We start from the raw sequence: 72089 nt of genomic DNA, 5'->3' as shown, positions 1-72089 counted from the left end.
TTTTGTAAGCGGAGGAGGTGAATGAAGGTTTTTTTATGTCTGGGTGGACCTGGGAATCCTTGCAATTGAGCTACACGCCTTCTCTAGTTCTCTAATTAGTTGCCAAGTATCAGTCTTGGTGAATCAGAATCAATCTTCAATGTTTTTGCCTTTTCTTTCCTTTTGTAGTAAAACCAGTTCTAAGATACTCCTCACATTCTTAATTATAAGATCCTTTTAAAAAAAATTATCTATTCTTTTTTATAAGATTTTTTTTCTAATTTCTAGACACATTAATTATTTTTTTATATATCCTTACTTAATGATTTTCTCTTAAAACATTAATGAAAAACAAATAAGTGGGTAAAGAGAAAATGAAAGGATAATTTTGAAATGATAGTATAAATAATTGATAAATTTAATGTGATAACTACTTTTCTGAAGAGAAATGATATAGTTGTAAAAAATCTTATAATTAAAGATATAAGGAGTATCAGAAATGAGGGTGAAAGTGCGTAGATAGTTAACAGTATACTTTGGAAAATGTCTTATTGTATGTGCCAGTTAATTATTTGACTGACTTACTGAAAGTTGTCCCAACTTTGATGAGGTTTTGTTACCACTTGTTGCTGCTTTAATCGAATGTGAGATCATCAAATTTGGAATATTTCATCAAACCAATCAAACAGTTGCAATAACATAGGTAGAAGCCTTTGGGAACTAAGATAATGGCAAAGCTATACTTTACTTGAAAAGTACCATGGAATGGGAATCATTTGACAGCTTTTTTTATATATAACTATGATATAAGTACGAAGTTGTCCTACTAAATATATCTTTGTTGAAATCTTATCTTTCAACATGATTTATTTCATATTTAAAAATTAATTATAATTTAAATCTTAAATCACAAGACACAAGTTATTTTTTCTTGACATATTAATCTACTCTCATGCACAAAAAGTTTGAAGCCCATGTTCAGTACAAGTTCTGGACACCCATATGGCCTATGGGCTTTGATATAGATGATGCACATTTTTTTTCGTATATTAGATGATGCACTTTATTGATGCTATGTGATTGTGATTTGCGATTGCCAGGCTAATTGAGGAGGAGTAAATAATTTTGTCTTATCTGGCCTCCATCAAGATTAAAATTCTAATTTTTTTTTAAAAAAAAAAATTTTGCTTCTAGTATTTTGCTATGCATGTCTTTTAATAAAAGCTATTACTTATCCTTTTGTGCTTGTAAAAAGTGGTAATCATATTAGCTCTTTTTCTCCCATTTCGCATAAGATATCCTCATACTCTTAAGGTGTATTATATTATTTAATATTAGTATCATTTTTGGATAATATCATTTTATATTAAATTAAAGAAATAATAATGAATTAATATGATTTTAAAATTCGTCAACCATGCAATATAGTCTGGACTGAGAACATTACTCCATCCTTTTGCCTTTGTTTGTTTTGAACATTAATTCCATTTGTGATGCCTCTCAAAGATAAAAATAAAAATATAGCATTAGTAACATTATTCCTCTCTGAATAACAACAACAACAATAATAATAATAATAATAATAATTATTATTATTATTATTATTATTATTATTATTATTAATTTTGTGTAAAGGTGGCTGATATACTTATTGACTTAAAAAGCTTCTTGTGTGACTGCCGCAATAGTGACAACTAAGCTGGTGACGTTTGATTAAAAATGTTTCTAAACATTTGTAGTATGCAGCCACTTGGAGTCAATTCAAATTCAGAGGGATGTGCTTTTTTACTCTTCTTTTGTTCAAAAAATAAATAAAAAATCAGCGTAACAGGGAAGTTAAATAAATTTGTACAAAAGAAGAAAAAAAATATCCTGGAAATTGTACGTTATTTTATATATATATATATATATATATATATATATATATATATATATATATATATATATATATTCTTCATATCTTCTCCTCCTGTCGGGGTTTCTCTTATAAAAAATTGGTTTTCTTGTTTCTTTGGTGGCACTGATCGATCAATATATAGTCCTTTTAATTATTTGATATCCAACAAACTGAATTCCAACATAAAGGGAGGACATGAAAATAATTTTTTTAACCTACATGTGAAAAGTACATTGATAAAATAATATATTGTGCAGCGAAACCTGAGTATCTGATTCGAGGGCATGGCCGAGACATGCTCAAACATGTTGTCGTGGATATTGTAAATATGCATGCATGTGGTCTAAAAATAATTGGATCAATGCTGGTTATTAAACATACAACTGGGCGAAATAATTAAATATGCATGACACATCAGGGTCTTGGTGGTCTATTAATCAACTGAAATAGTAGTTAATATCTTGAAGCCAAGATGGCTACCCTTTTCCGTTTTTTTGGCAACTGCTTTTCTGCTAGGTGGGCATTCAAATCTAGCCATGTGGAAAAAAATGATAGAATAATATCATGATGTGATTTGAGTTGTGGCGGTACTGCAGGTTTGGTTTTGATATGTCTTTTTGGACAAATTTTTAATATTCATCATATGAATGAAACCAAGTATCATTTTCTGGCACTTGTGTGTGTGACATTTTGGGCCACAAGTATCGCTTAATAGTCTCACTCCACAACATGATCTTGGAGATTCTCGCCTTAGAATTTGAATTCAATCTCCTCGCAAAGAAACAAAAAGGAATTGGATTTGAATCTAGCTACTTAAATTATTTACAAATGTTTCTATACCTAGCATTTGCACAACTAGGCTAAACTGAAGTAAAATATATAGCATTGTGATATGCAATATCTATCAGTAGGTACAGAATATTAAATACTCCAAAAAAAAAAAATAGAGCGAATTTTATTTAATTTTCATGGCTCTGAACATGCTTCATGATGTTTAGGTCCATGACCACTCTAACCACCATATTAAAAGAATATGCTTATCAAGCATTTATTCAGTTACATGCGCATAATGCCATGTTGTTGCAGGCAGCAACAGAATTTCGACCTAGATCTTTGTAGGTAACAATTTTCCTAATTTTATTATGTAGTCTAGCTAGCTAGGGAGGTTAAGGAAAAATATCTAGGAAGAAAGGTGAGAGAAGTTAATCTAATTAATTTTGACCACACAATCATATATGAATAATCAACATCTTGGAGCACTAGTTGCAAGGAAAATATTAGTTGTGTACTTTACATGCATTATTATTATTAATAAATTAATTTGGGAGGGGACAACTCATCTACATGAGTGTCAGCAGATACTTCAGAGAAGTTTAAAAATTTAAATTACCGATTAAGATGCTTCATTGCAATCATATACATAAACAAAAAAAAAAAGTAAATTAGTCTTAACCAGCAAGGGTGTGTGTGGGCTTTTTAAAAAATCCTCCCCGCTTTGCTTTGAACTTCTCATTATAATTAATAAGCTCGCAAACGGTTATCTTATTTTAAAAATCATAAGAGTTTAGACATTAAAAAGAGTTAGATAAATGCAACTATTCACTTCGCATATGCAACATACAATGTATCTTGCTTATCAATCATCATTACTATATGAAGTTATCATGAAATAGTTTTGCACGTGCCTTCTAATAGCTAGCAAGGGTAATGATACAGTGCTGGTTGATTCGCAAAAGTTAACATGCGTTACAATATTTATCAATCATCATGTAACTTTTTTTATAAAATAATAATGAAATTAATGGCTTCCAACATAAAATCCTTTTAGATATGATTTGTCTCCTTTCTTGTCCATGTGCGGCTCGAAAGATGATCAATCTCTTCATGTGGAAAACATGTGTGGTTCTATCTAACATTCATGTTGATGCATTATCATTTCTCAAACAAATTGTCAAAATCACGGTCTTTCATTGTTTCATATATCTTCCATTTACTCATATGCATGCCCATTGCTCCAATGGTTCTGATGACTTGTCGTTTTCAAAATGTAATCAAAGCAATTTGGTCTTATCATGCATTCATGCGTAGACAGATTTTGCGTATATTTGACACATTCAAATGAAATACATAAAGAAAGTGCAACATTAAGATCGAGCTCATTATTCAGGATCAGATTTATTAGTTTGCGGGTTAACCAACCAGTCCATAGACTTGAACAGTTTACTTAAAAATTATACTATTAAATATTAAGCTGTTTTTTTTTAACCGTCTTTAAGGTTGTTATGGAAAAATCAAGAAATTGCAAGTGGTTATATGCATAAACCACTCAGCAGAAATTAAAATAGCCGATCCTATCCAACAAATTGTTATTTGTCTGTCGACAGCTAGGTAATATTGGTTCTTGTCTCTATATTTTGAAAATAAAAAATGGCAAAAAATTTGGTAATCGTTCCTATCGGTATATGATATTATTCGAGCATCGGTAACAATATTAAGTCTCTTGAAGCATGCTTTAGACAGATCTCAACGTTTTTGTGGCTGTGCATGAGTGTGGCACACATTAATAAACCCGCGTTTTGGATTCTCTGAAATTGGAACAACCACTTGCAGCTATAGGTGTTTAGCTTGATTTGTAAGGTTTTGACCATGCTTTAATCACAATTATTAATTAAAGCCAGTCCCATTTATTATATACACGAAGATATATATCATCAAATTTGGTAATAGGCTTAGTTACTTGTTGGATCAAGTGCCTGCCATTATACCAGAAATTCAAGTTGTTAGTGAAATGTAGCTGTCTATTATTAAAGATAAGATAACAATTATTTAATTGTTTCTTAGAGCCACATCCACAAGAATACTTCCCATTATAAAAATCATATTCCAAGGGGATGCTAATTAATCTAAAAAATCTAAAGAACGATGTTACCCTGATTAGGTACAACGTTACAAACAATGGTCCACCGATTTTGGCTGCCTCGCTTTGCATCATGTGGAAGACTTATGGAATTATATCGCAAGCTGGCTTTAGATATTTGGATAATTAAATTAATATATATCATATGTTCTGTTCCTGGTTGCACTCATCGATCAACTAGCTGCCATGTATTACTTAATTAAGCCCTTTTGCCATTCAATAGTAGTCTTCCTTTGTCAATGAATCTGCTAATTGGATTCTCAAATTATCCATAGATAAAATTATGTCTTTTAAGAAATATGTTGTCATGAAAAAAACATGGGGTGTCAAATACTCTAATTTGTGTCTGTTATCATAGAGAATCTTTCTGTCTAACAAGCGTATACAGAAATTTATAGGATCAGCAGGTTGTAAAAAATATAGGGTTAATTAGTAGTTATCTACTTATTTTGTGCCATTTGGGGGTAATAACTAAATTCCTTAAAAATTCAACATGTTCAGTGTGTGTTTTTTTTTTTTCCGTGTAAAACCAAATGTTGATCTTGGGGACCATTAATAAGTTGTGTCTGTGCATCACATGGAAGGCACTGCATGCGCGGGCATGTTACATTGGAAAACTATAGTTGATGCATTAGAAAGAACCCGCAACAATCTTTTGATAGTTGTGATGATTATTTCCTTAGTCGTGGGATACACATAAGTGAAATGTTGGCTCTTCCAAAGATTTTAGATTGAGTGCCTTCAATTGATATCATTGTATTTTATTGTTTATATATATATATATATATATATATATATATATATATATATATATATATATATATATATATAAAAGCACAAGAAAATGGGGAAATTTTATTGCTGAAAAAGATAAACATATATATGACAACCAAACATAAGCGACGTGAAAATATTGGATGGTGACCCTTAGCAGAAAGGCTCATCCTGCAAACTCTAATCATCATGATTGATTTAATATATACCTAACATGTTTGGAAGCACGCAATCCATAAAAAGGCTCAATTATTCCCATGATTAAGTGGACTTAACATAATTGGGAAATGCGTTAGTTTTGAGAAATAATAATTTTTTAAAAAGATTTTAAAGAAAACCAACAAAATAATTTTTAAATAAATTATAAGTTAAATGAGTTCTTTTCTTCTAAATTATTATTTAAATTTAATTTTGATTCTTTAATTTTTTAATTTTTGATCTTTTATTTTTTTCAATTTGATATTCTAATTTTTAAAATTAATTATTTTAAAAAATATATATATATTTTTTGTATTAATTTAATTAAAAAAATTTAGTAACGATTTTAAACAACTACAAAACATAATTTTTCATAATTTAAACCCAAACAACAAATCGAATCGATTTTAAAAATTAGAGAACCAAAATAAATTAATGGAACAAATTAAATTAAAAAAATAAAGTAAAAAATTACAATTTACCCTAAATTATACCAAAGATAAAAGAAATTTATATTTAACACTTTCTTTTCCATAATATCTTTCCATCCGGTAAATGACTGATCTCTGAATACGGCAAAAAAAAATTGAAACAAATTCTTCTCTATCAATATAGGTACGTGTTTTTCATCCACATAAATTTCAAAGTCAAACCAATACCCTATGCTTAAAGAATTAAAATCCATTTTACTCAAGACAATACATATCAGTAGTCTTAATCTTAATATTACTTTAGTTAGCTAGGGTGGTTGTAGAGAACAAATTTAAATTACATGGACTGTGGGTGAACTTAAGAGCCAACTACTTTAAAATACATGCATGAATGTGAAACATTGTGTAACAGGTTGGAGCCAACCAAATTTAATTCTCTTTGATCGAAGAGGTTAACTAACTTCATGATTGTTGAGAATGCCTCCTTTCTCTCCATAAATTTTTTTTGTATGCAAGGTCATCCTCAGTTATCATTAATTCGGAACTTAGCTAGACATCCTCTTGATTCCCACTTTACAGGAACATTTGAGCTAGCTTCAACACATTACAATACTTTCTCTTGCACTTTTATTCATATTTTCTTGGATCAGCAACGTAAGAACGTAAGATAAAGATATGGTGCTTACATAAGAGAATTATTGTATATATAATTTTTATATGTGTTTCTCATTATCAAGTTTGAACTAACAAGTCTCTTATATGTTTTTATTCAATTAGGATGTATATTTTGAGATTCTAAAAAAAAAAGATGAATATTTTGAGAGTTTATGATACCATTTTTTTTTATTGATTACACTTTTTTTTTACTTTAATGTTTTAGTAATGAAGTATAAGGTATGAACCAACTTGTGCATTGACCTACCGTTTCAATATATTAAAAATAGGTATATAATTATTGTTTTTTGGTTAAGTAAATGAATTTTATTGAAGGAAGTACAAATAATACTCTAGTCCATAAAAAAAGACTCACTCTATCTTTCAGCCAGTAGAAGACATGGAGCATTGAATTGGCCATGGACATGGACAGCTAGCTACACCATGTAGACAAATACACTCTAGGAATTTCAAATTAGCAAATCAAAACCTAACCTTAATCAACTAAAAAATGTGGACAAAATCAACAAAACAATTTCTTTTAAAAGATACATTATTTTTCAACAACAAGGGGCTCCAAACTGTGGAATGTCAGAACACCACACCATCCAAACCTTTTTTTTTACCTTATAACCTCTAAGTAATCCTCTATATGCTGATTAACATATGTAATGTTCATCAGGGGCAGTGGCTATACTTTGTATGTGGACCTATGTATTTGATTTTTAATAACCCCCACCCTCTCCAGTTTTTGTAGCATGATATGGCTATACTTTGCATGTGGAGCTATTTGATTTTTAACTTGATCCCACGAACATATGGTTTTAATTTTAAACTCATTATTTTTTTTATAACTAACCTTTATTATGTAAGGTAATGAGCCTAAATGCGTATACGGTATATGAACGGCATGAATGATGGTATATGCGGATAGGGGTGAGAATAGGTCAGGTCGACTTACAGGAACCTACAATCTGGTCTACATAAAGCTTGATCTGAACTGACCTATTTAATTAAAAGTTTAGGCTTAGGTTTTTTTAAAAGTCTATTAAATTAAATAGACGAGGCTTAGCCTTATTAAAAAGTCTTATAAACGTGATAGGTCGGTCTATATATATATATATATATATATATATATATATATATATATATATATATATATATATATATATATATATATACTTATATTATTTTTTGGTACCAATATATAATATTATTTTTTGGATACAATTAATTTTTTTTTAAAACTATCATATTTTTATTACATATTCTATTCCTGTAATCAAGGACTTTAATTACAATTTAGGTGTGAGTTATGTGTCATTTTATATTCCTTATTATTTTGATTTAACTTTTCTTTTTCTTTAACTTTCTTCTGCTCCATAAAATATTAAATATTTATTATGGAGAAGGCTTTTAAAAAGACTATCAGGTCATGTTAGGCTTTTAAAAAAGTCAGGCCGAACCAAAATAAAAACCTTTAATAGACTATAGGTCAAACTCAGGCCTCAAAGATTCATCGTAGGCTAGACTCAAACCTTTTAAAGCTTAACCTGCCTTATTTTAAGCTTATAAGCAGATATCTAAACTGCAGGACACGTGCATGTTATGTGCAATGTCCACTTGTTTCACTCTGCAAAGCACTGGAGTATCGGTTCTGCAGCGTAGCAAAGGCAAAATCCTGACAGCTAGCTAGCTAAGAGCTAATAAACGTTGATTTTTTTTCTTCAAACATACATAAAAAAATAATTAATACCAAACCATACATTTATTATTCACAATGTAGATTTAGGTTGGGAATCCGAATTCAGATAAAAAAAATTCAAAAATCCGTTGAACCCGAATTCTGAACGTTATTTTTTTAAGAAAAAATATTTTTTTAAAAAGATTTAAAAATAATATAATAAAAAAATTAATAAAATTAGAAAATATTAACATATAATTTTTTAGTTACCGGTCTTAAATAAATTATAAACTTAAAGTACTTGAACATGAACATGTTATAAATTTATCTGAAGTTTAATTTTTATTTAATTTACGGTTTTGTTTTCTTATGTATATTAATTAATTAGTAGTTTTGAAATAAATTAAAAAAAGGAAATGATTTAAAAAAAATTAAATTGAATATTACGATAATTATTTATTTACTGTGTTTTTAATTTATTTATTTATTTTAAATCATTTTATATTTTTTTTAATTTATTTCAACGCTATTAATTAATTAATTAATGCACATAAGGAAACAAAATTATTAATAAAATAAAAATTAAACTTCAGGAAAATTCACAACATATTTAAGTGTTTTAAGTTTTATTTAAGTAACTACATGATAACTAAAAAATTATATCATAATATTTTATAATTTTATTAATTTTTTTTATTTATATTATTTTTAAATCTTTAAAAAATTAATTTTTCTTAAAAAAAATAATACGAGATGTGTATGTTTTGCTAAATAATGGGAGATGCATATGTTTTGATATTTAATTATTTTTTATGTATGTTTGGGGAAAAAAAATCAATAAACGTTTGCATGCATGAAGTGAAATACCAATGGGCTGAACATATGGTTTTAATTTTAAACTCATTATTTTTTTATACCAAACCTTTATTATGTAAGGTAATGAGCCTAAATGCGTATACCGTATATGAACGGCATGAATGATGATATACGTGGATAGGGGTGAGAATAGGTCAAATTAACCTACAGAGACTTATGACCTGACTTACATAAAGTCTGGTCTGAACTGATCTGTATAAAGTCTGGTCTGAACTGGCCTATTTAATTAAAAGGTTAGGCTTAGATTTTTTTTAAAAATCTATTAAATTAAATAGACCACGCTTAGGCTTATTAAGAAACCTTATAAGCCTGATAGGTCATATATATATATATATATATATATATATATATATATATATATATATTTATACTATTTTTTGGGTACCAATATATAATATTATTTTTCGGATACAATTAATTTTTTTTAAAACTATCAGACTTTTATTACATATTATTACTCCATAACTTCTATTCCTATAATCAAGAACTTTAATAACAATTTAGATGTGAATCATGTGCCATATTATTATCGGTCTTAAATAAATTATAAACATAAAGTACTTGAATGTCAACATGTTATAAATTTATCTGAAGTTTAATTTTTATTTAGTTTACGGTTTTGTTTTCTTATGTATATTAACTAATTAGTAGTTTTAAAATAAATTAAAAAAAGGAAATGATTTAAAAAAATTAAATTGAATATTACGTTAATTATTTATTTACTGTGTTTTTAATTTATTTATTTTAAATCATTTTATATTTTTTTAATTTATTTCAAGACTATTAATTAATTAATTAATGTACATAAGAAAACAAAACTATTAACAAAATAAAAATTAAACTTCAGGAAAATTCATAATATATTTAAGTGTTTTAAGTTTACAATTTATTTAAGTAGCTACATGATAACTAAAAAATTATATCATAATATTTTATAATTTTATTAATTTCTTTTATTTATATTATTTTTAAATCTTTTAAAAAAATTATTTTTTCTTAAAAATAAAAAAAAATAAAACGAGATGTGTATGTTTTGCTAAATAATGGGAGATGCATATGTTTTGGTATTTAATTATTTTTTATGTATGTTTGGGAAAAAAAAATCAATAAACGTTTGCATGCATGAAGTGAAATACCAATGGGCTGAATTCAAAACGTTACTTGAACACCCTAGACCGTTTACTTCGGGTATTCTCTCTTCTTTCTTTTTTTTTTGAATGAAGATAAAAAAATAGTAATAATGAAATTATGTTTGATTAGCTTTAATACTATATTTTGGAAATTAAGCCAAAATATTTTCTTTAAAAATAATAGCTCAAAATATTTTCACTAATGGATGAGTTCTATTCCTATTCCTTCATTGTTTAGTTCCTTTCTTTTTCCTCTCAAGTATATCCTCGAATCTTTTAGATTTGATTAATTGCCCCTTCCACAAGGTTTTCATGCATCTACAGTGCGTTCCGATCTTGAACCGTCCCCAAGAATATAGGTTGGAAAATGATGTATTGGACACTATTATATACTAGTCGATATTTAATTAAAGACAAGAAAAGAAAAGACAGAAACTTGTGATAAATGATATAATTTAGAAAATACATAGATGTTAATAAAAAATTTATAATGTAAAAATGTTCACATTAGTCGGAGAGAAAAAAAAAAAGTTCACATTAGTAATTACCCATTTCGGTTCTAAGTAATTACTTTGCCCGTGGCAGTTGACTCTTCAATAAATCTATTGATCGACTCGAAGTATGTGTCATTTTGTATAATCTCTATCATTTGTCAAAGTGGAAGAACTATAACAACTTATTAAATGTGGAACAGAGGCTTTCAATTTTCTTTGCTGCAGGGGAAGCCTATAGAACATTCCATAGTGGATTATGACACGCATGAGAAAGATGGTTCCACACTCATACCTTTATTACTTATAAAGATATTTAATAGTTTAAATTTTATGAAAAAAAACACACTCATACCTTTATTATTTATAAAGATGAAAAATCAGACAATTAATAACAATAAATAATAGTATAAATGAAAAAAAAATTACAACTTTATTTAACATGATTTGGACCCTTATTCTTATCTCTATATCATTTATTTTATTAACAAGATTTAAATTATCATTCTTATATCTACGGCCTTAAGTTTATTTAATATGGTTCATACTCTCATTTTTACCTCTAAAATTTATTCACAATAATTATTTGGAAAGAACCAGACAAATTAAACTTGGAAAACCAATTTCCTTGGTATATCTTATTATTTTATACCAGTTAATTATCTTAAACCCTATAACAAATTTTTGTTTGTTTTTGTATGTATGACCAAAATGGTGGGACAAGGCACTTAATGATTATAAAAATAATATTATTTGACCGACCAGAAACGGGGCGCAACTTTTGGACATTGTTTTTGGTTAATATAATCCTTGGTATTTCGTCCATGCCCCCAAATCCAAGCGCAAATATAATATTTGCAAAGTTCTGCATTAACTAGCGGATCGGACACTTTTTTTTATTATCCTTAGAAGGCAATATTAAAGTTAATTTCAGCCTATCAACCATTGGAAGTGGACAAGGCTAGAATGGCCACTCTCCCTGCTCCCAACGTTTCAATTCACAACTCAATAAATTAAATTCAATCAATTGAGAAATGCAATTGAACGTGCATATAAGGAAGTATATAAATACCAACATCTAAATTGGCCTCAGTTAACTTCCTATATATGGTTGACATAGGAAAAAAAGAATAATGAAGTTAAAAGGTTCAAGTCATCATCACAATTTCTTGGGTAAACATCATTGTAGCAATTTTTAATAAGTTGATAACAAGATTCTATACTAAGTTGGCAACACGTGAAGTTATGTTATTCTAAAGAGACAATACGTACTAATAATCTGAATTTAGTAAAAGTAATGGAAGGCTATTGCTATCTCCTCACTCCCTAATTAGTTATATTATTTTTTTATATATAATAATTTTATTCCTAAATAGAGATCAACCCACAGCACAAGGTGTATTGCACAGTTGCAAATATATGGAAATAAAAATGGGTGTATATTGTTATATATATGCAATTGCGGATTGTGAATGTTAAAAATTGATGACACTATATTTAATTTATACGGATAAAAAATATGCAATTGCAAATATCTGAAATTAGTTTTATCTTTACAAGCGAGATAGCAAAAATAAATGTACTAAATTATTTACATCAAAATTATTTACATCAGCCAGTTCGTCAGTCCATCTCTCTCACTGCCTCTCAAACTAACATACACATGGATATACTTAATATGGAAATGGAGAAAAAAACCCCAGCAATAATTAGGAATGTTTATAAAAGATGAGTTTATCTGTTTTAATCTAAAATTTTGAAAGATTTATTTATTTAAATTCGATTCTGATTTAATCAAAACCTAATAGCATATTAAATTAAATAAGGTCAAGTCAATCTAATTTGTTGATATATATCATTTCTAACAAAATGCACAATTTTAAAATTAAAATGTATAAAACTTAAATTAATATATATATATATATATATATATATATATATTATGGTATTTAATTTAAAATAAGTGATATCAATATCATATCAATATAATATCATATTACGTAAATTATTATTTATTAAATTAAAAAGTATTAATAATACATAATTATTAATAAAGTATATTTTTATAAAGAACATAGAATATTAAAACTCAAAGTATATCCTAAACTCGTCTTTAAAAGTCAAAACAAATGTCCTAAATCTAATTTTTAAAACCTGATCTTAATTATTAAAGTTAATTAACTTCAGATTAAGTCAAATAATTAATAGGACAGAACAGAACGGATTATAAAGTAATTAATATTGTATAGAAATAGTTTTAGAGAACAAGCATAAATTTCTTTCTTTAAGAGTTTAATGTTTATATATGGATAATATAAAATAAAATTATTTTATATCGTCATTCAGATAATCATTTTAATTATTTTAAAAATTAATAAATTTATCATACATAATAAATCTTTGAATCTTGATTGAAACTTTTTTTTTCTTAATTTAAACCCTCTTGAAACCTTACCCCAACAAAAACTCTATTGAATAATACAAGTAGTGAAGTAAGATATTTGGTGTGTATTCCACTTAAACACCCTCTTGAGGTGGGAATGTATACGCGCGCTGTTTGGTCCTAGACATGAAGCAGATAAAAATGGGAGGGGACACAAACTTTAGGTTACTCAATTACTCTATTTCAGTTAGACTGAAAATTAATTAGTTTAAGGTAGTCTCCGAACAAAAACGAATCACGTGTATGCATAATGCGAATTGTGAAACGTGAATACAAGAATGGTGTAAACAGTATCATCAGTTAAAGGAGAATAAATTATATGCAGTCGATTTTGAAAGAAAAAAAAATCGTACATAGATAATGTGCAATTAAGATTATAAACAAGAAGAGTTGAGAACTAATAAGGGTACTAATAAACTCCTAAAAAGGTTAAAGGCCAATTTTTTAATAAAAAAATATTGTTGAAACTAGAAAGGTTGTTCAGCACAAAGATTAAAACAATTATATAATAGAAGAATTTAATTGTTTTGCGACTTCGTTCGTCCTGAGCGAAACAAAGGTAAGTCGTTCTTGGAGGACAGTGTCTATAGAAAAGACATCGATTTCATCATGTCCATCACCAGCAGAAGTTCTATACGCTACGCTTATTTCAGTTTTTGCAATCTCTCTTTCCACATGTCTCGTGAAGATCACGTGAAGTTCATATCTTTTATGGATAAGCTCTTCAAATTAATTGCTTTTAATTTAAGCAAGAACTGCATATTAAAAAAATAATATTATATATTTTAATAGGATTATTTCATTAATATATAAATTTTATATTTAGCAAAATTAAACTGCTAGTAGAAATATTATTTTAAAAATACGACGTAATATTATAGATTCATTTTTTACACCAACGAAAATGTCTAATTAAAAATAAACATGTTATATCTATATTAACCAATTAATTTTTATTATAATAAAAGTTGTACCAATGAAGATAAAATCAATGCCTAATCGTTAATTTATGACATTTTAATTTATTAGATAATACATTAATTATTTTCACAGGATACATTTAACATAATGAAAATTATATTCATTGGCTTGTTAACAATAGACTAAGTCACACTGATTAGTAAAAAAAAATCATTAAATTACAAGTACTAGTCATTAAATATCAACATCACTTAAACCATTTAATCTTATGGATTTTTTTCTAATAAAATTATAATTTGATATTATAAATTAAATTAACTAACTTAATTATTTTTGTTGGTCCTGACATATAAGTTATTTGTTAATTATATGAAGGACCAGAGACGGTATTTTCTACATTGATTTTTGGTACAATTGATCTATAATATTTTGTTAGAAATTTCAAAACTTAAAAGCGTAAGTTGTTCCAATAATGATTTAAAAGACTAAGTTATAATACGACTAACTTAAAAAAAATCTTATTAAAAAATTAGAAGTTGTAAAAATAGTCAATACTGGATTATTAGTTATTAAAGAATCGATATAAATTAACTCCTAGTACGATTAACTTTAAAAATATTTTTAAATCTATTATATAGAAATCAATCTAAAATGTCGTGTTAGTAAAATCTCATCTCATCATCTTACCTATCACATCAATTTTGTACTATCCGATATAAATTTCTAAAGTAAAAAACGTTTTTTTAAGAAGTGTTTAGTGTATATAATTAAGATAAAACTTAATAAAGCTAGATAAAACTTTAGATTAACGTGGAAATTAAAAGTGGAGGTGGAGATCGAAGTGGTAAGTGAGAACAAAGGCAGTAGCATAGCATCCAATCAAAATAAACTTCTCCCGGAAAGGATCAAGGAAAAGCACAAGAATAACAATGAGTGAAAAAAAAAATGGCTTTTTGGGGGGTCCATCATTGAAGAGGTCTTTTAGGCAGCATTAGAAGAAATACGACTTTCTTTGACTACAAACCTACGATAAAGGCAAGTGGGACTTTTTGTCCCTGTTGTCTTCTGTCATTAGACATGTAACTTTCAATGTCTTAATAAACCTTTTGCAAAGTTATGGCCAATATTGTTTCTTCGGCAAAATGAAGAATAAGTTTATTTTAATTATAATAGAACAGACGTAACAAATAATATTATTAATATTACATTGTCACCATTTTCCTTTTGCTTCTGCAGCATGCTCTCTAATTATTGTCAGAAGAGTCACGTTTTTATGCGTTTTTTTTTTCATTTTCTTACAAACATTTTTATGCTATTGATCGAAACACTAACTTTTTAATTTGTGTGGTAAAGATCACGCCTAAAGGGAGGGAATCTTGACAAATAAAATTTACCTAATTCAAACAAGTAGACAAACGATATTTAAGACTTTGTGATTTTGTAACTTTATTCAAGTACTACTACTAGCATATGGAAGAAATTGGAAAATGATATGCAGAAAGCATTGGTAAAAAATTTCTTATTAATGAATGCGGTGAAGATAATTAAAATAATCAAATGTACGGTTTGGTGGTCTTTTTTTTCTTTCTTTCATGGAAGAGATATAATTTTTTTTTTGTGCCACTTTAGTTTTAGACGAACGTCAACTACAATAGAAGGATGAAGACAGAAGCAAATGTATGTGTGAGAGCAAGCTATGATAAAAAAAGGTAATTTGGGGATATTAAATTTTAGGGGATGCAGGAAATAATTATCTCAATTCAGACCCCTAAAATAAGATTCAAGCCCTATTATTGATAGCTAGCTAAACTTTCCAACTGGCTTAACACAAGTAAAGTCAATAAAAATTCTTATGTTGTGTTATAAGAAATTTCTAAAATTGGTAATTACTAATTAGTGTTTTGGGTATGATATATGGACTCACGTCCTTGTTATTATCATAATAGGGCACACTTGCAATTAAGTATATTTTAAATGCATCAATAAATTCTATAATTATTGTCGTTTCAACCTTGCCATTATTGGTGGATAATTTAACTGAAATCTATTAGTCTAAGATTTTTTATTTTAAATTTAAAGATTTGTATTAATTACTTTTATTCTCACTTAAGTTATATATATAGAAAATATTTGGACTAATGAATATTTTATAATGACTCATTAAAAATAAAATGCATATTCAACATCCCATTTGAAAAAATATATTAAATAATATTTGGAAAACACACGTTAATTACAATAATAAAAACTTCTAATGACACATTAAACAATAGCACTTATTTTATAAAAAATATTAAAATGATATTTTATTTTATTCTAAAAATAAAAATATTTTTTTAATTTTTTTTCATATGATTTTATTAACTGAAAAATTAAAATTCTTAAATATAAAAAATGAAATTCACATATTTAAACATTTTAACTATAATCTTTTATGTTGATTTTAATTGTTTTGAAATTTTTTTAAAAATAGTGAAAACAATATATGAACAAGTTTAAAATTCTATTTTTTTTATAAAAAAATAGCAAGTTTAAAATGAAAGATAAAATAAAAATTATAACATTTTTGGAAAAAGACTTGTTGCTCTCAATATGATTCTATTGTCTTGCATGGCTATTTTGGATGGATTGCGTACTCGAGTTAATTTGTGTAAAAGAGAAATATCGTCTCAAGTACATACTATATCTTATATGTTTTGTTTTGGTTTTATGGAAGATAGTCATTAATTATTTTTATACTGTCTAGTGACGAATTGGACTTGGATTGTAGTTTATGAATGACTTGGCTTTTTTGGAATATTTCCTAATGATTTGTCTTCTCATTATATCCAATTTAATTCTATCTTTAGAAGAAAAAATATATATTTTACTCGTCATATTATTTGAATTATACAAAAAAAATATTGTATAGTGCTCGATGTATTTTATTTTCTAATTAGTATATTAAGTTATTAACTATGTTGATTGTTCTCTTTTTCACTGTCATTTACGCTTATAAGATTTTTTGCATATAATTAGTTAAAATATCTTTGTACTCTAATTCTTGATAATATGTACTTAGAAAAATACTACATAGTAATATTTTAAATGATAGAAAACAAACTTATTTTTTCTCGAGTCTTTTTATCTTTTGAAGCATCATTAATAATTATCATTTGATTGTTTATAAAGTGGGCAGTTAAATTGAGTTGAATATATTAATATTAGAATAAATAAGATGTGTGAATATGATAAATTTTGAATATATATGATTTAATTTTGATTTATAAGAAAATATTAATAGAAAAGTAAACATTCCACTGCGTGACGTAAATTGGTCACCGTCTGGTGATGTAATCACGTAGCTTAACACGTGGGCTACCAAGCTTTGACCACCGTGTAATTCATAGGTTGTCCAGTATGATTAATTTAGTAATCCAGTATCAGTTTTAAAATCAGTGTCAAACCCATCTTTTAAGAAAAAGAATACTAGTTTTTGGAATTGGATAAGCATATACTGCTTTATAAATTCCACCGGCTATTAACCGCTAGGTTATAGTATCGTTATTCCTTTTTATAAGAAAAGGATGAAATACATTTTATACTATAACAAGTCGTAGGTGTATTAATGAAATGTTATAAGATAACAAGTATGTATGATCATGATCATTACACCAGTTAAAGAGGATCTAACTTTACTTAGAAAGCTGTTTAGAGTGACAAATATGTATTTTTTTAGTGTTATTCTGACTGAATGAGATGATAAGCGGTTAGTTAACGTTCAGGTCCAAATGCAGACAACACTATGACATATGACAAGAGAGTCAGGAAGGCAAGATTGAAAATTGAAGAACCAAAAGCCAAACAGAAAGCGAATTCTTTTTTAAAACAAAAGAAAGGAAGCAAGAAACAGAAAGCAGCTGAGCTTCATCCACAAACTACAAGCTGATTCGCGAAAGCATAGATAAATATTTATTATTGAGAAGGGTAGAAAAGGCAACAAAATGTTTGTTGTCTGAAATGTGTTTTACCGTTTAAGCGACCAAATAAAATAGTCCAGGTGGACTTCAATGAGCCTCCACAAACGTGCCATGGAAGCCATAGGGCACTCTTGAAGGCAGCATGACAGTGGCCTCCAACTTCAAATCAAGTGCATTCAGAATCTGCAACTCGGACTGCCACGTCATCTCGTCATGCACAAAAGCCATCACGTACCCTTCATCCTCATTCCCATTCCCTCCACGTGTTGGCAAGAAGAATGGCTCTCCACCGAACCTTCTCTCTCCGTACTCGTGCCTCTTCACTTCCCCACTCTCCAGGTCCACCTTCGCCACCCCCGACACCTTCGGCCACGGTTCCGCTATGCACAAATATGCGAACCGTGTTTTTCTCCCCAACCTTTTCCTGTTCACCATCCCTGCCTCCAGGTTCATTTCCTCCACCAGCACCCTCCTCCTCGCCTTCCCGCTTCTCATGTTCAGCCTTACTTCTGTTAAAACGCTCTTCAGTCTCTCTTCTCTGTCATTGAATATTGAATCTGGTGGTGTCATGCACGAACCTATTACCACCACTTCGTCTTTGTCGCGTTCCTCCCACGCGTTCCAGAAGTGGAAGAAGAACGTGTCTGGCGAGTCCACCCACACGATGCTCGACGCGTCGGAAGCGTACTTTGGCAGTATTCCGAACCGCGATTTCTTCTCGCCGTCGTAGATCACCGGCGATCCTCCTTTGATCATTTCGCCGAGCTTGAACACCACCTGCTGGTCCGGGATCACCACGAAATTCTCCGTGATCGCGAAGTCGTGCGTCATCGTCGGCGCGTCAAGGGGAATTTCTATGTCCGGCGACTTCCTCTCGTCCTCGGGCGAGAAATGGAAGTATTTGAGGATCTTGCTCGTGACGTCGTAGCTTAGGGTAAAAAGCTCTCCGGAGACAGGATCGACCTTCGGATGCGCGATCATGGAGGAATTGAGCTGGCCGTGAAAGCTGTAGCGGCCAATCGTTTCGAGGTCGCCGGAGGCGGTGATTCGGAGTTCGTAGGGGAAATCATCCTCCGACATGGCGAGGAGTTTTCCGTTGAAGAAGACGAGGCCGGCGTTGGCTGCGCCGGCGCCTCTGCGGTGGTCGACGATGCCGCACAAGCCTCTTGCGTAGAACAGCATCAACCTCGCGATGCCGGAATGGCCGTGGAGTTCGCCGATTGCCTTGGGAAACACAGGTTTTCCCAATTTGCGCTCCTGCATGAGACGCTGCGTTTCGGTGAAGCGGCACGCGTAGCTGGCGGTGCCGTCATTGAATTTAACGGCGTGGACCATTCCGTCGCCGTCGAAGAGGTGGTGGCCCGCTTTTGGCTTGAACAATGGGTTGGCGCCGTTACGGAGGTAGACGCCGTTAATGGCGTCGGGGATTGTGCCAATAACGGGGAGAGAATGTTCGACGGGGTGTTCCGGAACGGGGGCGAAGTTACCGGCAATTTGGACGCGTGGGTCAGTGGTTTTGGGAAAGGGTTGGTTGAGCTCGCGTGAGAGCAACGCGCTCTCGAACATGTCGAGGGCCTTTGCTGCGGCTTTTTGGAATGGGTTCCACTGAGGCCTTTCCGCGGTGGAGGTGGTGGGTTCTTTGGTAATTTCAGGTTTGTTGTAGGGCTGGTTTGGGAAATGGATCACTGGGGGGGAGTGTAGAGCACAATCCACCACCTTTCTAATGGGCTTCTTCTGAAACCTTGTGGGGAAGCCCAAATCTCTTGTTAATGATGAAGAAGAAGAGAAAGAGGAGGAGAGAGGGTGAGGGAATTGAGGTTTGGCACAAGTGCTTGAATTGAGTGCTGCCATGATCATCGAGATTGATTGAGGTGTTTTCAAAGGGAGGGGGAGAAGTGTGGTTTGTTTGATGGGTGTTATTATTTTAATTTTGATGTAAAAAAATAAAAAGACAAGGAAAGGAAGGGAAAGAGATTGAAAGTGAAGAGGGGTTTTGGGGGTAGAAAGGGAGAGGGAAAATTCGGTATAAATAGAGTGGGGAAGAAGAAAATATTTTATTTTTATTTTTATTTTTTGTTAGGGAAAGGGAGGATTTGAATTGCTTCAAACCTATCGCCCCACCAAAACCCTCACGCAGTCTTACACCGCTGCTCTTAGGAGAGATCAAATTCGGTCCATTTTAAGATCAAAAAGGTTTAAAACAACAGGTTCGATTCAATCAACTATGCGTCTGCGGGTATTGAATACATCTTTTATCTTTTCTTTTATTATATAAAATAAAGTAATAATATACACTTGCCAAAATAATTTGCCCAAAAAAACTTCAAAGGTCATTTTGGTAAATTCAATTGTATTCATTAAAACAAATAATAATTAAAATAACATAAAAACAAAAAAAAGTAATAAGTATATTCGTTGAAAGTTTTTTTTGACAGCTATATGCGTTAAAAGTTATTGCTATCAATTATGTGCAATTAATGAATTAATAAATTTAAAATAAAATAATTAATGCTTGATTTTAATTACATTCAGATCCAGTAATAATTATTTTGGTATTCAGATTGAGATTTTTATAGCAATTTTTTTTTTGTTCCTTATAATCTTGAATCTTTTATATATAAAGTTAATATACACTTCCCCCCCAAAAAAAAAATCTCCCCAAAACTACAAAGGTCAGTTTGCTAAATTCAATTGTATTAAAACAAGTAATAATTAAAATAAAAGAAAATAAAAGTATTAAGTATATGCATAAAAATTAATGCTACCATTTATGTATAATTAATAAATATAGAATAAAATAATTAATGATTGATTTTAATTTTAATTACATTCAGATTCAGTCAAAATTATTGTGGTATTTCGATTGAGTATTTTATTGTAAAATTTATTTATTCCTTCTTATCATGAATCTTTTATTTTATAAATGAGGTTAAATTAATTTCTTAGTAACCTATTTTATCTTTTAAATTTAATTTGATTCTCTATTTTTTTTTAGATCCAATTTGGTCCTCTAAATTTTTAAATTGATTTAATTTGATTGTTCAGTGAAAAATTCTCCCTTTATGACAGTTCAAAAATGTCAATAAGGGATTTTTGAATTAGATATTTTTTATAATAATGAACCGATTTTAAAAATTAGAGGATCAAATTGGACAAAATACAAACTAAAGGATCAGATTAAATTAGTTTTTTTTTTTTGCACTCATACCTTTTAGGTTAAATTAGTTTTTTAATCTTTTAATTTATTTTTTTAATTCAATTTGTTCTTTTAATTTTTTTCTTACAATTTGATCCTTTAGTTTTTTTAGGTTCATTTTATTGAAAAATAAGTATTTTGTGGTTGTTTAAAATTACTTAATGATGGTTTTGAACCATCACAAAGTATGATTTTTTATAATTTAAAAATAACTAAATTGAATTGATTTAAAATATTAAATGATTAAATTGAATAAAAAAATATATTAAAAGATTAAATTAAACCTAAATAATATATTAGAGGACTAAAAAATTAATTTAACCTTAAAATTAAAATAAATGTAAGCTTCAAATTTTTAAATTTGCAAACAAAAATTGAATTCTGTATACAGTAATTGAATTCTGTACAGTAAATATTTATGACATATACGTGAATAATTAATTAAGAATATACTTGCGTCCTTATAATATTTGGCACAAATCATCGTAATTAAATACAACAACGAGGTCTCATTACTTTGTGAAATAATGAAATTTCTAATAAAATTTTGAAATTTTTAAGTTGTTTCCTTTATGTCTCTAAAATTAACCCACTTAATATCATTTTGGTATATATGTTAATATGATTACTTAAATTATACTCCATTGAACTAATGTGAACCAAATCGTTCCATTCTAAAAAGAACGTGGCCTCATTACTTTGTGAAATAATAGTATATTTTTTTAATTTTGAACTAATGTGAACCAGATCGATCCATTCTCAAAAACATTAGAAGAAATTAACCTTTTCTATTTCATTTTTGGCTTAATTATTAGTAAATTTGAATTTCATTTAAAGGATCAAATTCAGAAAAAAAAATGACCAAAAGAACTAAAATTACAATTTTTAAAAGAGAAAGACGCAATATTGTAATTAAAAAAATAAGAGACTAAAATTATGAATATTTTAAAAGTGAAGGACAAAATGTCTCAACTAAAAAAATTATAGATTAAAAAAATAAAAGAACAAAAATTGTATTTCAACCTAATTAATAATAATTCATTAATGTGAGTGTTTTAAAAAAAATGTGTAGTTAACATTTTTTTCTAAAATTATTTGAAATTAGAGATGAAAAAAACAAAGATGAGGCTTTAAATTAATGGACTAAAATGCATTTCATTAGTTTATTACATTTATATTTTAAATAAATCTAAACAATAAAACTTAATATATTTTATTTCATTCGACTAAATTATATATATATATATATATATATATAAAAGCTGAATATAAGATTATTGATTAGTCTTTTCAAAATACATATTTCAAAATAATTTAAATTAATTAAGTAGAAGATTAAGCCTTGTTTTTAAAGTTGGTGTACTCTTTATAATTACCATAATTTATTTCTTCATTTGCACGTCTATAATATTCTATTGTGAATTTCTGTAGTTTCCCCTATATCCTACCTTTATTGATGAATATTGCATAATTTTTTTTAGATAAATGTTAGGTGTTAAAATATTAATTTTATTATTAGAAAGGATAAATTTATAATATTTTTTCTTTTTTTAATCATTGAACACATTTTATATTTTAAAATATAATATAATTCAGAGTTAAATATAAAATGGTACCCATAAAAGTAAGATGAAAATGAGATCGATAGAGAGAGGCAGTTAATAAGTACTGTTTCATTTGGAGTAAGCTAAGGACTGTTTTATTTATTTATTTTCATATTTTTCAGTTTAATTATCTGAATAGTGGGGGATCAACAAGAATAGGAATAGGTGTGCTATTATTATATGGCTATTTGTTTTCGACCACGATTCTTAGTCACATCATTAATAACTGCATGCTATAGTTACCCAAATACACAGACACTTTAATTGACATCGATCTCACTGTTTCTTCCTTCTCCTGATACTTTATACAAAACTATATATGGTGTGGCCCATGCAAATGGATTACTACGTATTAATGTATCTGGTCCCTGCTGTTTTCTTCAGCTCTGGGACGACATTCAGAATCCCTTAACCCAAACTGTATTATACCATTAGGTATTTAATAAGAGAAAAAGAGTAATGTTCTGCCATTATAAAATTTAAAAATAGTTTAATTACTCAAATTACACTTTATTGGATCAGGATTAATTTTCTTATTTTTTAAATTTAAGATACCCGTAATGATATAATTTTTTTTAAGATAGGAGTCCTATTTATTTATTAAATGCACGTCTTCCTTTAAGATCTAACCGTTTTAAAAATCAATTTTGATATTTTTTTTATAAAAAAGTCTAACCTAATCTATCTTAAAGTTGATTTCATAAAAATTTTGCTTGTAATAAAATCTTTTAATAGACTAACAAACCTATCACTAAATACTTCGATGGATCTAAATTTATATCTAAGCTAATCAGTTTAATAGATAATAATAATAATAATAATAATAATAATAATAATAATAATAATAATAATAATAATAATAATAATTTGATTTATTTTAATATGCATGATAGACTTCAAAAAATTCTTAAATGTGTTAGCATGATTAATTTGAATAGAAAAACCTTTAAAAATATCTCAATTTGACTTACAAATAAATTCATATAATAACCTAGACCTAATATGAGCCAGCTACGCCATAGGTTTTATGCGTGACATATCCCTTTCTCACCCCAAATTAATTATTGAAATACTGATAAATTAATTGCACTATGCATCAAATTAATATATACTTAGCAAATTATTTGTATAGGTATGATTTTTTTTATAATGGTCTCACTGATATTTGAACATATCACCTCATGCTTATTACTCTACACTGATTGACATTGAAATGTCCAATTACTTTTTGTATATCATTTTTTTATATCTAGAATTTGAATTTTTATACTTTTATACTCTTTTATCAAAATCTCCACCCAAAACCTCCCAAAATCATCAACATTGAGTGTAAACTTCTACTATGAAACTAATTTGTTCGTTAAAATCAGTCCCTGATGGTCTTATTCGTCAACATTATTTTTCTTTTGATGGAAATATTTTTGCATGGCCACAGTCTATCATTAATAAAGTTATTATAATGATCTATGACACACTCACGTAAAAATTATTATTGGTCCTGACATAGTGTTAGAGGAAACCATCGTAGTCATAGTTAGTGATGGATTCACGACTCTTCCCACCTCATAATTTTTTTTTTCTTTTTAATTTTATGGTTAGAAATTTTTTTGGATTAAGATTAATGATGCCTCAATCCAAGGGAGCAAAAACCTCTAGGTTAAAAAAAGAAAAAAAATTCAACGGATTTGGATTTACCTCACCCTTAAGGAAAATGAGTGAGAATACTTAATAATATATAAAGGACCTATGTGAGATGCACAATCTTGTCTTCTCTATTAGACCAACCTCATGGGATTAAATTTCTTTTTCTATGAGTAATTAATTATGCTTAAAAAAACCGTGAATGTAAATTTAAGAAGAGAAGGGTTATTCTTTTCTACGAGTACGTAATTAATTATGCTTAAAAAACCGTGAACGTAAATTTAAGAAGAGAAGGGCTATTCTTTTCTATGAGAAATATATTTGCATGGCCACAGTCTATCAATAAATTTCTCATTCAAGGGTTATGAAAAATTATGACAATTAAGTAAATTTAAGAAGGAATACATTTACTCACTTCTTCAAAATAAAATAATTTTGGTTAAGAAGTCAATATCAGGCCTTACCTGCCAAATTATCCGTTACATAATTATTCAAAAAATTCTGATATACAACAAAACACGAATGAAAGTAACAAATATATATGTATTTGACCTTTTTTTATTTGAGGTCCCCTACAAATGGTCGTGTATAAATGTGTGAAGAAGCGAATTCAAGTGGTTGAATTGAAAGAGAGACGCCATTAATGCCCTCATAACGGATGGGGCGGGTAATTGGTTTCCCGTTTTGGACTTTTGTGGGCACATCCTGTTGAGGCCAAAGCCATGGGAGCCATTGTCAAGGGCCATTGGACAAACTAGTATGATAACGAACAATGATATATGGCTGTTGCCCTGTCACTAATTAATATCACCTTTGTTTCTTCAAGTTTCCTTTCGAAAACGAAAACTAGATATTGTAGTGCACATGGACGAGACCGGCCTCTACTTTTTATTAGGATTGCAAATGCTATATACCTTGTCTCTAGTATTTTGTTTTTTTCTTATACAATTTTTTAGTTCGAATATTATTCTATAGTTGGAGTTATTATAGCTTGTTAAGAGGGCCACAACCTATCCACAAATTATAGTGTTCTTATTAGATTCTGAAGTACTCGATCTCTTTTAACAATCTGATATCTTACTTGATATGTCGAGTTTCTTCGAATGATAGAAGTAACACTTATATAGGTACTCTGATGTACAGATATTTATACCTACATATATCTTTGTATTTATAATGGTAGAATTTATCAGTTAGTGAGAGAAGAGATTAACTAGTTATGAGTTAGAGGGATAGGTGGTTGAGTGAAGTATTCACTAATATCTCATAAAACTAGGTTATAGACTTGGCTAGTACATATTTCTTTTTTTAGCATGCTAGATTTTACCAAAGTAAAAGATGAATTTCTTTTCTTTACTTCGTTGTCATGGAATATCAGGGATATTAATCAGAGAAGGACGTACACTTGACAGTTGATGGGTAACTTTGTTCGTTTCTTATCTGTACTACCAAAAAGTAAGCTCAATGTCTGAAAATCTTAATGCCAACAAAGTATCCGGAGAAAGCTATCTGATTCTCTGATTAGAGAAACATTTTTTTTTCTTTTTTTTATGCATAATTTTTCATAAATATCTTATGATGGGCAGGCAAGTGTATCGTCTGATACACAATTACAAACATATAACTGTATTATAATAAAAAGCATATATTCGTCCATATATTCATATGAGCAAATTATCAAGGGAAGATATTTGTCTCCAATAGCATTCTTGGCAGTTATGATTCTCTCTTTGATGTAAGAATATCTTATTATTAAGAAATGTTCAACTATTTTATTTTGATATTTTAAAAAGAAACCTGTTTGTTCTTGCAGTTATGAACAACAAACCATAACAACAGATCAAAATCAAAGTGTGATTTCGATTGTTTGATTGACGGTCGCTTACGTACTAATCAAGTAAAATTCATATCCCATCTGTTTAAAATTCAAATGTAATTGGAATTCTGCAGTACCAGGTCCAAAGGTGTTCACACAATTAATAAACTCAAGAGGATAAATAATACTACGTAGTATTATTTGTCAAGAGAAGAGAGAAAAGTGTGGAATAAGATAAGTGATGTAATGAAATGAGAAAACGACAGAAAAAAAGGTGATATATATAAAAAAAAAATATTGTAAAAACTTGTTGTGATATTTCACTATCAATAAAGAATAATTCTATTGCTAATTGCTATGGACTTTTTGAAAGGTGTATGTACAAAAAGAGGTCAATTATAGCTTCTCTCAATTTTATAAAAGTGTTAACGATAGGCACAAGAAGAATGTGTTAGCTGATATAAACGTAATATTTATTAAAATAAATGAAAGGAAAGAGAATGACAACTAGTAACCAAAAGAGACTAGCACAACGTACAGTGACTTCTCCAAACTATATCATGATTTTTATTTATTCTAGTCTTCACTCTCAACAAGTAGTATTTTCTTTTATAATACTAGCTAGCTCATATATTCAAGCAGGAATTAAAAACATAAGCCCAAAACACGTATCATTTTTAAAAATTTACAACAATCGATCATAGGCGTTTGAATATTAACTCGCTAACACATATAAGAATGAAATTTCCTTTCATCACAATGCAAGAGCCTACTTGAGATCATAAATTAAAGCATGGTATCATGTAACAAACAAGGCTGTTAGCTAGGTCTATAACCCCCCCCCCCCCCCCCCCCCCCACACACACACACACACACTTAAATATATATTCATTCATTCATTGTACAGTAATGTACTCAATTGTGTTCTGTTAATTTTACTGTATTTTGTGGTTGGTTGCTTATTGTATATCCAAAACTTTATCTTGCTTATTCTAAGCACAACTTGGAGAAATTCAACATGCATGATACCTTTTTCATGAAGACCCGATGTTTCGCATTGCATTTCATTGGTCTTTGTCCAATCCCTTCACCATTTCTCCATGGCCATCTGCGCAGCCTAGCTAGCATGCTAATCTCCATAAACACATTTTATTTCATAGAATAAATAGCACTAGGTGTTGATGGTGGAGTTTATTTCGATCTTTTATAGAGTTTCAATTTTAGATAGAACTCCAAATCTTTAAATATTGTTCCACAATTTGATTCTAAACGATGAAGTGTATTTGAGACTTTTTAAAGAAACCAACCAAAGGGTTTTTTAATTTCAGCCAAACTAACAACATTTAGCTTTCAATTGAATAACATGTAGTTGAGTCAAAATCTCAATTTATTATTTTAATGAAGACCTTGATGCACAAACAAATATCAATATTCGATGAACCTAAGATGTAATCAAATTTGATTATAATATTAGCCTTGCAACCTTGCAACCTTGAACAACTATAAGAATTTATGAACAAAACATTGATTTCGATTTATCGACTTTTTCCAATTTGTTGATTTAAAGTTATAATTAAAACTTGAATTAGTTTAAAAATAAACTTATTTGGCAAATTCTAAAGTGAAAGTAATGCAAATTAAAATCATGAAACACTAAACAAATAATTAAATTGCGTGAATTGTAAAATAAACTTATTTTTTTAAAGTTTTATTTTAAAATTTGCAAATAAATTATAAAATAATATTTTTATTTAATTTAATAATAAAAGACATGTCTATATAAAATAATTAAAGAAATATATCGATTAAAATTTGAAAAAAAAAGTCATATACACTTTCCATTATCATCTAATCATAAAGTATCCCATATAATAAATTTGTTGACAATAATTATCTTATTTAAAAATCATATTAACTATAAATTCGAATTAATTGACACTTCACGGAATAAAAATAGACATTGAACATTTAAACTCAACTTTTTTTTATTTTTTAAAAAACAGAACCGAAAGCAACGTTAACCCAATTAATTTAGTGCTGAAAGTGAAAATGTTTCCTTTTTCTCTTTGGTCCTGATCAGTGATCAGCTAGATAAGATGCGTGCTTTATATGGTCGGAAATTTATAACAAATGGTGAAAGATTTACAGGCAGTACAAATATCTATGGCTGAATTGATTAATTCTTGAACTCAAAGGCAAAAATGTATCACATGCTTAATATTTTAGTCAAAGATGATCAGAAAACTTAGTGTGGGTCCTTTAGGGTGCATCAATAGATATATACACTGACACACCATCGTGTTCATGCCTAACCAGACCCAAACTCACCTTTCTTTATGGAGTAATGACAAACCTCTACCTCATTTTGGAATGAATTGTGGTGAAAAAGTGTGATAGAGAAAAGGAAGGAAATGTAAATAAAAAAATAGAAAAAAGATAGATTTGATTACTGATGTGATGAAAAGAAAATTTAAAGAGGAGAAAAGAATGAGATATATAGAAGAGAAAATTGATATATGTTGAGTATTTTATTTCTTGGAGACCCACGCTTAAGCTGAACCAAGATGGACCATAGATACCACTAGTGAATGATATAGTACGTTGCAAGCCCTTCCAAAGAAGTACTAATTAATTAACAAAAGAAGTCATCTAAAATAAGTACTGATATGAGTGAAACGAATTAAAGGCATGTCGTCATCAAAGTTTTCTTGCTTTACAAATTATGTTTTCAAAGGCATGTATCATTACGTACTGGCATGAGTGAAACGAATTCTTTTAATATATAATAGTAGTAAAAAAGAAGAAGGGGGTTTATTCTTAACTATTTTACCCAAAGGTTTTAAGACTGATTATGTCTCACCGGCCTGAATGCCTGATATAAAAGAAAATTCCTGTTTTATTTTTGCTTTTTTTTTTCCGTTTATTTTGACCTCATCATATGCTATTCCTGAATGGTTTTCAAATAATTTCTTTCTTTTCCCTTCCGTTTTCATATCTTTCTGTGGTTCCAAACGATGCGCGTCTTTAGTCATGTTTGTTAACTTCATGATTATGTTTTGAGTAGAGATTAACTAGATATATATGTAATATTATAATTGTAAAAAATGTAAATATCATATAAAATTAGTATTATCAAAGTTTCCTAACCCAAAAAAAACTATTATCAAAGTTTGAAATTAATTTAATTATTATATAAATTCATTGAGAAACAATAAACTTTTTTAATTTGCAGGAGCATAGAATATGCAAATTTCATATCAAAAGGAAGATACTATGTGATAAAAAAAACTTAGATAAACTATAATAATTTTTTAATCTTAATTTGATCATCCATATCAAATTAGTTTAATATTGTAATTCAAACTAACTCATAATAAATATTTATAGGCATGATCAGATACCTAAATTTAGATCATAGTTTATCACATTATTATCATAATCAGATTGAACTAGCTAATTAAATCGAACAAAAAATAGACTCATAATCAATTTGGTTAAGCATAAATTAAAAATCATCTTTTGAAGAATCTAACATCAGAAAGTTTATTCAAATACTTAAAAATTTATCCAAACAAATCATATATATAGTTGGTCCAATAAGAATCGATCAACTTGACTTTTAAGAAATAAAAACCACTAAAATATTTAAGGAGCTAGTAATGTAACTAATATATATATATATATATATATATATATATATATATATATATATATATATATATATATATATATATATATATATATATATATATATAACTTTATGAAACATAAACACGTGCATATAAGATCTGTGGAGATTCATTTTCCTGATTATTTTGGACATCTTGTCAAACAAGCATGGAAGCATTACATCCATTCCCGTCAACTTCTTTTCCTTTCAACTCATGTCACTTTGCAATGGAGACAAATAAAGTTTGCAAATGGATTAACATTTGAAATTAGGTAGGTCTAGAAATCTTTACTAGAAGTCCTTTTGAATACGATGACATAAAAAATCCCATTTTGGACCACTTATTTGGGAATATAATTCTTAAAAATGGTCTACAGAATAATGGAAAAGTTATTTAGTTCACCAAAAATTTCTAATTTATAAAAGTTATTTGCATATACCATTTTAACATTGAACAATTAGATGTACATTAATTTAATCAAATATGTAATTAACCATTTTTTATATATAATATGGTTTATATGATACATGTTGGAGGTTGTATATAAGGGTAAAATATTTTTTTTTATATCTAATCTAATTTATTTTCCCTTGTTTCTTCCATACCAAACAACCTCACAGTATTATTTCTTTTCATTCTTTTTCTTAAATCTAAACGAAAAATTTCACACTATATTTTCCTATTTATTTCTCTCTATCCTTTTTCCATCCACTCTATATTGTGAGGTTTTGAGTACCATGCTATTTTATTGAAAATAAATAATATTGTGAGATATCCTCTGATATAAACTAAATTGAGATTTTATTTAAGTAATTTTTTTAAAAATCTAACTAATTAAGCACTTTTAGTAGGATATCCTTTTCAATCATATTTTTATTTTATCCATGAGACTCAAATTAGATACTTTTGTCAAAAGATTTAAACTCAATTCTACTCATACTAATTAATGTAATATAGGTTTTTCACAAACAATTAAGATTTCACGAATGATAATTATACTCTGAATGAGAAAAAATACTACATATATATATAGTTATGATTATAAATGAAAGAATAATGAAATGAACACCAAAAATAAAGAATAAATTATTAAAATATATATACTCACTTATTTATTAATCAACCTTACTCTAAACTTTTTCTAAAATACACATCTCACTTTAAAAAGAGAGAGAAATTTGTTTAACAGATAATAGTTAATGTATATCTTTTATGAGAAAAGGATTATATGACAATCCACTATAAACTATCATCTATAATAAATTTGTTAAATTTTTTAATTATAATAAATTTGTTAATTATTTTAATTATTATATTAAAAATTATACTAACCATGATTTATAATTATAAGACATTATCAAATCCTGAAACTTATCTTTTATGAAAAAAAGCTTTTGTCCTAATTTAAGCTGTGAGGGTGTAAGAGTACGTACTGCATGTAATAAAATTTAAGCTGTGAAAAATATTTAAATTTTTGTTGAGGCTGCACGAACTCGCAGTTCTATGTAAAAATTATTTGAACCATATGAGTCTGCAGAATCTGCAGTCTGCACGAATATTCGGCCATATATATAGATCAGTCTGTGTTTGGTAATCAGCCAGTTTCATCGTAGCCCTTGTTAACTGCTTTTTTTTTTTTTTTCTTTCTCGTTTTCTTGTCTTTTTTATTTTCTCCATGATATATTTTATAATGTGATTTATATGATTTTTTCCCCTCTTAATATAAACAGCTTCAGAACAAACATCTGGACATCATAAAGACCTAGGAGAAAAAGGGCATCCAAAGTTCACGAGACCCTGACATTATATATATATATATATATATATAAGTTCACGACACCCTTATATTATATATTATATACACTGTAGCTATACATGTATTCAACCATCCATGAGACCTTGCGGATTCAATGATTAATTATGATCAATTTTTCCTAATCAAATCACACACACATGTATATAGAAGCATTTGTTAATCAATATGACAGAAGTAATACTTTAATAATGTACAAACAAATAAAAAAAAAAAGTCTATCAGTAAGTACTGCTCCAACTTGAAGACCTAAAATTAATGATTAATCTGCATATTTTCATACAAGTTGTTTCCAACTTCACATGCCTGCTCGTACCACCAACACAGAAAGCTATTATAACAACTTTTCAAAAGTACTAGGTGGTGTAAAGTAACATGATGATGAAGAATTAGTTGCACATTTTGGAATTGGATGAACCACGCTAGTCTGAGATTGGTTATCAGTTTGTAAAGTTTTGAGATGTAAATAAGTACAATAGTTAGTCATGTTCCCACTCTCTCCACTGCACCACACCACACCAACTTGCTCAGCTTTGACAATGACAACGAAATGTGTGTGTGTGTCCCAGTTTTGATGACCCAATCCTTTCTATTCTCGTACATTGATGTTACTTACGCCCATTCATTCCCTTCCCTCTATAATATGAATTTAATTAATTAAACACTATTTATTCATACTTTTGTGCGGATGAGGAAAAAATAATGCATTCCACTAGTGTCAAGCTAGAGATAATGACTTTTCTGTAGCCCATTGGCATCATTACCACTTATCTTTAATTTTCTGATTGACAAGAAAGTGACACTGCCCACATTATTTGGAGAGACAAATGATGCAATTGGATGCTAGCTCATTTCATGTCTATCTTTCAAATTAGGGTTTTCTTTTCTTTAGCTAGATAACTTTTCGTTGTTTTCTCCCCATTAATCAATGTGTTTTTTCCCTCTACTTTTGGGATTTAGTCCTAGACTTGACAAGGTACAAAATAATATTCTAATGCCCAATTCGTAGGATAAGATTTCTTTTTAAGAAATTTGTATTTGCGTAATCAAGTGGATTGAGCGTAATCTTTATTGTTGTCATGCTTAAAACTAATTAAGTAATGTCAACAAGGTTGATGATTCACCGTCACAAGCACTTAAGCAGCAAGAATGGAAACCTATATTAAACTCAAATGAAAGGTTTGCTGCTTTATAGTGATTAAGCATTCAAATTAATGATAGATAGAAAACTTAGAGCATATATGTGTATAACATGTACTTCTTTGCCTGTTCCCTTAGACCCAAACTTTCTAATGAAATAGATAAATTCAATTATCTGGTTGTTTTTTAGTACCCCGCAGGTTGCATTGTGGGCACATGAAACCCATTATTAAGATGTTCACTCGTGGGTGTGCTTATCGTTATCTATAAATATTATTGCATCGATGACTTTTATAATATATATACCTTTCGAAAGGAGAACTATTACATGATCCGGGATTATCCTAGTTTTGAGCAAATTTTAAGTATAACATAATCGAGTTTTATTAAGTGTTGTAAAATGAAATAAAAATATATGATGATCTTGGAGCATGTAATCATTTTTCCTTAAAAATTGCATATAGGTAATTAGTATCATATATTGTTTAAAAAATATAGTCATTAAATTTTATTTATTTTACATTTGATAGAAAAATTTAACAAATTTTATCATTTAATATATGTATATAATGTTTGTAGAAGTTTAAATATATATTTAGTTTAAAAAGTATTTTATAGAAGTAAAAGGTTTGACAACTTTTTTAGCTAATAAAAAATGTTAAAAATTAACTAAAATTATCAACCATAGTCAGGTGAGTCTCATATTTTTTCCCACTTTTCTCTATATCTTTTCACACTTTAACTATTGATCTTATTTTTTCATATTTTTTTTATTCAGTTTTCTACATTCTTCTCATAACTCTTTGTATTTACCTGTATATTAACCTTCACATTTTTTATAAATAATAAAAATTTTAGTATATGATAAAAAATAATATATAAAAATAAAAACTGTGAATATACAAGCATTATGAGTCTTTCTTTCTGCTAATATTTAATGAAATGGTATTGATTATTTTTAGTTTAACCATTAAACTATTTATAATGTTAATTTTAATATTTTAACATTATACTTCAAGATATTGATAATGATAGATTATAGATTTATTTTATTTTTTCATTATTTTTTAATATTTTTCATATTAAACAATTTATTAAGACCATTACACTATCCACAGCATTATTTGTTCTATTATTTTAACATTACACTTCAAGATAATTTTTAACATGATTCTAATTAATATAATGAAAGTTAACACCTACTTAAGTACATATTGTTTCTATTTTATTTTAAATTTGATTTAAATGTTTTTAGATATAAAATAAGATGAGCAGAATACTGTACAATATAAAAATATTAATTGAAACTAAAGATGAAATTAAAATGATTGATCAATAAAAAAATACAAGAATTTAAAACTAATTCAAACTAAATTATAAATAACTCCAAAATATTTTTTTATGAGAAAATAATATATATATATATATATATATATACCATATAAATATTTTATTTTTTATTATTTTATATTTATCATAAACTTCATAAATCATTTTATGAAATACTTATAAAATAAGTTAGATTAATAATTTTTAGCTACCAACTTTTACCTGAACTCTCAGGTAGTTTTTAACCTTTAGTTATTTTTTTTTTAAAAAAATTAGCTACTTTTACTAAACATAAAATAATGAATGTAAATAGAATTTAATTTCTTATATGAAAAATAAAACAAAATTTACTTTAATCAATAATAATTTGGTAAAAAATATTAGGCCCACTTCAATTCACGTCTGTACATGAAGAACATTTAACATCAACATCACATCATATGATCTTAGATCATTTTTTCTTCTTCTTCTTGAATACAACTTAACGGCTAACACATCCTTATGAGCAAAATTGATAAAGGATCAGAAAGAAAACACACACAAACAGCAGTTATCAAATTTTAACTAGGTTAAATTATAATTTTGATTCATCTTTAATTTTTTTTATTTGTGATTTTGATTTTTTTTTTATTTTTTTCAGCAATTTTGGTATCATTTTATAAAATTTGTAATTTTCATACAATTCTTAATTTTACATATATTTCATTTCTTTTATTTTAGTCTAATTAAATTCTAAACCTGACATATTCGCTTAGAGTACTGTCAAAAGTATTTGTGAGGGTGTACGTATATGCAAATTTGTGTTAGAGTAGAGAGATTTGTTTATGAGAATTTTTTAAGCTACGGGTTAATAAGAGTATTACTATTCAATCACTGGAAACAATATTAATTAACCAGGATCATTTTATGTAACTAAACTATGGTGTCTTTGGTACCAATAATATATAAATTTTTTACTGATTAAAAAAAATTGTGAAAAAAATAATTTAATTAATTAAAATTTTTAAAAATAAAATAAATAAACATATGTAAAATTCCGAGAATTTTTAAGATATAAAAACCAAAATTGCTGAAAAAAAGACCACCAAAATCGCATATCAAGAATTAAAGTAGACTAGAAGTACAATTTAGCCTATTTTTGAATTACTAAAATTTTATTAAAATAACACTCGTGTAAATATAAATTAAGTGAGAGAAAATTATCAAGATTAGCAAGAATTTATAATAAGATTATATATAAATAAATTATCTTAACATCAAATTAATCATCACAAAGTGCATGACATTGTTTCAATTATTGTGAAACATGTAATTATATGATTAAATGCTCACATGTGTTAGACCTGACCTTTTAAAATTAACTTTACAAAAATCTTTCAGAAATTTTCCTATATGTCACTAATTAAACATTATGCTCGTGACCAAGTCACAAAAGTCAATTTAGTACCCAACCATTATAACATTCCCTTTTGGAACTTGGGTGCCCCCCACCTCATGCCATGACCCCATCGCTTTTATTTAAAAGCAAACTGGATAACTAGAATTAGTTCAGAAAAATATGTTTTTTTTTTGTTGAACTTCAATTCCAATGCTCCACTCAATTATTTATGTACTAGCAGGTAAAGCTAAATCTATAATCTAGATATATAGGTTTATTATGCATGTACGATCATCTCTCGTCCGGAGAGTCCAAACTTATGTCTTCTTATACTCAAATCTTCTATTAAATTAACCAAAAGATCTCCAAAATATATGTGTCGTGTGGGTATTCTGGTGCAAATCATGTACATATATAAGTGGTCCTCTTCTACTTGCTTTCATTTACTATATTTTTAATGGATCCAAAAGAGAGGGACATACATAAATAGTATTGAATGTATACGTAAAATAATTTAGAGATTCCTTAACTGATTCTTTCAACCAGGAAAAAAAAACTACCAACTGTTGAGAACCACCAATAATTTTGTTGCGAGTATCGTACAAGTAATATGTTTTCCTGTGGAGAAAAAAGAAATAGTATGAAGGCCATTTTCTTCTTTTTCTTATTTTTCTACTTTTAATTATTTTAGAGTTATATTATTACATACTTGGTTTTCTTTCCTGAAAGAAATGAAGTAGCATTTTTTTTCTTTATCTCAAGTTTTTATTCTCCTATATATGTCTTCTAAAGCTGGGCTCTTCGGATTCCTTTCAGTGTTGCGCATGCAATCTCAGAAAAGAAGGTTAAAAATTCAAAATGGACTAAAGCAATCAACAAAAATCAAAGAATTAGGTAACAAAAGACTAATCGGGTTTGGTCAATATGTGCCGATTGAAAAGAGTGCAAATGAGAGGAACAGAGGAGATTTGTATTAAGATTTTTGCACATGGCATGCAAACGTATGTGGACACTCTTTGAAGTGGTTGGATATGTGCTATCTCAAAAGTGGGTCATCTTTTATCAAGGACATGCTGGCCAGAGACTCTGCTTAATTAGAATATGTTTCCCTTTAATTTGTTCTTAATTATGTGCTTGGATTAGACCACGCAGAATACGTATTCCATTTGTCACATTAATGCATATTTTGTCCCTTTAGACATTATTATTTGTAGTATAACACTGCATTTAATTATTGGGTGCAACTTTTCATTTGCTACCAATTAAATTTTTTAAAGTCCTTTCTTAAGAAAATGAGTTGATCGTGCATAGGTAAGTGTAGAACACAATAAGCAGAGATTGGAGCTGAATACTTGGAATAATTCTTTCCTTTTTAAAAGAACTACTGGGTACTTTTTTCTTTGACTATTTCACTTCTATTTTCTACACCGTTCTCCCACTCCCACTCACAGATGGGAATGTTGCACATTTTCATCTTGATTATCCTTTTCCTTCATACTTATTAATAAATCGTCATTGAGATCGTCACTGAGTGTTTATATCATCCAGATACATGAATCGGACATATTAATTAACTTTTAAGCACCGGGAGACATCCTTTTGACTAAAATTTTCCTTCCATTCCCATGTCCTTAGTTAATTGCTTGAGAATTATATATACCTTTTTTTATGATATATATATTTGTATGTATATATAGCAAGAGCATACATGCATGAATTTAAAGTGCAATTTGCGTTTGATTCACGACATCCTAAAACGATAAAGTATATGCTATATTCTTCAAGAAAATAAGAAATATTATCATTATAAGCCTAGTTAAGTGAATCATTTAATTATTATCAGTTAAAATAAATGAATGGTAATGATGAATTTGGTATATGTTAGAATAGAAGTCATGCATGGTAGGGTTTTTTCATCAATATGAAGTAATTTACTTTTAAATTTTCTAAATTAGTTTTTTTTTTAATTATGGAACAAACTTAATTATCCCGTTCTTTTTTTTCATGTAATCAATTTACTGTCACAAAAGTTGTACTCATACAATTTACACCAAGTATTGATATATTATTTTAAAATTACATTAGTTTAATAATTTTAAAAGCAGATTATATTAATTAGTTTAATTAAAAAATCCCGTGGTAGTGTTTGTTAACAGTTTTGTATTGCTCTCTGTTATATCTTTCTCGTCAAAAGCTTTATAGACCTAAAAAAAATCAAACAGTTTTCCAGTTCTTTTTTAACTGAATCTTCTTGAAATTTTGATGCAGTTAACCAATCTATGTAGTTAATTCTAATGAGTACATGGATAATGATGCTTATTTTGCATTTGAAACGATGATCATCGTGGAAAAAAACGTGATTGGTGTTGCGACAATAATAATTGTACGTTGACATAATATTCAAACTAGAAATAATAGATATGGATGTTATGTACACACAAAAGAAGCTTTGAATACAATCGTATAATAAGAAGATTATTCACAACTCACAAGTATCTTTCCCTCAAACATTGGAACTATCAAAATCCACCACGTAATTAATTCCTTAGTGATTCAGTTAATGTTTAAACACATGTGGACCGTAAGGATAAGAACGACGTACTATAAAATATCTGAATCATTGTGATAATGTTTTGTCTAAAAAGGTCCTGTTAGTAAATAACAGATTCATATCATATAAGGATATGCGTTTTATTTCGACTTCTAATGGAAAGATCTTATTTGTAGGTAATATATAAATATTTTTGTAAGTACTAATTGAATTTGAAGGTTTGTTGAACTTTTGATAAGTCTCTAAAATCCAACTGATCTAAACTTTGTCTACATGTGCATTGTGATAATGCTTTCCCAGTCCCACCATGCATTCAGAGAACTTTTAAAATGGTTTGGCTCCTTATTCGTCATTAACCGTTATTATTACAAGTAAAATTAGATTGAGACATTCGAACACAATTCTTGTGATTAGAGAATTTCCCATAAATGTACGTATCCCTTGTGTAGCTGTAGTTAGAACTTGACATTAACAGTTGCCATATTGATATAGCACGTTGCTAACAAATGCTTATGAGTTCTGCCATAATTTGACAGAATTAAGAAAAAAATGTGACATTGCTGTTGGTGCCACTTGTGACCTGTTGATCTTTGTTAGTTACATAGAACAAATTTGGGTGTGGTATATTTCGATGTGGCGCGAGGTATTCTGAAGAAGCAAATTGAGTTATGCATTGCTTATAGTTACATCAAAACCAAACATCCATATCAACAGCTTTTTGTGGCAGAAAAGCATATATATCTATCTAAAATTGATGGTAGACACAACACAAACCAGAGTACAAACTACAAAGCGACCACTCATCCTAGTGCCATGTCACATTCCAAAATGAGTTCGGCTTAATGCATAATGGCGTGTAAATGCTTTAGGTATAATTATGTTTTATAATTCTTATTTTTGGCACAATTTCATATTTAATTTTAAATTTGGAGTAAGTTTTACGAAGTTGTGAATCACACTTAGGATTTAGTAAAAAGAAAAATTAAAGGTCATAATTGTAATATATGATTTATTGTAAAAGAAAGTATAATAAATTACGTAACTTGTTCGTACGTACATGCATATACTAGTTTAAAATTTGCAGTAAAAAATAGTTTAAAATTTAAATATATTTTGTCTCTACAAATATGTATCTTTAATTTAAATTTAATGTTAAAGATTAAAAATGCATTATTTTATAATTTTAAAAATTAAAATTATGCTATTTCTACAAACATTTCCTTGCTTAAATTATTGGCTGACAGTGAGGATAACCTCCCTGCAACAAACACAGAAAATAAATTCAATGCTAACTACAGTTCAAGTTCAAGGTACAGATTACAACCCTCGAGAAGAAAAAGGGTATAGGTACAGAAAGTTAGATTTTTTTTTCTTAATCCTTTCGATTTATCTAAGAAAAATGATTTTGATTAACTTACAGTTTGATGAAGAGAAAAATAAAACCTAATTAAAAAATATTTCTATCGAATAGTAATAAAATAATTCTATCTTAATTTCATTATACAGAAACTTAGAACTTAATTCGAAATCATTAATGTGGCTAATTAAATTACAGCATATATGCTGCAATGTTGTTACATGTATCACTGTGTTCCTTATGTGTTCACCAAAAAAAAAATGTATGTATCTTATATATTGTACAATAATAATCTATCAGTCTGGTTGAACGCTCATTGTTGTGAACTTGCGTTAACTTCAACTAAGAAACACTTTTACATTATTTAAAAAAAATTATGTGGATTCTCAAATTCAAATGAGTCATGTTGCGCATCAAAGGCAAATAATCTTTTCTGTAATTTTTTTATTCAATATTAATTGTTAATTTATTTATTTTTTGTTATCAGAAAAAATTGAATCTCTAATTTTTTTTTTAACTATTCAATCAATTTTATATCTTAACTGTAATTGTTGGGATTGATATATATGATGTTTAGTCTATCGTTTACTTTTCATTGGATCCACATATATCTATCTCGAAGCAACACTTTGTTGCTTCTGAGTTATCTTGATATATATTTTGACGTGCAAAAGGTGGTTGCAATTGAAGACACGTACAACTACAAGACGTCGAAGTAGTAAACACGCGGTGAGAGACCTCAGGTTATTCGTTTCAACTTTCAGGTTTATTTATCCTTGACCAATTTTAAGGGTGGAAAGGTAAATGAAAACGAAAACATAGCTTATAGTTAGTGGCTTCAAAGTACTGACTTTTTGGGCTGGGGAGGTGCCAGACTACCGTTTGATTCGTGAAACCTACCTGAAGTTTGTCATTGTCATGATTGATATTGCGCATACGGAAGAGAAAGCCATGAGGCTTAGTGGGTATTACTGTATAGTTTGCGTGAAAGCTATACCTAACTGAAGCATGCCATCTCAGAAGAATGTTCCTATGCATTCACGTATACGACGAATTTATGTTCTACTATGTAAGGATACCAATTCAAAAGGTTTGGAGCAAAATCACCTTCATAATTCTCTCTAAACTTATCATTTTAAAGATCACTTTCACCCAAAATACGTTAGCTATCGGATTATGATCCCAATGTGTGTGTGTTTTACAAATATCTTCTATAAAAGTTAATCTTGTTTGAGTCAAATATGTCCACTGATTATGGATGTTTAGTATGACAAGGGTTTTAAAAAAAACTCATTCTCATTTGATTTATTCCATTCCTATATAACAAATTCGAAGTCTTTATAGAACTTTTCAAGATTTGGAGATCTTATCAAAATGGTTTTATAACATTTGACAATAGAGTCTGAGAGAAAAATGTGCTTTGATCACATTAGATAATGGAGTTTTGACCATACTCTTAGAAATTTATCATTTTGGAATAAGTTACTGACTTTTGAAGGTCAACACTTCTCTTGAAAAGTCATGTTGGAAAAGATACCAACTAATTAAAGAGGATTTAATTAAAAAAAGGTGCAATTAATCTAATAAATGAATCTTTGTATTATTCGTGGTCCAATTCTAAAGAGCAAGGACCATTTTGCTTCTAATCTGAAAAATCTTTGAAGGTGTGAAATAATTATTTGTAATGTTTAGATTATGTACCACATTTCAAAAGTTGAGAAAAGAACATTACTTTCAATTATGCACACAAGTTTATGGTCCATAATTGGGTTCTTTCAAGCCAAATAATTCAATTCTACTATTCTAGTAGTACTTTAGACTTGGTATAATGTTTAGATTACGATAGCGGATTCCATCAATTAAACCAAATTTATGATTTTTCAAAATCGAATGTTTGAAGGGTTATACAACACTTATACGGCAATGGCATTTTACTTCTCTCTGTTTTCGGTCTATTAAAAAAAATTATAAAAGGAGTTTAATCTTTGATACAGTGGTGGAATGGTGTTAGGTTTTTATTTATGACCTATGATCTACCAAAATCTCTTTATTACGAGTCAAATTGTATAAGTCTACATTGTCCTCCCATGGCTCGCATCCTGCTATCCCACGTCCAGTTAAATTCTAACTAGACTTCAACGTAGGCAACAGTCAAAACACAACTTCAACTTTATTAATAGTATTATTCGGAACATATATAGAGAGTAAAATGAAAGGGAAACGAAAAAATGAAAATTGTTATGAGAAATAAATAATGCATAATAACATTTTAGTTTTGTTTTTAATACACAACACTTTTAGTGGGCATTGTTTTGCGTATGAATTCATTATGGATTGTTAATCCGTATAATTTTTAATTTAAAAAACATATGTTTTACAAATTAATTTAAAATGGATAACTCATGTAAGATTCAATTTTAGGTTATTAACACGACGCTCTAACTAATTGAACTAATAGATCAATTATGTTTTAAAATAATTAATATCATTATATATAATACTAAAATTTCTAATGTATATTTAATTCACATATAAATTTAGATAATAAATTTTGTGATAATTAATTTTGATGCATTAAATATATTAGAACAAAATTAATTGTTACAAAATTTATTATGTAAATTTACATATGCATTAAATATACATTAAAAATATTAAAAAAATAATTTGCAAAACATTTTAAAAAAAATTATAATGGTAACACAAGACAATCCGTATGAACATACGGGTTGTCAAACATATGAATTAAATTTTATTTTTTTAAAAATATTTTGCAAATTAATTTTTTTAAAATTTTTAATGTATATTTAATGCACATGTAAATTTATATAATAAATTTTGTGATAATTAATTTTATTTTAATATACTAAAATCAATTATCACAATTTATTATATAAATTTACATGTGAATTAAATGTACATTAAAAAATTTAATATTATATATAATGACATTAATTATAGTTACAAGAATAACTAACTTGCGATCGAACTCTAGTTAACATGATGAACTAACCAACTAAGCTAACTAAGTTGCATGATAATCTATGCTAAGAGTTACTTCCTGCACCTGCAAATTGCTTCCTGTACCTTCTCCAGGATGTTTACTACCTTCCGGATCGGTCATTCCAGAAGCCAAAAAAAAAGGGGTGCATTCCAGAATGTTATTTTACATTCCTGATTGATCATTCCAGAAGTCATAAAGGATGTGCAGGAAGCAATAGACCTGAAATTGACTCATCTAAAATTTGGGCCGAACATTTCTTTTAAAGTAGGCTCTTTTTATCTTTTTTGGAGACTGACTATTTTAATTATACGTTGTAACTGTGTGAGAATGCTTTCGTGAAAGAACACATTATATTTTTCTGAAAGCCGAAGGAAATATCATTGATAAAGAGCACTCAGGATATTTAATTAGGAAGTCTGTAAATGACAATTAAAGTGGTGGAAACATTATTGTATCATTAACGTGAGCATGTACCAACCTTAATGCAATCATTACTTTAATAAGTTTAAACTCTTGTATTTACTAATGCAACAAATGAGAATAAAGAATACTTTTGTGATGTAATTGGGAACAAAAACGATTAATTCTCTAGAGTTACTCAAATATAAAACCTGTGTAATTATGAGGAGAAAAACAAAATATAAAAACATTATATTAAAGTTGAATAGTAAATTAAAAAATAAATGCACGACTGTAAGTGGTAATGTGACTAATAACTTATAATATTTATCATTAAATTTGATCCAAATGTTTGTGTATGGGTTTGGGTCAGTGACTTTTAATTTGAAGAAAATAGTAAAACTTAAAAGAGAATAAACATGCTTTTATAATTACAGTACAGTTGCCATCAATGAAAGGGTGGAAAAGATTAAAAAGAAACCCTTCTTGCTTACTGTACATATAACAAGGGATTGAACATCAAACCCTCTCTCCCATGTCATTTACAAAAGAAAATTTAATTGTAAAATAACGCAGAATATGCTATGCGAGGTAATTGTATATTTGAGGATTGCTCTTGTCCCTCTCTAGATACTCCCTGTCAATGAGGCTTTCAATCCTTTTTTTCAAATCAGCTGGTTTTATTGGGAATTTCAGCTGTACAAAAAATAATAAATACCTAAAGTAAATATGTATCTCCGAAAATCAGACAAAAGTAGCATCAGAATTGTGTCGTTTTTATTTAATCACAACAGAAGGGATCATGATGCATTAGTAGTAAATCGGTACAAAAGTGGCTTCCTATCAAAGTAACAGGAACACATTATTTTTGAAATCGAAATATTTAGGAGTTGACACAGATACAATTTGAATTAAGAAATGAAAGATAAGAATTGAGTTCACCTGTTGGAAGAGTTCAGTAATAAGAAGGGTGTGACTAAGCACTTTTCTAGTCTTCATTATCCTCACAAGAGCAGCATCAATCTGAACCATGACAATAATGAAAAATTTAGTTACAGATGATAACCTGTTTTAAGAAGATTTGGTTACATAAACATTTGATATTGGATTCTATACCAGAACATCCTGGACCTAACATAAGTATAACAGGTTTCCTGTGTTTGGCATTGCATTGTTATATGTCCAAGCATAAGTCATAGAGATATATATGTGTATATATAAAGACAAAATAGAAACATTTCAACTTTAAAATTAGTTATCATTTTTACCACAAAAAAAATATAATTATTATCTGATATTCATATTATGTAAAATAAAGTTAATGAAAATATATTTGGTAACTAAACTTCCTTTGGTCCTATTTATAAGATCCAACTATCTAATTCATTAAGATTAAAAAAATAATTAATTTAGTTGATAACAATAAATGTTTTAATTTTTTTTTTAAATTATCATTGTCATCAATACTCCTCTCTTCTAATTGTTTGTCATTACAACCTCTCTTTTAATTAGGTATATTTTAGTCAAAAAAAAAATTAATGCAAGGGCATTTGGTCTTATAAAAATTACCACTTTTAATTTTGGTCTTATAAATAGGACTGGAGAGAGTATATATAATATCTCATGCCTATGCATCTTACATTCTCATGAATTTGAAAGGGTGCCAAATGTCAGAAAAGATGGCACCGCACCAAACAACACCTTGATTCTATGAGCATCTAAGGTTGTGTCAGATACGGGTGAGTGAAATTAAATAAATGAGATCTAACGAATTAAAGAAAAATGGATAAAATAAAATAAATTAACCATTTTAGATACTTTAATGATGGAATGGTAAAAGGACCACTTCCATCCCATTTCCCCAAATAAATAGAAACGGGAGAAAGAGGAATTGGATGGAAATCATAGAATATACTGGAATGCATTCTATTTCTATCAAGTTCCATTCCAATCCATTTCATCCCCTTCTACCAATCCAAAAATTACCTAAACTACAGCATCAGCTCCAAAAAAGTGGGGAACATTTAAAGGGAAGAACATTAACCTGATACTGACGGTCTTGGAAAACTCTTTCGGTGGTGCTTGTGTTCTCCTCGACTGTCTCCTTCAATTGAATTGCATTCACCTGCATTTCATAACTTCAAAATTAGTATGAAAACAACCTGATTAAAGAAAAATTTATACTGAGTTTTTAATTTTGAGGTTGAATTAAAACACAGTTCAGATTCATCCAATATATGAGATCAAGTGTTCAAAAGCAATGAGTAATACCTTTATACGGTAAAGAGGAGCTGTAAACCCATCATTAAAAACAAATGAGTCATCGTCCTCCACATCTCTTCCTTTGGGCATCTGTTGCATGTTCATTAAAGGGAAAAATATCAAAAAATATACAGAGACCATAATTACAAACAAAAGTTATATATTGGAAATTCTACAAATGATTACAAACACACCTTTTGTAGGACACGAACTTTACCACAAGCTAGTGATTGCAGAATCCGTCTCAGTTCCTTGTCCTCAATACCAGTAGCATCTTTGATATCTTGAAGACTTAACTTCTCAGCATCATTGAATAACATTAGAACAACAGTCTAGAGGACAGCCAGGCATGCAGAATTAATTTAAAAAAATGGAAATTTGTGCAATAAAAGATGCTAAGATAGACTGCAAAAACAAATGGAGATTTTAACATTTTAAATAATGGTTTTTGAAACCTGAAATAGGGACACAGCCAACTCCTTTCTTCCTTTGGGAAACTCTGCCTTCAAGACACAGTGACCTAGTGAATTTTGCCACATCAGATGTCTTCCACTGTATTTGCTTAGATAGAACTCTTTGAAAATATCCTGAAGGCCCGATAGAGGAAAGAAAGGACCATGTCAAGGGATCACAAACTACCAAGACCACAATGTTAAAAGAGAATTCAGTCAATAGCACGTGCAGAACCTGGTAAACATTCAATTCATGAGGAAGTCTAACATCAATGGGGGGATATGTTGGCCAATACCTGCACTAATCCAACTCCACTTAGATTCTCCAGAAATCTATCTTTCTATCCACACACACACATATATATATGATGAGAAGACACAAAGCTTACCCTGTGGTTAAAACATGAACACTCATTTCAATCCCTGATGCAAGTTTTGACCTCGCCTGTGATGACTGTTTGAATGACTCATTTATTTCTTTTGATAATTCAATGTCCTGATTCACAACAATTTGAGACATAGTTGTCAGAAGCTGTGATGTTAATAAGAACTATAATAATTCATGAAGTTTGTCAGATCATCACACAAAACAATAAAACCAAGCATACAATCTATATAAATGTACTTTTCATCAAACAAACATAATGGAATCTATGTTTATGCAGAATGTTTAAAAATTTACATGTCTGTGATATAATACTTACTCCGTGTCAACTGAACAAACAAAAACACCACTATGATCATGCTGCACATTACTGCTAGGGTACATATTTTATACACACAGAAGTATACACCATAAAAGGGTAACAAATGAACTAATATCATAACATCTTCCCATGCAAATTTTATTACATTTAATTAAATGAATAAATGACTTGAGTAATTGTCTATATGACCATTTCAAACAACTAGATATTTAAATCAAAGGGTTTTTGGTTATTCGTTGGAAAGTTGTTGCACACATTTAATGAAGTAATGCACACCTCTATATTTAAAGCCTACTAAAATCCTTCATTAAGGCATTAACAATTAAAAACGATTACAAAAATAACCCCAATTCAGTACCTTTCTTTAAAGAATTTGACCAATATCATAGGATTCTAGCACTGTTTTCTGTTTAAAGAAAAAGATCAATTGGGTTATTTGTAGTGATTTCTTTTTAAATTGTATAGGGATGCTTTTGAAGGTATTGAAAAATAGGAGAAATATGTGGTGGGCAATTTCAGGAAAATGCTGGGTTGGTGCGAAAAATTGTCTTAATGTTGAAAAAATGTTGGACCTTTCAAAATAGGCAACAACAACAGAAGCTCTGACCTAACGCTTTGAGAAAGGGGTTGAAAGAGTTTCTCAATGGATTTGAATTCCCTGTAAATTGGCAAGCCAAAGAAAAGATAGGAGACAGAAAAGCCCAGTTGATGATTGCCATCAATCAGTCATTGCCACCCAAGCATGGATGTGACAAAAATTATAAGAAAACATCTTTTGATCAGAAGTCCACAATTTGAATCAAATCTCTGAAATTAAAAATTGACTCCAAGAAGAAACATGTATACCTTAAACATTCCTTCCAGTTTGTTTGTGAACTGGCTGCCACACTCAGTCTTCAACTGTATTAATGAAAGAAAACTGTTAACATTACTAAAAATATTGATAAGAAACATCTATTGATTTCAGATATTAAAATAGGGGAAGAGAAGCCTTGACCTTGGAGATCATAGATTTCTCACCGTCAATAGAAGCACTCTTTCCTAAAAGCAGTCTTTTAGCAAGATCTTTCTTATAGAATGCTTCAAATACATCCTTGCCCTAACAACAAAATATCAATAATGTCAATATCAGCATGGAGAGAAAGACCAATAGGAGTGCCTGATTATGGCAGAAGCTTGAATAAAAATTCAGAAACAAGTTAGTTATTAGCTACTCCAATAAAACATTGAGCATACCTGAATGAACCTGAATAACACCAGGACTTTATCAAGTGTAGCCTCTAGTTCCTCTTCAGAAGTACCCTTATTACCTGCACGAAGTTTCTCATCCAAAAACTTGGCAATCAACTCTGCAGGTCGGTTCTGTCATGGAAAAATAGCATAACAGTGAGTTGACTGCAAGTCACATCATACACCAAACATCCCAATTTGAGTGTAAAATGATTACTTGGCATAAAAGCTTAACTAGCTAATGACAAAATGGTACATGTTAGCTATATTTCCTTTCCTACAACTAACTACCAAAAAAAAAAGTTTTGGTGTTAATGGTTCAGTTCTTTGACTAACATTATGTTAGTGGTGATATACTATGAAACAAGGAAAGACTAGCACAAAGGTCAACCCAAAACATATCAGTTCAAGCTTTCTATCTTGAGGCATTTCCACATGTTAGTATGGAATCTACATAACACAAAAGCTGTAAATCATAATAGAAAAATACATAATACCTGACGAAGATTGATAAGATATTCAAATGCATCTTTAATTGAATTGCTGAAAGATTCATTCTTGAAAAAGCTTTCTTCCCATATTGTGTCAAGAGAAGCCTTAAATTCAAGAAGGGATGAGACCATATCTTTATCTTTCTCCTCATCCATAACAATGCCCTGCCCAGTTCTCCTAATGTATGAACTAAGGGCCTGCTTCAGTGATTCAAGGGCATTGACCCTTGAAAAGAGTGAGTGCATTCTCTGAAGGTCTTCAATACGATTCCCATCCATAAGCATAATAAAACCCTGTAAAAGAAGGCAAAAGTAAGGAAAGGGAAAAAAAATTGCAAAGGAAATTTCACCAGACAAAAATCCAAAAATTGTTATCAGAACCTTATCAAGAATGGCAGGTATATGACGTTCAAGAAGCTGCTTTTCTGCAATCCCTATCAATGGTTTCCTAGTACTTGCATCCAAGTACAACAAACATCTTTCATGTTCCTCTTGCAATCTTGTCTATAAAAAAGAGTATTAAAAAATATACCCACAGTAAATACTATGTGGAACAAGGATGGGATTGAAATAAAAAAGAAAGATAACTTGTATGGTCAAATAAAAATCTGAAAAGTGAAAAGTCTTGGCATGATCCATTTGTTAAAAGTTACAAAAGCAGCACATAGGAATGTCAATGATTAAAGCTAAAATTATAATACACAAAAGAAAGGGAAAAGAAGCACCTCAACATGCTTCAAGTAATCTGGAGCATCTGATTGCTGCATGTATTTCATAACTTCCGCAGCATAAAATTCGGATGTGCACTCAAGGAATGGCTTCTCAAAGGTTTCTACATAAATTCCCAGAGCAGTAAACATCTTCAAAAGATGATTTAGAAGAGTTCTATCCACTGATTCGCCTGATCTGAAAATCAGACAAAATTGAAAATGTAAGACTAAGAGTAAGTTGAAGAATTAAATGGTCTAATTCATATACAGATGGATCAGCTAGCCACCTCCCTGTAGTAAGAGTAAAAATTACTGGCTAAATCACATAATTATTGTGGAAGATGAGAAACAAAAATTTTCTGAATATGCTTGATTGTGTTTTCTACCCAGCGGAATGGCCTATTTATATATGCAAGAGTAATACAAAGATAATTAATGCTAAAACAATTTACAAGAGAGCAATTCAGATACTACTACTCCCTAAAATGCATTTAACCTAGCTAACCAAGTATCTAGGCCACAATGAAAAACAAACATTAAAGAAGCTCTAATATCCTAAAATATTCCCATTTCCAACAATTATTACAGTAGGAATCTTTGTATGGTGTTTATTATATATCACTATTCTGATTCAATTATACACTGATGGACCCATTTTTTGGCAAGATATAGATTCTTAGGTCACAAGGCAGCACCTTTAACAATGCACTTAGTCTCTCCATCTTGCCCAACATATTCAATAAAGAAGCTGGAGATATGATTGACTACAACAGTAGTCAATTGGTAGAAGATGGTTTTGCAGGTAGTTCAAGGATTGTTCCTTTCAAAAGCAATAGGATCAGCAAAAATAATTATGAAAAGGGCCATCTCTAACAAGAACTCCCTTCCAAACCCATTCAGAAATCTCGGTTCTAGTTCCCTCATGTCAGAGTGATGATTCCTGATTTTACAGAATAAAAAGCAGAGTGGTAATTTAAGGTCTCACCAAACAAATGGTCACTCTGCTTGGAATATTAAGAAAATTGGATGGCCAATCTAATAGGCCCTATTAAAAGGTAATTGCTACAAGGAAGGGAGTGGGAAGTAAAAAGGATAAACACACATGGGTAAGGAGGACAGAATAAGAAATAAAGGGAATAGTCACGCTGTTAAGTTTTCTGCATAACCAAGAGCTGGACTGACAAGGAATAGTGGGAGGTGGACAATAATTGGGAAAAAACAAAAAAGAAAAATATGAGGGAAAGATATGTAGTGCATAGAAGGCACGAAGTGAGGGCAAAAAGGGAATGGGCTTGGGCTAGAGGTTTAGTCTATCTGCATTCTGCAAAATTCTAGATTTATCTTTTATTCTGCACTTCTGTTCTTATAAAGAACTAGTCCTTGTTGGGTTTATCAGTAAAAATTAGTTCCCATCACATGAATTCAAGAATGCATATACAAAACACATGAAGAACAACCTGCACATATACTGTACTAGTCATTTTAAAAACTGAGATTGCAAAATATAAATTACCTTTCACTTTCGATCATACGGAGAAGACCAGTAACAGTTTTATGTTCTACTTCTGAAGATAGAGAAAGATGTTTGCTGAAAAGTTGCAAACCCATGTCCCATAATGACCGTACATTTGTTGTTTGTTTCACATAGGTCCTATCCAGAAACAAGGCTATACCACGAATCATCAACAGTTGGTCACAAAGATCCTGCCAACACCTCTCAACTAGGGATAGAAAAACAATCAAATCTGGGCTTTGGCCAACTAAAGACTGCAGTGCCACAGATATATGCTCTTCACACTCCTTTGTAATTCGTTGATAAAGATTTCCCCCCATTTTGTAAAGGCAAAGATCATTCACAGCCTATGGAAAAGAATTGAGTTCCCATAAAACTCTAATGAGCTAATGTGTGACGAATATTCGCAGGGCTAAATTAAACCCATTACTTAATAAAATAAAAAGGTTTTCCATGATTACCTGATAAAGATTCTCCAAGTCACAGGAAACAGGTTGCTTCATAAATATAGCACCAATAGCTGACTTCAATTTTGCCCATGTTTCCTCCTCAAAATTTGGGGGCAATGTTGGTACACCTTCACAAGAAAAAAATGAAAGTATAAAAAAAAATGTAGAAGTAATCCAGTCCAATTCGTTAAAAAAGGGTGATTCATTGCACAAGGTTCCCGACAGTGAGGTCTAGGGAAGGTACCACAAGAGGGGAGGCTGTTTCCAATATTTGAAACCATGACCTCCAACTCACAAGACAGCAACCTTATTTATGTGCCGGGGCTCACCCCCAATCATCCCATTCATAAGATAAATATTTAATATTTACAGTATTACCGTGTCAATGAATTAAGAAAAAATGAAGCTAAGAACAAATTTCAAAGAAGCAAAATAAACTAGCAGTTTTGTAGGTGTGTTCAACATAAATCATATTATAAAACAGACAAAATAATTCTAAAGGCTAAAGCATGGAATCTCAAAATTAAACTTAACTGCAGTTCAAACCTACAACCATCATTTTGGACCAGAACACGTTAATATGTGTTGTTAAAAAACCTCCACTCAGTTAGGTGTACATTACGGGAGGGGGGGGGGGGGGGTAAGAGAAGTAGATGATTGGTAGCTCAAGTAGGCACAGAAAGCAATGCGACTATAAATAACTGCCTACACATGGCAAGGGGCTTGGAATGGAGAGCCCAGAACAGACCACTTGATATATCTGCATTATCTCGTATCTTTTTCCTATTTTTGGTTCAAGAGATCTTACCCTAGTTTCTGCACACAAATCTCTTATCTATTGACACCAATAATACTGGTATCAGTATCGGAAGTGGAGATTGATCGAGTCAATTCAGTATTTTCTTTTATAGTATGTTCCAGCCTGTATCATGTGGCAAGTGGAAACAACACAAAGGCGTCGCGCAGTCGCGCACAACGTGATTCCATCATAAAATGAAGCACAGGGGAGATCAACAATGGCTAACTGGAACGAGATGATCATTATTTCATCAAAACAGATATTTTCACAAGAATCAAAAGCCTCAATCAGTAGCTTCTACGACACAGAATTTTCCTTTGGAAAATGCGAAACATACATGTCCAACTCCTAAATTAGGAGGCTAAAACGCCATACATCGTAAAATGTGCTTCTGGATGCAACATAGGAAATGAAAACGAGCTCTCTAGAATTCAAAATTCAAATTTCGAAAGCCTAATACAATTAAAACGAAAGAAGAACGCTGTGCAGCACGAACTAAACTAGCAAAGCAAGAAACTAAAATGCCAGTTTAAAAGTGAACTAACAAAGTAATAAATAGAAATCCATGAATTAAGTTATAGAATCTAGCGTCTGAAGAGAGCAAGAATTGAAAAAGGAAATGAGCAATTGATTCATTCGTGAATAGTGAGTGAGTGTTCGGGGCGAAATGGAGAGTAAGAATTAAAGGGAGTGGGAGTACCTTTGTGGAACCTAATGAGGAACTTCTTGGGGGGATGGGGAGGAGTGGCTTTCTTGCGGGACAAATTGGCGGCGATGAGAGCAGGCGCATTGGGGTCATCGGAGGCGGAGGCGGCGGCGTTCTTGGAGTCGATGGATTTCGCCTTCTTCATAGGCGGGGACAGTTTCGTATTAGACATCAACAACAACAACAACACATTGAGTGGTGAGTGAGTGAAGCAGAACACAAGAAGAGCACCCGCACACAGATCAGAACAAGGTCAGAGTAAAGGGTGTGAGATTACAAAATCGGACTCACACACTTCTCTTTTTAAAATCTATTTTATATTTTTATATATTTTTTTAGCTTAAATATATAGGTTTAACGATTTCATTTTTCTTTTTTCATGTAATAAAGTAGTTATAACAAGGTTTTTTTTTTATAAAAAAAGTAACATGCTCATCTTAATTTTTATAAAAGCTTGCTCTGCAATACGAAGGTAGATAATGAAAGTCATGGAGACCAGCATAAGATCTAACCATCCTAACTAAGTTGTGAGTAACTTGATTAGTTTGTCACTTCTCTATGGTAGTTGTTGTTGGTTGATTAGTGGAATCGTTATGAACTAGTTGCACAATCAGTTTGCGTAAAACAAAACAAACTTTGGGATTTGTAATAGAGATTATTAAGTGACGACACTTTGCAATGACAGCACCAGAAGTTGATAGATAACTTCTCCTTAATGCTAGAAGGTTGACCTCCACTATAACATTTAAAACCTGCAAATCTTTGAACTGCACCAAAGCACTATACAAGGCAAGCACCTCGATCGCCACACCCATGCTATTTTCTTCTTGAAAGAAAAGTAGTTTAATGCTTTAGGGCACCCCAGAAAAATATGCATTTTCCAGGTGAGAATTGAATCACACAAATACCAGGACAACCAATGTGGCAATTATGGAGCTGAAGTCTGGTTGGAAAGCATTCTCGATCGACAAATTATCTAGTGAAAATGGAACTCCACTCCCCATTCTTCTTGAAGTGATTTAGGTGTAGTATATGATCGCGGAGGCCATGATATTATCATTTTACTGAGTAAATCTCATTCTTGCTCCATCCCCAAATACCCGTGTGAAGCTATTCTAACAAGTTAACAACTCTTCTTCTAACGTGTACTTATGAATGAATGAATGAAAAATAAATAAATATTTTTTAGTCTGTTTCCTTGTATAAACATTAATTAATTACAAATATTAAAGACAACATATATGCATTGACAATCAACAAGAAATTATTATCTATGATAAATTTTTCATAATAATTATTATAAAAATTATACCTATATTATTTATAATTAATTAACAATATAAAAAGTTTATATTGTCCGTATATAAAATTTAAACTTCAAATATAAAAATAAAGGAAAAAAAAACATGTCAAGATTTAAAGAAAGTAAATACTAGTAATAGTTCTAATTAAGAAACTCGAAAGAATAAAATATCTCAAAAACAATATAGAAAAAACTTAAGGTGATGTTGGATTTGACAGAAAGAGATATAAAATGAAACGAATTGCAGGTACATTCATTATTATTATTAGAATAATTTAAAATAAGATGAAATGAAAAGGAAAAAAAAACTATAAACTATATATACTTTATTTCATTGGATTAAATACCTCTTTTTTTCTTTAACCTAGCTTAGAAAGCATGAAATGAGACAAAATAGTTACTTATTTATTAAAAGAAAATAATATTAAAATAAGGATATGATAAGTTTATTCCATTGTACCCGCAAATAGATATTCCAATATAATTTGATGTTCAGATTAAAAAAGCAAATATTGTAAAACAATTGTTTTGTTTTATTAACTTTTGAGTTTTCATTACATTCTATGAATTTCAAAATTTAGTATTTTTTGTAAAATTATTTATGTGGAAATACTATTAATAATTTTATTATTTTATAGTATCTTTATGATATTATTTATACTAAACAATTTGTATTTCTTCATTATATTAATTAAAATTTTGTTATAATTTCAATACAAAAAAATCAATTAATTTTTTTTTTGCTTTTTACTATGTCTTAAATATTATTTAGTACCTTCGAAAAAAAATTATCTAGTAATGTTTGATTTAAAATGCATGTAATAGAATATTCATTGTTAATTTGCTCTTAAAAAAATTACTAATTTTATCCTTGCTCAATACCACATGAGTGACAAAACGAACTTGATCGATTGAGTGAGCCTAGGGGTGTAAATAGTTCGATTGGATGGTGTTTTTCTTATTTTTTAATTCAATCTAAGTAAATTTAATTGGGTTGGATTAGATTAGATTTATCTTTTTTTGTTAACCTAATTCAATTCATTATTAATTTAAATTTAATTGGATTAAATTAAGTTAGTTATCGGATTTAGTCATTAAAAAATTGTCACCTTAAATCTTAGAAAAAAAAATTTAAAAAATCATCAAGCTAAAAAAATAGTAAGAAAAGGTTTGGATAAGTTGCACAATATCTTATGTTCAAGTCTTCCCATGACCATATTATACACAAAAGAAAAACAGTTATTGAGAAATGCTAGTAATTAAATATTTCGAAACACTGTTTTGTACAAAAGAATTAAATATTAAGAATGTGTTTGGTAATGAGCAGAAAAATAAAGTAAAATAGAAAAATAGAAAAAAGAATATAAAAAAATAATACGGTGTGTCTCATGATCACCAATTTTAAATTTACTTTTCTGGTCATCAAGTGTGACAAACACATGAAACTTATTTTTATTTACTACATAAACAAACACAACTAAACTGAGAAAGTGCGTAGATAGTTATAATTAATAAAGCAAAAATAATGTTATAAAAACATCTTATAGATAATATAACTGATAGCTCTTTTTATATATTTTTGTCAGCTTGTAAATTTCATTTTCAATGGAACCACACGTACTGAAATTCTTATGATAATCAAAGAAGAAATCAAGTTGATGAAATTCCAAGTTGGGTGTTTTTGACTTGTATAAGACAACGTGGCACTTTTCTTCGAATGACTACTTCCAGTCCCCTAAGACTGCCAAGTCCACACAAGAACTTAGTCTTGCTGGGCACACCTCAACCACACCTATAAAACACCCAAATATCCTCATGCACTTTTCCACCTCGATCCACACACAATCTCCAAATCTCCCAACACCTAAGAAGCAAGCCTAACTAACTTTGGCTTCAACATAAAGCTCATTGCATCACACATCATGACGAGTGGACCAAAGATAGTGCACATCGAAACACGGTACGTGGAAACCGATGCCATAAACTTCAGAGATGTGGTTCAGCACCTCACAGGGAAGAACTCGTCAACAACAAATTGGGACGTAGCAAATGGTGCCTTATTCTCATCCCTGCCAGGTTCTTCAGATTACAACAAAAGAGGAATTGCAAATGGTGGTGTCAGTGCCAAGCCACACACCACCACTAATGGTAAAAAGAATAGTGTTGCATCTTCCATGCTACTCATGAACGTGTCCTTCAAAGACTTTGAGGATTTGTTGTCTGATATGCCTCCCATGGAGGAGTTGCTCAAGTTGTAGGTGGAGGAACACCTTTTTTTTTTCCTACTAGTTTTTCGAATTTTCTATATTTTATGTTGTAAGTTTCGAATAAAGTGGGTAATACTGAATAATATATATATATATACTTTTCTATCCCTAAATCGGAATCAAATAAAGGAATACTTTTGAGTAAAGATCTATGGAACTACCATATATTTTTATTTCTGCAAGTGAAACGATAAATTTTGAAGATGGCATTCCAAAAAATTGCGCTAACTGCTGCCTGTTGCAGAAGTTTTATTGATTGTGGGGACATGAAAAATTAGGAGTCTGTCCCCTTTATGAAAAGGAAACTCTGTACGACGGAAACTTGACTATATATTTTTCTTCATTGGTCAATTTGTATAGACTCGCAAGTGGATCTAACATATCTATATACTGTTTAAATAACATGCTGTGGTAGGACTAGAACCGCATATCTAGTTGCCAATTTATATATACAAAGAAAAACAAATATATATATATATATATATATATATATATATATATATAAAATGACATATTGAAAGAGATAAAGATATATTAACTTATAAGATTTAATATTGGATTTTTGGAGCTACTTTACGACAGCTTAAAACAAAAAATAAAAAATAACAATTTGTAACAGTTTTACTATATCCAAGAACTTAATTACAAAAAAAAATAGTTCAAGAATTTAATTAAAAAATTTAAAAAGTTTAGAGATCTATTGATATGTATTAACATTGCTTTAATTAATGATATTTTCTTTATTTAAAAAATATTGAAATTTAATTTAGAAATAGAAATAAAAGATGATAAATTGATACGTACAGTTAAAAAATCAAATAATTGTATAAAGATTAAAAAAATGATAATATGAGATGGTTGAGAGATTTTTTTTGGCTAATTGTATGTAAAATGTACATTTAAAAGAAAAAAGAGATTGAGAAATTCTAATTTAAAAAAAAAAGTAGAATGAGAACCTTACTCGTAAAACTTAAATACAATTCTATATAATTTGTGACATTGTCTAATCAGAAATGGAGTTTCATTCCCTCAAAAAAATAGATGGATTTCGCGTATTAAAGGATTACATTAGATGATTATGCAAATTATCGAGAAGAAATTTTAATTTGAAGTAGAGAACAATACAAATTAAACAACACATATAAGAAACGAGTGAATAGGCAATTTAGTCCCTGAGATTGTACCTATTTTGCATATTAGTCCTTAACTTAATATTAAATTCAAAATAGTCTCTATCTTTGCATAAGTGTTACAAAATAGTCCTTCCGTTAAATTTTAAAGTAACGCCGTTAGTGAGGCCAATTTTAGTGCCACGTGGACTATCCACGTGACACTAAAGGATGACGTGGCATGACACGTGGACGTGTCTGATGCCACGTCATTCGATGATAACAAAACGAGTAAATAGACAATTTAGTCCCTAACTTTGTACCCCTGTTGCATATTAGTCTCTAACTTAATGAAAAATTCAAAATAGTCCCTATCTTTTACATAAGTATTGCAAATAGTCCTTCCGTTAAATTTTAAAGTAATGCTGTTGGTAAGTTCAATTTTAGTGTCACGTCATTTGATGATGATAGAATGAGTGACTTCTTCAAATTTGATGGTTTTAAACCAATTGAGGCATATATACGAAAAAGAACTCACACACACTTGCACAAATAAAAAGAACCAAAAATCCACAGCAACAACCTTATCTCTGTAGCTGTCAACACCAATGGGCGATGTCTGCATAACCATTCTCTTTTCCTCTTTTTTTTACTTCAATTATCATCAATGTATCATTTTGGGTTCTGATTTTTTTTTGTGTGTTTTGAATAGGAAGAGAAAAAACCAGAGGAAAACAAAGTGGATGAGAAAAAAGCAAATGAAGAAGAAAAGAAAGAAGAAGAGAAAAAACCAGAGGAATCAAAAGATGACAAGGAATCCAAGGAGGAATCTGCGCTGCCAGAAATCATGCTAGGCACAACCTTTGCAATGCATGGACACTTTAAGCATGATTTCTGGCATCTTTTAAGTTAGAGACTATTTTGCAACACTTATGCAAAAGATATGGATTATTTTGAATTTTTCATTAAGTTAGGGACTAATATGCAACAAGAGTACAAAGTCAAGGACTAAATTACCTATTTACTCGTTTTGTTATCATCAAATGACGTGACATCAGGCACGTTCACGTGTCATGCCACGTCATCCTTTAGTGTCACGTGGATAGTCCACGCGACACTAAAATTGATCTCACTAACGACGTTACTTTAGAACTTAACGGAAGGACTATTTTGCAACATTTATGCAAAGATAGAGACTATTTTGAATTTAATATTAAGTTAGGGACTAATATGTAAAATGGGTACAATCTCAGGGACTAAATTGCCTATTCACTCTATAAGAAACTGTATAAAAGTTTTTGTTCAATTTAATTTATAACCTATAATTTATATACTCATTTTTTCAATTCATAGTAGAGTTGTTTTCATCCGTAAATGTAGGCTACATTAATTAGCTTAATGACGTAAATCTTGTTTCTTCCGTTCTTTCTCTCATTTCTGCTGCCTTTTAATTTTCTGTATAACTACGTTTTTCTTGTTCTACGTTTTCTTTAACTACTGTGTGTTGGCTTCTTGGACTGTTTTTGTCCAGGTTCGTTCCGTAGTCTCTGTTTCTTGGTGAAAAGACTCAACAATAAGCAATACACGTAACAAAAAAATTATAAGCAATGCAACTACTCCATGTATTGGACAGTCACCACACTAATTAATATTGATTAATTACGTTAACGTTTAAAGACAACTTTTACAGTTATACGAAAACTGTAATAGAAAAATAATTGCTATAGTACTGTAGCACTAGTATATTATAGTCTAAAGAAGACGCCAAATGCTTCCTTTTTGCATGTTTTTTTTTAATTGCACTGAGAAGAGGAACTATAAGTCTCTTACAGCCTCAAGAACAAAGTTAGGGACGGCATCAAAAACATAAAATTTAAAATCTTCCCCCACAGCATGTTTTGCCATTTTATCCGTTACTTAATTGGCTTCTCAAAAAATATGGTTTTAAGTAATGTCTCCTTCATTGTTATGAACTTAGTGAATATGTCTGATAAGTACATGACATGGATGTAGCATACAACTTCCTTGGACAAAAGTTGAACCGTCAACAATGAATCAGAATTCACACGAGACGAGAGTAAGACCAAACCAAATTATCTTCAACTCTGCAATAAAGATTGAAAACCGTCTAGATTAGCACCAAATCCACAGATAAAGGAGCCATTGTGGTCTCACAACACACCTCCTTTTTTGCATGTCTTGAGACATGTATTATAGTCTTTTTCTTGGTTTCAAATCACGGTTTCTTCTTTTCCTTTCATATTAGCTCCTTCTATATTTACACGTATGGAAAAAGAAAAAGTTACTTCTATTTTTCAGTGGTTATATTTTCTTCCATTATTATATTAAGAACAATTAAAAAAAAACATTAAAGACAAAACTATGACAACAACCACCAAACATTAGGTGGATAATACCTTGAATGTCATGATCTTATTAATACTCTTCAAACTTGACCAAGTTTAAATATTGACACTAAAAGAAGAGTCTAAACCACTCTTATAACTATTCCCTTAGCCTCGATTAGGGACTCTGAAGGACTACATAATATCAAAGTGAACAATATCTCAAATGCAGTAACCCTAACAATATCCTGCGGATTTGAGGTCAAGTTATGATTTGATTCCGTACTAGTTGGTTTAATTACCTTCTATATCTGTTTATGTGCTTGATTGTTGAATATTCTTAGTCTTCTTATGGTCAACGTTGTTGGTTCTTCATTAGCCTTGATGTTAACCCTGATAGTTTAAATTTCATCCTTCATTTGAGATGGTGTTGGGGGTCCTGGTCGTAACTATACCGCTCTCTTCGAATAAAACAAAACACGGTTCGTTCGTTGTGTGCCAGTTGAAACACGTCTTAATAGTTAATACACCATAAGATTGAAAAAGGGTTGAAACGGTACGGTAATCCAATCACAGCAAACTTCTTATTATAGCATCTTAAATTTTACACAGACTTCCAGTTGACATACTATTAATATCAAAATTGAGTTGCTGATTAAGTTAGAATAATAACAATTTATATAAAAAAAATATAAATATAGTATACAGTTTCCAGAACTCTCCTAGAACATGGTTTGAATGGTTTATCCTTTGATACAATGTGTGTGTGAGAGAGAGAGAGGAAGCATGGGCTCAAAGCCTGAAACAGCATGGCATGCATCAGGTACAGCAGCATCACAAACCATGGAAAAAAATTCATTTAAAAAATAAATCACCTAAATTTCCAGTTTTGCAACTGGCCTAGTACAGATAGCATTTCCTACAGCTTTAGATTACCATAAATAGAGAAACAGTACCAATGAAGTTCAGCTCAGTTATGTTATAAATCTCCTAGTATCTATGTGATAGGAGCAGAGAAACAATCACAGAAACAGAAGACGTAACAAACATGGATACAGGGGTACACATAGCAACATCAGAAGAAACAGACACAGCAAATACGAAGGCAGCAGCAAATACGAATGCAGGGGTACAAATAGTGAAAGCTAAAAGAAGAATTACCAGACCCACGCACTTAAGAGACTATGTTTGATGAGCAGAAACACTAGTAAGAGGAGGCTGAGCTGACACGTGCAGAATTTGCTAGGTCCAGGTGTCCTTTGCTTGGAAACATCCAGAATTGTATACCGTTAGGATATTATGCCAAGATTCCTGAAAAGATATGATAATAGATATGATATGGATAATTCCTTAGCAAATTGGCATTATAAATATATGTAAATAACTAGCAAATGGAATAAGAACAATACATTCCTTCTCTTATCTGAGTTTTCCCCTTTCTTCACCTTCTTTTCTCTTCTCGGAGGCCCTGGCCCTCGAAGCCAGCTGCAGAACACGAGCACTGCTATCAATTTTGGTGCTCTCGTTGTTCCTCCCATGGCAGATTCCGATCGCACCTCTTTTCCCCCCGATAAGCTTGAAGACGCTCTCAGTCGTTTGGCCAAACAGCAGTTATACCTGGGTGAGTCTGTGAACGCTATGACCATGAAGATTGACGAGCTCCTTCAACGAGTCTCCCCCGCTTTTTCTCCACCACCACCAACCCCGCCTCCTCTTCCTCCGCCACCGCCTGTCCCTACACCAATACACAGAATCAAATTAGATGTCCCACGATTCGATGGATCCGACCCTCTCGGATGGATTTATAAAATAAATCAATTTTTTGAGTACCATCGTACTCCGGATTCAGACAAACTTACAATTGCCTCTTTTCATATGGAAGGCCGTGCTCTAGCGTGGTTTCAATGGATGAACACCACCGAGCAATTTCCCTCGTGGCCAGCCTTCTTGAACGCCCTCCGTACGCGTTTTGCACCATCCCAATTTGATGATCCTTCAGGGGCCCTAAGCAAACTCACGTAGACAGGTACCGTGGCCCAGTATCTCTCCGACTTCGAGGATCTTGCAAACCGCACCGCCGGCTTACCTTCGACCTTCCTCCTCAGCTGCTTCATCTCCGGCCTGACCCCGGAGATTCGAAGGGAGGTACAAGCCCATCAGCCGGCCACATTGATCCAGGCGGCGGGCCTTGCAAGACTCCAGGAGGAGAAGTTCTCCGACATGCGTCTATCCACTCGACCCCGACCCTCTCCTTCGCCTTACCCCCCGCGCCCAACACCTTCCCTTTCCTCTTCCCAACCCAGCCCCACCCTGTTACCACCATTATCAACCCCACCTCCTTCACCCCCTTTCAGAAACCCTAATTCCCCACTCTCAACTGCTTTACCCCCTCTTCTTCCACCACCTAATCGACCAACTCCGACCACTTGGAAGCGTTTTTCCCCGGAGGAGATTGCCTCCCGCAGAGAACGGGGACTCTGCTTCAACTGTGAGGAGAAATTCCATCGAGGGCATCGCTGCGCCTCGCGGATTTTCCTCCTCATTTCTGATGAAGACGACCCGGCTATTCCTAATGTACCCACTTTCGACCCTTCTAACCCACTAACTCATGACCCGATACCTACCCAACCTCCAGATCCACCCGATAGCCCAACTTCTTACCCAACCCAAATATCTCTTAATTCCTTAGCCGGTCATGTCGCCCCTGAGACCATACGCCTTGTCGGAGCCATTTCCGGCCACCCATTGCTGATCTTAGTTGATGGGGGTAGTACCCACAACTTTGTCCAACAGCCATTGGTGTCCCAATTGGGCTTATCCTGCCGGACCACCTCTCCCCTGCGGGTAATGGTGGGTAATGGTCAATATCTCGAATGCAACTCCGTCTGCGAGGCCATTACTATCCATATCCAGGACCATAGCTTCCTTGTTGACCTCCACGTGCTCCCTATCTCCGGCGCCAATATTGTTTTGGGGGTCCAGTGGCTCAAGTCCCTTGGGCCAGTGTTAACTGATTACACTACATTGAGCATGCAATTCATCTCTCAGGGCCAATTAATCAAGTTACAGGGAGATCCGGCGGCCAACCTGAGTTCAATTTCTCCTTCACAATTTCGACGTTTATGTCGCACCGAACACCAGGGACTCTATTTCCATATCACTGTTCTGGAACACACGCCTCCTGCGGCCATGGAAGACTTACACCCCCAGCTTCAGATTCTCCTCGACCAATATGCGAGCTTGTTCCAACCCCCCCAAACATTACCACCGCCACGTACCACCGACCACCATATTCACCTTCTTCCCCAATCAACTCCGGTGAATGTCCGACCTTACCGGTATCCGCATTTCCAGAAGCAAGAGATCGAATTACAAGTTGAATCTATGCTTCAACAGGGCCTAATCCAACCAAGCAATAGCCCTTTTTCGTCCCCAGTTTTATTGGTTAAAAAGCACGATGGGACCTGGCGTTTCTGCGTAGACTACAGGGCCTTGAATTCCCTTACCATCAAAGACCGATTCCCTATTCCCACCATAGATGAACTGCTTGATGAACTCGGGGGTGCCCAGTGCTTTTCGAAACTTGACCTTCTTCAAGGTTATCATCAAATTCGAATGAACTCAGCAGACATTCCCAAAACGGCCTTCCGAACCCATCATGGCCATTATGAGTTCCGGGTCATGCCGTTTGGACTCTGCAATGCTCCATCATCGTTTCAAGCTACCATGAATTTCATTTTCAGGCCCTTTCTCCGCCGATTTGTCATCGTTTTCTTCGATGACATACTCATTTATAGCAGCTCCTTCGATGATCATCTACAACATCTAGCCTTGACCTTTCAGGTCTTACTTGACAATCATTTTGTCCTGAAGCGTTCTAAATGTTTTTTTGCCCAATCGCAGGTTGAATATTTGGGGCACGTAGTCTCTTCCAGAGGTGTAGAACCCCTGCCTGACAAGATAGCTGCCATTGTTAACTGGCCACGACCTCACTGCACGAAAGCTGTTCGTAGTTTTTTGGGACTTGCGGGTTTTTACCGAAAATTCATTCGTGGTTATGCTATGATTGCTGATCCCTTGGTCAAAGCCACTCTTCAGGAACCATTACAGTGGAGCCATCAGACAGAGACTGCCTTTCAAACTCTCAAACTTGCCTTGTCCACAGCCCCTGTCCTTGCTCTGCCGAATTTTCAAGAACCCTTCACGGTGGAGACGGATGCCTCCGGCAATGGCATGGGCACTGTCTTGTCTCAGCGAGGACATCCCATCGCATATTTCAGCAAACCCTTCACCAAGAAATTACTCTCGGCGTCAACATATGTCCGGGAACTGTTTGCAATTACTTCTGCAGTGAAGAAATGGCGCCAATATCTATTGGGCCACCCGTTCACTATCATTACAGATCACAAAAGCTTAAAGGAGCTCCTTACACAAATTGTGCAAACTCCTGAACAACATTTATACTTGGCACGCTTAATGGGTTTCGATTACCAGATTCAATATCGCTCTGGAGCTCACAACCAAGCCGCGGATGCTCTTTCCCGATCACCGGAATTTTCTTCATCACTCTCCTTGCTTCTCTCCATCCCTTGTTTGACCTTCCTTGAGGAATTACATCGACAGGTGGCCAATGACCCTCACTATTGCCAACACCGACAAGACATCATTAACTCACCGGCCTCGTATCCTGACTTCACCATTCGTCAGAACCTTGTTCTCCAGAAAGGACGAATTTGGCTTCCCCGCACTATTCCTCTCATTCGTACACTCTTATTAGAATATCATTCAACTCCACTTGGGGGTCACATGGGGGTAGCAAAGACAATTGCTAGGTTGTCGGAAAACTTCATTTGGGCCGGCCTCCGATCTGACGTGGCAACTTTTGTAGCTAATTGTGCTGAATGTCAATTCACTAAGTATGAAACCAAGCGCACTGCCGGTTTACTTTGCCCACTTCCGGTTCCTTTTCGACCCTGGGAGGATCTCTCCCTCGATTTTATCACCGGACTTCCACCATTCCAGGGCAAAACAGTGCTTCTCGTTGTTGTCGATAGATTTTCTAAGGGCATTCATCTGGGCATTCTGCCTTCATCCCACACAGCACACATGGTGGCTTCTTTATTCATCGACATGGTTGTTAAGCTTCACGGCATTCCTCGGAGCTTAGTTTCCGATCGCGACCCTTTGTTCATCAGTGGATTCTGGCAGGAGCTTTTTAAGCTCAGCGGCACTCACCTTCGTATGAGTTCAGCCTACCATCCACAAAGTGATGGTCAGACTGAGGTTATGAATAGAGTAATTGAGCAGTATTTGCGCGCTTTTGTTCACCGTCGGCCCGGACATTGGGGTAAATACTTACCCTGGATTGAGCTCTCACACAACACTTCATGGAATTCCGGCACAGGTTCCACGCCCTATGAGATTACATTTGGACGAAAACCTTTTTCATTTCCGGAATACATCTCGGGAACTTCAAAATTTGATGCTGTGGACGATCTTTTGAAACACCGAGAGGAAGTGTTCAATTGCATTCGTAAGAAATTGCTAAAGGCTCAGTCCCACATGAAGAGTATTGCTGATACAAGGAGACGCGACGTTAATTATGACGTTGGAGATTGGGTACTTTTAAAATTGCGCCCTTATCGGCAGCGATCTGCTAAGGCAACTCCGGTTACCACCGGCAAGCTCGCAAAACGCTTCTACGGGCCCTTTCAAATCCTAGAACGCGTTGGTAAGGTTGCCTACCGCTTGAAATTACCCGAGGGGACTCGCATTCACCCCGTATTCCATTGCAGCCTCTTAAAGCCCTTTCATGGTGATCCCAACGCCGATACTACTCCTCCCCTCCCTGCGCAATTCATTAATAATCAGCCCAGCATCTCCCCCCTAGCCATTCTCGACTATCGTCGATCGTCTTCGGCAGATGATGCACCATGGGAAGTATTGGTCCAATGGAGTGGGTTATCCCCGGATGAAACTTCGTGGGAAGACTGGGAGATGCTAACGCAGGAACATCACCTTGAGGGCAAGGTGATTCTTCAAGGGCCAAGGGAAGTTGATAGGAGCAGAGAAACAATCACAGAAACAGAAGACGTAACAAACATGGATACAGGGGTACACATAGCAACATCAGAAGAAACAGACACAGCAAATACGAAGGCAGCAGCAAATACGAATGCAGGGGTACAAATAGTGAAAGCTAAAAGAAGAATTACCAGACCCACGCACTTAAGAGACTATGTTTGATGAGCAGAAACACTAGTAAGAGGAGGCTGAGCTGACACGTGCAGAATTTGCTAGGTCCAGGTGTCCTTTGCTTGGAAACATCCAGAATTGTATACCGTTAGGATATTATGCCAAGATTCCTGAAAAGATATGATAATAGATATGATATGGATAATTCCTTAGCAAATTGGCATTATAAATATATGTAAATAACTAGCAAATGGAATAAGAACAATACATTCCTTCTCTTATCTGAGTTTTCCCCTTTCTTCACCTTCTTTTCTCTTCTCGGAGGCCCTGGCCCTCGAAGCCAGCTGCAGAACACGAGCACTGCTATCACTATGGTTATAAACTTTCTAGTCCTAAGTATCTATTGTCATAAACTTTCTAGGATCTATCTTTGATTGCTAAGGATTAAAAAAAATAAGAAAGTAGACAGTTTTGCAGAACAACTGACAAATTTACAACAGGCCCTCAGTTAAAGTCTTCATAGGAATAAGATGTAGCAAAAACAATTTTTTTATTAATTGTCAACCACACATGTAGATTAATTACAGCAAATCATTTACTAATATCAACTACTGTGATCTAGCATATAAATATAGCTGCCTGTAATTCTTGTCTTGAAGAGCATTAAGTTATTGGCACTGGATTGCTACCTATCATGTAATTATATAGAGAAAACCAAGTTCTCTGAAGATGTCAGATACTCAGATATAAAACTGAAGTATTGTTGGCATTTCATATATAGCATTTTTTTTAACTATCTAGAAAACACAACATGAACACTGCTTATACAAATAAGCAAAATGTAGGGGGAAAACGGTAAACATCGGGGGTGGGTGGAAATTCAGAGCCACTCTCTTCGATATTGTAAATAACAGAAATCTTCTTGACCAGGCTGGTCTGGTTCTAAAATTGGACACTGACATAATGCCTGGACATGAAATCCAGACTTATAGTGCACCAGTTGTTTTTCAATTTCTCTAATTATTTTTTACCAGATATTGCATAAAACATATAATGCATATACTTGATAACCTTATCAGGACAATATATAACCTCCAACCACACACACCACAAAATGGGGAAGGAATAAAGGGGGTTCAAGAATTTGCGCTAGCTTCGCAATTTCTCATTGGAATGCTAAGAAATCTTTAATCTGCAACAACAAGTATGTGCAAAGTTGTTTCCATTCCATGGAAGAAAGAAATATGAATGAGATAATTAAAAGAAGACAGGCAGGCACTCATTAGAGATTTGATTGTCTAAATATATAAAATTAAACCATTATTTTATCATAATTTAGATTAATTGAAGCTAATTATCGATGTGCAACAAGCATCCAGACGGGGCATGGTTGACAGAAAATTAAGAAAAGAGAAACTCGAAATTCAATTCAATTCAATTCAATTGACAGGTAGACTAATTCTTATTTGGCACTCTTCTAGCTTGCCAGAACTATAGCTTTTGGCAATCTTCATAATCAAGGACTTGTATTCTATTTTTTGGTTTACAAAAAATACTTGACTGTGTTAGAAAAACTACATACCTTTGAGCCCAATCTATATTGGGCTACCCATATTGAGTTAGGTCCTTGTCCTTGTGTAACAAGATGGGTTCTATTATTCCCACACAATCTTTTGCTTTTTGCACTTCATGTTTTGTTTGTTATTTTTTTCCTGATACATTCATTTGATCTTTTGTCTATAAATTAAAATTTATCTGTTATGAATAATATAAAATAATTAAATTGTATAAGTATATAAATAAATATATTATACAACTAGTGTTTTATAATTTATTTATTTTCAATCAATTTTAATGTAATGTTTTATAGTTTTTTTTAATACCGGTATCACTAATCCGACTAATTATCTTTTTTTAGGGGACTAATTATCTTTAAGAAAGCAAAATGATTATTTTATTTTTTAAGGAACAACCTAATCAATTTGCTATTAGTATTTTTTCTTCGGTGAAAAGAGATATGACTAGCACATCGTGTCTCCAACAACAACATAGTTTATTTTCACCCAGCCAAGGCTTGGAGGGAGCCAATGAATAAGGCAAAGAGGATCCATAGGAATGCATGGCAAAAAGTAGCTCATAAGCACATCACTCATATATAATAACAATCACTTCTATTGAGACGCAACCTTTAGATCCTTATTGGAGAATTCGTTAAGAATGAATTGAATTAATTGAAATATCAAGTACATTAGTATCTATACATCTCTTAAGATGATAGAGTCATGCAAATACCATAATTCACTAACAAATTTCATGATAAACAATTGTAATGGTCTATTTATGATCCTAACCCCTCCCTCAAGTTAGATAAATAGTACAATAGTACAATATGCCATCTGATAAAACTGGAAGAAAATGGAACAATTTATACTATAACTTCTCCCTAGCAAGATGATAGTAATGCCAAGATGATAGTATATATGTCGAGCTAATTCACTGTCACAACTAACAATGCAGGGGCAGAAAAAGGAACATGAAGAACTATAAGTCAATTATTGGAGCTCACAAGTTATTGTTGCAAGAGTTGGGTATTCTCTTTCTAAATATGAGCGAGACATCTTCTTTGATCTCCAAGAAATTAAAGAAAAGGCAAGAAGATTAATACATAAGTTGGTTATATGGATTTTTTTCGGTGAGCTATGAGTCATGTAGCATTCAGATCCACAAAATATACGCGACAAGTTACGTGATACTTTATTACACACGTTAGTCTTGGTATAGGAGTACATACATGAGTCTTGGTATAGGAGGACATACGTCCAATTCTTAATAGTTGGACTCTCAACATGTTATCTCTAACCATTTAATTATTCTGAGTATAGTATCATCTCTTTATCTCTTGACAGGTATTTAATTATTCACAAGACTACACATTATTTCTAAGTAGTAATTATCTGCTAACTTTTATCTTTAAGTTATACATTATCTTTAATTTTATCTATAAGTCATCTTTATCTACTAGTTATGATACACAGTTATCTAATAGTTTACTATATCATCGTAACAGGTTCTATCAATAAGAATTCGATCCATTTTTTCTTCGGTATAAATAATTAAAGATGTAAATCATAAAAAAAATATGAAAAAGTCACAAGATAACACAATTTTTTATCTCCTAATAAAAATATTTCTATTTTAATTTTTTTAATGAGTACATTTAAGATACCAGTTAATATTTGCGATTATGATTTTTCTAAAGTGTCTAGATTGAGATCTGACGCTACTTTTAATGGGTCTAGAGTTTAGACTCTAGTTTCTTCCATTGTACCAACTAGGCAGCTACCAACCAGGCAACTACCAAATAAAGATTTTTTTTATTATTATTGAAATTGAAGTGAATTTGACATCTATAGTAAAAATAAAGCCTCGAATCAAATTGTATATCGGATTTTTACGAAAATATTAAAAAATAAATATTTATTTTGTTTTTATTATTTTACTTAATTTTATTTTAAGAATATCCTATATCATAATTTAAATTATTTTTTACAAATTTTAAATATATAAAATAAATACTTATTTTTTCATAATTCACATACTAAACTACTGTTGATAAATAATTACATAATAACTATGTTCGATAAAACTGCCTACACATAAGTTAAATGAAAGGTAAAAAATTAGTTAGAAGTTAAAAATTGATAACTTAACTTATTGAATTGGAAGCAATTTTAGAATTTACTTTTTAATAAGATCGTTTTTAAGAGTTATTTTTAAAAGAACGATTTTTTAAGAGTAATTCTAACTAAGTTTTTTTAACCATGTGCCTTACGTAAATCTTATACATATTGAATATTTAGTTTTATCTATTATTTCTTTTAGATATATTTGTTAATTTAATTTTAAATTTAATAATTAGTCCAAAAGAAATATCTCAATTACATTTTATCTTTATCCACATTCTAGATTTTCTTAACTGTTTATATCTTTTAATATGCTATTTTCATCTCTACTTCTAACTATAATATATTCAATAAGTTTAAAAAATGATCAATAACTAAAGCAAATTTATATAGCAATAAAATTATTTATTATAAATTTTATCTATAAAAAATAAATATTTATCAAGCAAACTAAAATACTATTAAAGATATTTTCATCTTAAGTTTATCTCATTCCATTTAATTAAATAGATGAATTGAGGAGCTGTAAGTAAAGATAGTTATGATATGAATATTTTGCATGGCAGATTTGCAGCCGTTTTATGCAATCGAGATAAATTTGACAAGGGATTAATTAACGGACTCTAAAATTCAAGAAAAGAAAAGAAACAAATAAACACAGAAAGCACACGCGAAATTAATAACTGAGAAAAAACAAAACCCTAATAACCCAACAACATTCCCTATATAAAGACCCGCTCCGTTGCATGTGGAAGAAATCAAGTCTTTGTTGTTTCTGAGGCTCCCCTCACCTCTCTCTCCGAAATCCCCAAATTGCCTGTGAATGCTAGAAACCCTAGGCACGTTCGATTTGATGCTCTCCCATTTGCAATCAAGGGCGAGCGCATTCGGTTCTTGCACGCAAGGCTGGTACTACCGCTGCATCGGCCTCGATCCCTGAATTCATCATTCTTTCTCGCACCATCTTTTTCTATTCCGATTCGATTTGTTGTTGTTGTTGTTGTTGTGTTTTTGTTTCCTTCCTTGACGAATCATCACGATGTTGATGAGCAAGCAGAAGAAGAGCCAGATCCAGAACGCGAAGAGGTTGTTGATAAGCATCAATGTGCTGGGGAGCGCGGGGCCCATTAGATTTGTGGTAAACGAGGAGGAGCTTGTGGCGGCGGTGATAGACACCGCCCTCAAGTCCTACGCCCGTGAGGGGAGGCTTCCCGTCCTGGGAAACAACACCACCGGTTTCGCGCTTTACTGCCCCCATCTTGGATCCGATGGTACCTTCACTCCTCTCTCTTTATTAAATTGGATTGCCAAAATTGGTTTTTTAAAAATCTGGATTTTCAAATTACTCTGTTGTGGTTGCAAGATTTTTTCAGAATTGAATTCGACATATTACTCTATTGTGGTTGCAAGATATTTTCAGAAATTGAATTGGACAAATTATTCTCTTGTGGTTGCAAGATATTTTCGGAAAAGTGAATTGGAGGAATTACTGTATCGTCTGGAATCATGGGCCATGCTAATCTCTGTCTAGTCACATTCTGTTTTTTGTTTTTATGAATTGAAATTTTGTCATGTGTTTGAGACATGGATTCATGGGATGGTAGTCCCATGGTTTTAAATTGCGGTTGTGGTGAGCCAGAAAACATTTACATGACGGGCAATTACAGCAAAATGTGACCGCAGTTGCGTAGTCCTGAAACTTATAATAGTTTCTCCACTTTTTGGGTGAATTTATATGGTGTGGGTGTGTTTTAAAAAATGATTTTTTCTTATGAATTTTTCGTAGGCGTTTTTGGTGGTATTCTCCCATTTCATTAAACTTTCATCTCACCAGTATGTATAAAATATAAATAAAGGTTTGTCTTCATGTTCCAATTAGGTTACCAAAGAACAACACCAAAAACACACAAGGCTCGGGAACTATATCTAAGTTTTGTCTTTTTAGGTCGTTTTAAAACTTTGACTTCTGTGTTGGATTTGTTTGTTCTGAATTTTGGTGCGTTTGATTTGATGGTGTTGCAGCTCTAAGTCCTTGGGATAGAATTGGATCGCATGGGGTACGAAATTTCATGCTGTGCAAGAAGCCAGAGGGTGTGGCGGATGCAGATGGAGATGCAAGTGGGATTTCGCGCAGCAGCAGGGGGATTGGGAGCTGGAAGGCTTGGTTCAACAAATCCCTCAACCTCAAGATTTCTACCCACTGATTCGATTAATCGAATAAAAAAACTCTTGGGGAATTGAACATGATGCCTTTTGTGGTGAATGAATGCCACTATTATCAGTAATATGTATTTCTTTGCTTGTTTCTCTTCTCGCTAGCCCGAGAACCCTCTTTAGGAATTTGTTCAACTTTGAATTTTAGGTTTTGATTTTTATGGAATAATAAAATTCTAGTTTTGATTCCTCATTTCCTTCCTTGCCTTCTCTATTCAATTAAACTTGAAGAGAAGAGAATATACTTGCAATATTAGCTCACATTCAAATTGTATTTGTAATCAACAAAAGTGTCAGCGAGAAACTTTGCTTATATTTTATCTTAGAATTAGAAGGTGCTCATCCACAATACGCGGTGCAACTTGCAAGCCCAATAATTGCGGCAAGGAAAATGCATTTGA

At 31.2% G+C, this 72089-nt stretch overlaps 4 protein-coding genes across 5 annotated transcripts; 2 read left to right on the top strand and 2 right to left on the bottom strand.

The window, feature by feature from the left end:
• Positions 1-18197: 18197 nt before the first annotated feature.
• LOC114422791 (9-cis-epoxycarotenoid dioxygenase NCED2, chloroplastic-like) lies at positions 18198-20538 on the bottom strand. Its single transcript, XM_028389321.1, has one exon. The coding sequence runs from the start codon at positions 20209-20211 to the stop codon at positions 18442-18444; it is 1770 nt and encodes a 589-aa protein (XP_028245122.1). The 5' UTR covers positions 20212-20538; the 3' UTR covers positions 18198-18441.
• Positions 20539-43560: 23022 nt separating this feature from the next.
• On the bottom strand, positions 43561-52883 carry LOC114422786 (cullin-4-like). Of its 2 annotated transcripts, none has more exons than XM_028389314.1 (17): positions 52567-52883; positions 51080-51195; positions 50619-50965; positions 49121-49301; positions 48777-48899; positions 48402-48689; positions 47911-48036; positions 47672-47773; positions 47521-47574; positions 46357-46463; positions 46203-46263; positions 45971-46102; positions 45710-45811; positions 45525-45605; positions 45298-45378; positions 44196-44276; positions 43561-43949 (listed from the first exon to the last, which is right to left on the bottom strand). In XM_028389314.1, the coding sequence occupies exons 1-17, from the start codon at positions 52742-52744 to the stop codon at positions 43836-43838; spliced, it is 2274 nt and encodes a 757-aa protein (XP_028245115.1). In that variant the 5' UTR covers positions 52745-52883; the 3' UTR covers positions 43561-43835. The 2 variants fall into 2 exon arrangements, with proteins under 2 accessions (XP_028245115.1, XP_028245114.1); XM_028389313.1 differs by having other exon boundaries at positions 45710-45847; positions 52567-52882.
• A 2914-nt stretch (positions 52884-55797) lies between these two features.
• LOC114420872 (VQ motif-containing protein 1-like) lies at positions 55798-56133 on the top strand. The gene has a single exon (XM_028386588.1). It carries the CDS (start codon positions 55798-55800, stop codon positions 56131-56133), a length of 336 nt encoding a protein of 111 aa, XP_028242389.1.
• A 14016-nt stretch (positions 56134-70149) lies between these two features.
• LOC114421565 (uncharacterized protein At4g22758-like) lies at positions 70150-71885 on the top strand. Its single transcript, XM_028387544.1, has 2 exons — positions 70150-70745; positions 71497-71885. Exons 1-2 carry the CDS (start codon positions 70514-70516, stop codon positions 71676-71678), a joined length of 414 nt encoding a protein of 137 aa, XP_028243345.1. The 5' UTR covers positions 70150-70513; the 3' UTR covers positions 71679-71885.
• Positions 71886-72089: the final 204 nt, after the last annotated feature.

Source organism: Glycine soja, chromosome 8 (assembly GCF_004193775.1).
Source record: "Glycine soja cultivar W05 chromosome 8, ASM419377v2, whole genome shotgun sequence".
NCBI lineage: Eukaryota > Viridiplantae > Streptophyta > Magnoliopsida > Fabales > Fabaceae > Glycine > Glycine soja.
Note: the sequence above shows the minus strand (reverse complement) of the source record. Positions and strands in the feature narration are given on the sequence as shown.

Excerpts from the sequence above, each read along its gene's own strand:
- LOC114422786 (XM_028389313.1), bottom strand. The coding sequence starts at position 52,744 with ATGTCTAATACGAAACTGTCCCCGCCTATGAAGAAGGCGAAATCCATC. Across the intron at positions 46,103-46,202 it reads ATGAATTGAATGTTTACCAG|GATATTTTCAAAGAGTTCTA; the intron begins GTTCTGCACGTG and ends TCGGGCCTTCAG. Across the intron at positions 45,606-45,709 it reads AAGTTCGTGTCCTACAAAAG|ATGCCCAAAGGAAGAGATGT; the intron begins GTGTGTTTGTAA and ends AACATGCAACAG.
- LOC114421565 (XM_028387544.1), top strand. The coding sequence starts at position 70,514 with ATGTTGATGAGCAAGCAGAAGAAGAGCCAGATCCAGAACGCGAAGAGG. Across the intron at positions 70,746-71,496 it reads CCCCCATCTTGGATCCGATG|CTCTAAGTCCTTGGGATAGA; the intron begins GTACCTTCACTC and ends ATGGTGTTGCAG.
- LOC114422791 (XM_028389321.1), bottom strand. The coding sequence starts at position 20,211 with ATGATCATGGCAGCACTCAATTCAAGCACTTGTGCCAAACCTCAATTC.
- LOC114420872 (XM_028386588.1), top strand. The coding sequence starts at position 55,798 with ATGACGAGTGGACCAAAGATAGTGCACATCGAAACACGGTACGTGGAA.